Consider the following 70268-nt stretch of genomic DNA (forward strand, 5'->3'; position numbering starts at 1 on the left):
CGGGGAGAGTGACATGGGCAATGGGGACAGACAGGAATGGCTAGATCACGTAGGCCTTGTGGGCCATGGTGAGGAGGATGGATTTTATTCTGGATAAGATTGGGAAAGATTTGGAGGCTTTTAAGTGGGGGAAGCCATATAATTTGATTGACATCTTAAGTGATCACTTGGGCTGCTCCGGAGAGAATCCATGGCAGCCAGCCCAGAGTAGACACAGGAAACCGGGGTGGAGGTCATGGTGATGATGGAGGGGGCCATGGTGTTGGCCTGGACCATGGTGGCCCTTGGAGACGGGGGAAATAGGTGCCTTCTAGATATATTTGGGAGACAGAATTTGCTGATGGGTTAAAGGAAGAAGGGAAGCAAGGATGAATCTGAGGTTTCTGGGTTGGATAAGTGTGGGGATGATGGGAAGGTTCAAAGGAGGGAAGAGACGTGGTGGGAAACTCAAGAATTCGGCCATGGATGTTTTCAACATAGAAGCACATGAGATGCCCAAGTGAAGATGTCAAGTGAGGACTTGATACTAAGAGTCCGGAGCTCAAAGCTGGAGTTTTTGGGCGGGCGAGAGGATATCAGAGACTTCAGTGTGAAGATGGCATTGAAAGCCATGAGGTTGGGACTTCCCTGGTGACGCAGTGGTTAAGAATCTGCCTGCCAATGCAGGGAACACGGGTTCGAGCCCTGGTCCGGGAAGATCCCACATGCCGTGGAGCAACTAAGCCCTTGCGCCACAACTACTGAGCCTGCGCTCTAGAGCCCGCGAGCCACAACTACTGAAGCCCATGCGCCTAGAGCCCGTGCTCCGCAACAAGAGAAGCCACCGCAATGAGAAGCCCGTGCACCGCAACGAAGAGTAAGCCCCTGCTCCCCGCAACTAGAGAAAGCCTGCACGCAGCAGCAAAGACCCAACGCAGCCAAAATTTAATTAATTAATTTTAAAAAAAAGAAAACCATGAGGTCACAAGGAGAGAGAGGAGAGGAGAGGCCCCAGGATGGAGCCCTGAGGAACTCCACAATTTTGGGGTCACGTGGAGGAGACGCTAACAAGGGCGGAAGAGAAGTAAAGTAGGAGGGAAACCAGGAGCATGGGTAGTCATGGAAACCAAGAGACGAGTGTCTCAAGGAGGAGAGAGAGGTGGACAACTGGCTTCAGAGATGCCAAACGGCCAAGGAAAAGGAGAATAGATTCAGCAGCACAGAAGTTGAAAGTGACCCGGATAAGAACATTTCATGGAGGGGTGGAGACAGGAGTAGGTGTGAGCAGAAACTTCTGGTTAAAGATGGTGGATCGAATACACACATCTAATTTCTCTGTGTCCTGAAACCCCCTGAAGAAGAAGTGAGTGGGTTTTTTTTTTCTTTTCCTTTATGGTTTATTACAAGATATTGAATATATTGATAGTTCCCTGTGCTATACAGCAGGACCTTGTTGTTGCTGTTTTTTTGGTTTTGTTTTTTAGTGGTGTTTTTTGGCCACACCGTTCCCTGACCAGGGATCTAACCCACGCCCCCTGCAGTGGAAGCACGGAATCTTAACCACTGGACCTGCAGGGAAGTCCCAGGACTTTGTTGTTTGTCTCTTTTATATATAGTAGTTTGTATTGGTTAATCCCAAACTCCTAATTTATCCCTCCCCCACTTTCCCCTTTGGTAACCATAAGTTTGTTTTCTATGTCTGTGTCTGTTTCTGTTTTTCAAATAAGTTCATTTGTATCATATTTTAGATTCCACATATAAGTGATATCATCTGATATTTGTCTTTGTCTGGCTTACTTCACTTAATGTGATAATCTCTAGGTCTATCCATGTTGCTGCAAATGGCATTATTTCATCCTTTTTATGGCTGAGTAATATTCCATTGTGTGTGTGTGTGTGTGTGTATATAAATATAAAATTGTATATATACATTGTATTATATATATATATCACATCTTTTTTATTATTTTTTTTATTGAGGTATAGTTGGTTTACAATGCTGTGCCAATCCCTGCTGTACAGCAAGGTGACTCAGTTTTACCCATACATACATTCTTTTTTAAATATTCTTTTCCATTATGGTTTATCCCAGGAGATTGGATATAGTTCCCTGTGCTATACAGTAGGACCTTGTTGTTCATCCATTCTAAATGTAATAGTTTTGTAGATAGGTTCATTTGTGCCATTCTTTAGATTCCACACATAAGTGATATCATATGGTATTTGTCTTTCTCTTTCTGACTTACTTCACTTAGTATGATAATCTGTAGTTGCATCCATGTTGCTGCAAATGGCATTATTTTTTCTTTTTTATGGCTGAGTAGTATTCCACTGTATATATGTACCACATCTTTATCCATTCATCTGTTGATGGACATTTAGGTTTTTTCCATGTTTTGGCTATTGTGAACAGTGCTGCTATGAACATAGGGGTGCATATATACCACATCTTCTTTATTCATTCATCTGTCAGTGGACATTTAGGTAGCTTCCATGTCTTGGCTATTGTAAATAGTGCTACAGTAAACATTAGGGTGCATGTATCTTTTCGAATTAGAGTTTTCTCTGGATATATGCCCAGGAGTGAAATTGCAGTGTCATATGGTAACTCTTTTAGTTTTTTAAGGAACCTCCATACTGTTCTCCATAGTGGCTGCACCAATTTACATTCCCACCAACAGTGTAGGAGGGTTCCCTTTTCTCCACACGTGAGTGGGTTTTTAAGGTGTATTTATTGCTCTTTTGTTGCTGCCATAACAAACTAACACAAACTTAGTTGTTTAAAACCAAATTTATCATCTTACTGACTATATGTCAAAAGTCCAACACAGGTCTCCCTGGGCTAAAATCAAGATGTTGACAGGGCTGCTCTTGGAAGCTCTTTCTGGAAGAACTTACTGGAAGCTCTAGGGGAGAATCCATTCCCTTGTCTTTTCCAAGGTGCCGTTTTCCAGTTGGCCCCCTCCCTCCGGCAAGGTAGCGTCTCTCTGGCCCTGCTTCTCTCATCACGTCTTTCTTGGACCACAGCTGGGAAAGGTTCTCTGCTTTTAATGCTGCATGCGATTAGCTTGGGCTCACCTGAACAATCCAAGATCATCTCCCCATCTCAAGGTCCTTAACCTTAATCTCACCTGCAAAGTCCCTTTCTGCCACGTAAGGTAACATACTCCCAGGTTCTGGAGATTAGGACACAGACATTTTGTGGGATTAGGTGGTCCATTATTCTGCCTGCCACAGCATGAATCAGCAAGAACTAATACATTGAAAAAGGAGACAATAGCAACACAGTTTTGGAATCTGGAAAGCAGAAGAACATGGTAAATGATGTAGCAGTCTGATGACATTGCACCTCAAGTGAACCCTAAATTGGGGGTGAGAAAGCCAAGGGGCACCACAGTTCCCCCACAAAACCCCGAAAGGCCCTGGTGTTAATGGACTAAGTATCCCCTGGAAGTGAGCGTAAAGCTGGGGCCAAAAACAGGATTGGTCTAAGAAGGGCTTTAATTCTCAGATTTCTTTCTCTGCTCAGCACCACTGGGCAGCTGCCTCTCCCCCACCCTGACAAAGACCGAAGGCTTATTCTCCAGAGAGGATAAAACACAGAGTCTCTGAACCAGAGGACAGGGCACCGTGAGGACGAGGGGAGAGTTCTATACCCTACTGGCGGGATTATTTGAATATTGCATCCTGAATGTGGGGAGCTCTGCCCCCGCCCCCATCACCTGGGGCCTCCTTCCCCATCTCAGCTCCCAGAATAGCGAAGTTCAGCCTAAACTCTCCAGGCAGGACACTGCAGATTTATTCCCTTCAATCTCTGAATATATTAACAATGGGTATTTTTTTCTTGCTCTTCTCTTGTTTCCTGTTTTAGTTTTCTTCTCTCCGTGCATAGTTTCTGTTTCCTCCAGATTTTTTTTTCTGTTCGGATTACTTCTGTCTACTACTGAGCCCGTGTGGGCTTAGTTGCCCCGCAGCATGTGGGATCTTAGTTCCCTGACAAAGGATCGAACCCGTGTCCCCTGCATTGGAAGGCAGATTCTTAACCACTGGACCACCAGTGTCAGACTCTCCAAGAAAAGGATACCTAAAAAGGTTGGCATCAGGGATTTCCCAATGAAACAACCCAATGCGAATTCTCTATATTGACCCCCTGAGTCAGCCAAGCCCCCTACCCATAGCATAGAGCTACTCAGCAGCTTGCTTGCATAAGTTGTATTTTTCTATTCTTTAATCAAGGCATAATTACTGTGAAATGCAAAGGTCTTAAGTGGCCAAATGAGTTTTGACAAATGTATACACCTGTGTAACCCACACCTCAATCAAGATATTACCATGTGAGGTAACATTCAGGCTTTCATCATGCCCCAGTCAATACCCAACACACACAGAGGCAACTACTATTCTATCAGCTCTTTAACTCTCTTAAATACGAGCAGATAACCAGGGACCATCAACATTTGCGAAAAACCTCTAATATGAGAGGCAGAACAAAAACAAACAGAAAAACAGAATTTAGAGGAAACAGAATATGCAGGGAAAAGAAAACTTAAAAGCAAAACTATAATTACTATATTCAGAGATTTAGGAAAATATATTGCAACTATGAAACAAAAACTAGATGCTATTTTGAAAGAGAAAAAACCTCTGAGGATGAACAAAACAAAACAAAAAAGTTCTTAAAAATTAAGAATATCATAGCAGTGGGAGTTTGGAGTTGGCAGATGCAAACTAGTATACATAGAATGGATAAAAAACAGGTCCTACTATATAACATAGGGAACTATGTTCAATATCCTGTGATAAACCATAATGGAAAAGAAAATGAAAAAGAATGTGTGTGTGTGTGTGTGTGTGTGTGTGTATATATGCTGAATCACTTTGCTATACAGCAGAAATTAACACAACATTATAAATCAACTATACTTCAATTAAAAAAAAAGAATATCATAGCAGAAATGGAAAACTTATTTAATAGAGTTAGGGGTCAGCAAACTACAGCCTTCGGGCCAAATCCAGCCTGTCACCTGCACTTTTTTTTTTTTTAATATTTATTTATTTATTTTTGGAGGTGTCGGGTCTTCGTTGCAGCCCACAGGATGTTTTGTTGCAGCATGTGGGCTCTTCGCTTCATTGCAGCCTGTGTGCTTCTCTCTAGTTGTGGTGCACGGGCTCCAGAGTATTCAGGCTCAGTAGTTGCGGCCCGTGGGCTTAGTTGCCCTGCAGCATGTGGGATCTTAGTTCCCCAACCAAGGATCGAACCTGTGTCCCCTGCATTGGAAGGCAGATTCTTAACCACTGGACCACCAGGAAAGTCTCCTGTCACCTGTTTTTTAAATAAAGTTTTATTGGAAAACAGCTACACCATTTGTTTATGTACTGCCTATGGCTGCTTTCACATTGGTGGAGTCGAGTAGTTGTTACAGAGACCCTAAGGCCCATAAAGCCTCAAATATTTACCATTGAGCCCTTTATAGGAAAAGTTTCCTGACCCCTGGGGTTAAAAGATAAAGTTGAGGAAATTTTCCAAAAAGTAAAGCAGAAAGGTAATGATACGTATCTGTTTGGATCCTCCAGTAAACAGACGGTGAGCTGAGTTAGCAGTGTAAGAAGTCCTGGGGGGCTAATGCTTGTGAAAAATAAAGGAGGAGGAATCAGGATTGGGCAGGAAGAGTCTTCAGACCGTGACGTAGATCTGACACCTGTGAAATGAAGGAGGAAAGGAAATAAATCTGGGAAGAGAGAACCTGACTTTGGTGTAGATCAAAGTCTTGACCAACCCAGTGGGGGCTGCAGAGCAAAGACTGTCCATTGGAGGAGCCCCACATTGGGCAGAAAGGGCCAGGTCCTGGTGTCCCCGCTGTGCTCAGTCGTTGGCTGGGCTGCCCAAGAAGACCTTGGTCTTGACTCAAAGGCTGTGGTAGGTCTCAAAGGCACTGTAGTTGGAGGCTGTCAAACAACTGCACTCTTCACAGCTGAGTAACAGGTTCTTTCTTGAAGGGAGAACCCAGTGGGGCACCTGCACGGCTGCCACAACATGGAAAACAGGAAAGAAAGAGTAAGAAAGAGGAGCAGTGCAAGAACCTGACACCTTAACACAGGAGTTCCAAAAAGAGAAGAGAGAAAGCAGAGAAGAGGAAATAAGTCGATGAAATATTTCAAATATTTCTCAGAATGGAAGGACCTGAGTTTCCAGATCAAAAGGGCTCACTGAGGACTTCCCTGGTGGTGCAGTGGTTAAGAATCCACCTGCCAACGCAGGGGACACAGGTTCGAGCCCTGGTCTGGGAAGATCCCACATGCTGCAGAGCAAAAAGACACATGTGTCACAACTGCTGAGTCTGCGCTCTAGAGCCCGCAAGCCACAACTACTGAAGCCCATGCACCTAGAGCCCGTGCTCCGCAACAAGAGAAGCCACTGCAATGAGAAGCCCGCGCACCGCAATGAAGAGGAGCCCCGTGGCAACTAGAGAAAACCCACGCGCAGCGACAAAGACCCAACGCAGCCAAAAAATAAATAAATAAAATTAATTAATTAATTTAAAAAAGAGAAAAGATGCACATACAGAAATCAATTTAATACAGGATAGATGGATGTAATATATGTGATATATGGATGTGAGATCACTCTAGAGAAGTGAGGAGGGAATAATGGAGGAGGTAGCATCTGCATCTCTGAAAAAGAAGTAGGGTTTCAGAAGGACAGTATGGAGGAAAGGCATCAAGAAGAAGGAGCAGCGTGAACCACCGCATAGAGGCAGGAGCATGATTTGTCCCGCGTGGCTGCAGTATAAAGGGTTAAGGGGAGTTTAGGCTGGAGAGGTAGGTTGGGGCCAGGTTGAGGAAGGCCTCCGATTCCGGCAAGGAGTTTGGATGTTACTCAGTAAGCAGTAAAAGCCTTTCAGTTGCTCGCTGCAACTAGAGAAAGCCTGCGCACAGCAACAAAGACCCAACGCAGCCAAAAATAAATAAATAAATAAACAAGTTTATATTAAAAAAAAAGAGGGCCCACTGAGTGTCCAAAAAAAGGATAAAGTTCGACCCACACCACAGCCAGTCACTATTAAATTTCAGAACGCAGAGACAAGAAGAACATTCTACCATATTCTACTAAGGATCAAGAATCATAATGGCATCAGATTTCTCAACAGCAATCCTGGAAACCAGAAGACAAGGAAGCTATTTTCAAAAGTATAAAAGAATTATTTTCGGTCTAGAATTTGATACTTAGCCAAACCATTAATAAAGTACAAAAAAGATCTTTTTAGATTTACTAAGGCTCAAAAATTTACCTCCCACGCACCCTTTCTTAAGAAAGCTACTGGAGGATGTGTTCCTAAAACAAGGAAGTAAACCAAGAAAGAGTAAACCTGGGATGCAGGAAACAAGGGAGCCAACACAAGAGAGAGTTGAAGGGCATCTCCCAGATGTTGGGGAAGGGAGATCCCAGGGCAGCTTCTCTGAGGAGCAGGTCTGGAGGGCAGGCAGCTCACATTGGAAAAGTCAGAAGGTTCTAGAAAAGGTTTCTTCAAGAAGATGAAACTGATAGGATGCCCAACATACTTAAACTTTTGAAAGATTTACACAACAAAGAGAGAGTGTGGGTTGAATTAGACATAAACACATAGAAAAACAGGCCCTACCCCACCCCCCCAAAAAAGAGTTATTAAATCCAAGAAAAACAACTTTTGTGCAGAAAAGGGAAATTAAAAATTTTAAACTTCTGCTCTAACACACTGTTAAGAGAATGAGAAGATAAGCCATGGAATGGGAGAAAAACATTTGCAAAAGACATCTGATTTGATATAGAAATGTTTAACTGATAAAAGACTGTTATCCAAAGTATACAAAGAACTGGTGAAACTCAACAATAAGAAAATGAACAACCCAATTAAAGAATGGGCAAAAGATCTGAACAGCCACTTCACCAAAGATGATATGCAGATGGCAAATAAGCATATACAAGATGCTTAACATCATATGTCATCAGGAAATAGCAAATTAAAACAGCAGTGAGATACCAGTACACACTTATTAGAATGACCCACATCTAAAACACCGACAACACCAAATGCTGGTGAGGATGTGGAGCAACAGGAACTCTCATTCATCGCTGTGGGAATGCAAAATGATACAGCCACTTTGGAAGATGGTCTGGCAGTTCCTTACAAAGCTAAACATACTCTTAACATATGATCCAACAATAGCATTCCTTGGTATTCACCCAAATGAGTTAAAAACTTATGTCTGCACAAAACCCTGCACATGAATGTTTATAGCAGCTTTTTTCATAATTGCCGAAAACTTGGAAGCATCTAAAATGTCCTTCAATAGGCGAATGGATAAACAAACTGTGATATACCCATACAATGGAATATTATTCTGTGATAAAATGAGCTATCAAGCCACAAAAAGACATAGAGCAATCTTAAATGCATATGGCTAGGTGAAAGAAGCCAATCTGAAAAGGCTATATGCTGTATGCCTCCAACTACAGGACATTCTGAAAAAGCCAGTACTAGAGACAGTAAAAAGATGAGTGGTTGCCAGGGGCTGGTGGGGAGGGAAGGAGGGATGAGTAGGGGGAGCATAAGGGATTTTTAGGGCAATGAAACTATTCTGTATGATCCTGTAACGGTGGGTCCATGACCCTAGGCATCTGTCAAAACCCATACAATGTACAACACAGAGTTAGCCCCCATGTAAACTATGGACTTTAGTTAATATTAGTGTATCAGTATTGGTTCATCAATTGTAACAAGCTTACCACACTAATGCAAGATGCTGATAATAGGGGAAAATGGGGAGGGGGTATACATGGGAACTCTCTGTACTTTCTGCTCTGCTGTTCTATAAACCTAAAAGTAAAAAAGAAAGTCTATCATAAAAAAGGAAGAAAAGGGAAAGAAATCATAGTATTCCACAGAAAGTTGTAAATAATGTTTCCACAATATGTAAACACCACCAATCTTTTGTTGCTGTTTTTTCTTTTGGCCACGCGGCATGCAGGATCTTAGTTCCCCAACCAGGGATTGAACCCTTGTCCCCTGCAGTGGAAGCGTGGAGCCCTAACCACTGGACTGCCAGGGAAGTCCCCAACACTACCAATCTTATCAATATTATGATGCAGCTGTACCGGGAGGGTGGAAGACAGGAAGTGGAGGCAGTGGACATCAGGGAGCTACATCCTTATCTTCCAACATGGGAAGTTGAGAGGAAAAGTCTGAAACTGGAAAAGCGTAACCTAAAACATGCTATGTAGGAAACACAGGGGAGAAAATTACTAATAATCAACTAAAAGAGTAGAAACGGTTGTCCTTAAGAAGTGGGAAATGGGAGCAGGAAATGCCCGTGTTTCTTGATAGAAATAGATGGAGGACTTCCTTGGTGGCGCAGTGGTTAAGAATCCGCCTGCCAGTCTTTGGCTTGCGAGCGGACGGCGGACATCATGGATCAGGTAATACAGTTCGTTGAGCCAAGTCGGCAGTTTGTGAAGGACTCGATTCGGCTGGTTAAAAGATGCACCAAACCTGATAGAAAAGAATTCCAGAAGATTGCCATGGCAACAGCAATAAGATTTGCTATAATGGGATTCATTGGCTTTTTTGTGAAATTGATCCATATTCCTATTAATAACATCATTGTTGGTGGCTGAGTACCTTTTTAGAAAAGTGTTTTTCATCTTGGGGATTGGTGAACAAGTGAGGATTTGAGACGCTCATGGAGTGAATATTTCCCTATATGTTTTGTGTTTTTCTTTCATTTTTTTCTTCCAAGATGTTTTCTATTTGTAAATTAAAATAATTTCAAAAAAAAAAAAAAGAATCTGCCTGCCAATGCAGGGGACACGGGTTCGACCCCTGGGCTGGGAAGATCCCACATACCACGGAGCAACTAAGCCCATGCGCCACAACTACTGAGCCCGCACGCCTAGAGCCCGTGCTCCGCAACAAGAGAAGCCACCGCAATGAGAAGCCCGCGCATTGCAACGCAGAGTGGTCCCTGCTCGCTGCAACTAGAGAAAGCCCGCACACAGCAACGAAGACCCAACGCAGCCAAACATAAATAAATAAAATAAATACATTTATTAACAACAACAGAAAAAGAAATGGATGGAAATGTGTGGTGGAGGAGACACCAGAGTCCGCGAGCTGGGGGGACGATCCTGGAGAAAGGAGGAGCGGGAAGGGAGGGGGGATGTCCTGAAGAATCCAGGGCCCAAGGGAGGGGTTGGCCTCAGAAGGAGAAGGGCCACCCCCCACTGAAGGCTTTGGAAGAAGTGAGGAGTGAGGAGCTAGGTGGGTTTGTGATTTGATGGTGGGAGCCAATAAAACTGTATCTGGTCCATCTGTTTTCTCAATGAAGTGGCAGCCACGGTTTGAGGAGAGAGGAAAAGGTGGGAAGACCTTGCCATTCAGAGTGAGGTGCATAGACCAGCAGCAACAGCACCCCCTGGGGGCTGGTTAGATGTGCAGAATCTCAGGCCTCACCAAGATCCCTAGGAGATGCACAAGCAAATTAAAGTTTGAGAATCACTGCTCAGAGAGAGTGGGGAAAAGCAACTGACAGGCATACTTGGGTTGTAGGGCAGCAGTGAGTGCCCCTTTGAGACCATGAAGGGACACTCCCAGCCAGGTGTGGGACCCTCAGACCAGTGCTAGCTTGTGCAGTGCAGGCAGAGAGCAGGTGATAGCTGGCATTTTGCCAGGCAGGTACTCCAACAGGAAAGTTGGGCCCAGCAGTGGGGGGTGGTTTCCAGGGAGTGGCCATGGTGATGGTGTGCGGAGCCCAAACAGGGCACAGTGGACAGTCGTGGCAGAAGGAGACTGATGGGCAGTGAGAAAGTGATGGGGACGGTGGGCTGGTGGCCTCGGTGAGATCAAAGAGCTGTTGTTTCTGGGTACCAGATGAAGAGGATGGAAGGGGGAAACAGGGAGATGATCAAAACAGATCTCAGAGCGGGGTGGGGGGGCGGTAATTACAAGGCTTGGGGTGTGAGCCTCAGAGGTTGAAGGGAGCAGAGAGGGTTAAGGTGACAGAAAAGGCCAGAGAACCGAGAGGCGTGCTGCAGACTGCCTGATATCTCCTCTGTCCTCCCCTCTAATGATGGTGGTGTGGCCTGCGCATCAGGACTTTCGAAAGTTCCCCAGTAGATTATAATGTGCAGCAGAGTTTGAGAACCACGGGTGTGGTCAAGGAGACCCAGGCTCTGACAGAAAGAAAGAGACACAGGGGAGCAACCAGAAAGTTCCTTGGGGCTTGCATTGCAAGTGGAGCCTGACCAGGGAAAGGGGCAGTTGGGTAGGGGCCGCATGTCCTGGGTTGTAGATGAGAAGATGGAGATGTTGTGGTCTTCCCCTGGAGAACCAGGTAGTAAATATGCGTGTGCGCGCGCGTGCGTGCATGTGTGTGAGACAGAGACCGAGAGAGCGGACCGAGCAAGGCCAGCGCCCCGTTAGCCCGTCTTCTGTCCTGCACTGTTGCAGGCCGGCCACTAGAGGGAGCGCCGCGCCCGCACATTGCGGGGACGGCCCAGCAGGTTCCAGTGGTGAGGCTTCGGCCTCTTTTTCGGACAGTTTCTGTGTTCAAAGTTCAGATTCTGCAGCCACGTAGCCCTGGGTTTCACTCCAGGTCCCACTACTTCTAGGCTGTGTGATCTTGGCCAGTTAGGCGACCACTGTGACCCAGTTTCGTCCGCGGTACAGTGGGCACAGCGTTAGTTCTAGCCTGAGAGGGTTCGGAGGATGAAGGAGGTCACAGCGGTGAAGCGCTGCACCACACTGGGGAATGGCTAACACGACCTGACAGTGGAGGAGGTTTTGCCCCCGCCTCTGTATCTCTCTGCTTCTCCTGCAGCCCCTCAGCCCTGCCCAGCCCAGATCCAGGGTGAGAAACGGAGTGGGAGGAAGCAGAGACTGGGTTGGGGGTGGCCTCTAGGCCAGGGACACGCCTGGGCTCCTCCCTTTCCTGCTCAGTCTTGCTGATTCTTTTGTTTTGCAGCAAACCTCACCCTGTGGCTCGTTCCTGGCCATGGTCTCGTTCTTCTTACCCCAGACCTTCCCCTGCTCCTCCGGGTGCCCAGGGGACCAGCAGCTGCCCTTGCCTGGCAACCACATTATCCCTGGAGCCCATGGGATGCCTGGTGCCCAAGGGCTCAGCGTGGGTGCTCCATCCCAGCCATTCTCCTAACTGCCCCCGCTCCTTCCTGGCTCCTGCCCAAACCAACCAAGAGCTGACCTATGAGGCCACACCCCAGGGGATGTCTGCATTTCCAGGTTTGCTGAGACCCCCGGTGTGGAGGTTGCAGTGGGTAAAAGGCCCACAGAAGCAGCCCCTCTGTCCTATCCTTGGTCCCACAGAGGGGTATAGCCTGCCTGACTTTTTTTAAATGATTTGCCAATATTTTAAAAATCAGGGCATTACACCTTAGGATGCAGATTTCCAACTTCTCCTGAAAAATTGGAAGCTCTGCAAACCTGAGTTCACATTCCCACATGACAGCAGTGGGCCACAGGGGAGGGGAGGCCACCACTCAGATGGGCCAGGGCTCTCCGGCTCACCACTCTCCCCACCGAGGCTGTGCACCCCATTCACAGTCCCTCCCTGGCTCCCGTGAGCATCTCAGTCTGTGACCCCAAGAAGGGGGAACTGTGCCTAAGAGGGTTCATGTAATGTGTCATTGTTGTAGCCGCTGGCCCAAGGCAGGCAGAAATGGAGAGGTAGAAGGGTGGGGGCCCCGGAAATGAGAGCAGACCCTCAGGGGCAAGGAATCTTGGGGGGCAGAGAGCTGCTTAGTGTCCTCAGCTGTTCGTGGAATTTCACGGTCCAGGGGCCAAGGGCACTCTACACACACACACACACACACACACACAGCCCGCCCCATTGGCCAATCGGTCAGCAGATCCTGCCACTTCTCACCACCTCTGTTCCTACTGCCTGGTCTGTTGCTATCTTCTCTCGCCTGGCTGGGTACCGGAGCCTCCTCACTTCCATTCCCCCACAGTCTGTCTTCCCCACAGCAGCCAAAGGGAGCCTGTTAAAACCTACAACCCGCCTCCTGCCTCCTCTGCTCAAAACCCTCCAAGGACTCCCACCCCACTCAGAGTCAAAGGCAAAGGCTTACAGTGGCCCTGAACAAACTCTCCCCATCACCTCTGGTCTCCTCCCTTGCTCCATCAGCCTCCTCATTGTTCCTGAGCATCCCAAGCACACACTCTGGCCTCAGGGCCTTTGCACTGGCTGTTTCCTCTGCCCGGCCCACTGTACCTGCCTGCCTGCCTCCACATCTGCATGGCTCCCTCCCTCCTTCACCTCCTTCAAGTTTCTGCTCAAATGTAACCGTCTCTGTGAGGACCTCCCTGTACGCCCTGTCCCCTCCCTGCTTTACTTCTTCCCTCCCGCTAATCCCTTAAAGTATAATCGTTTACTCGTGTACCCTGTTTGTTGTCTTCTCCCCTCACTACAATGGACAAGGGCAGGGATTTTTCTCGGTTTTGTTCATTGCAAATGGTGCTTGGCACGAAGGAGGCATGAGATAATATTGGGTTGGCCAAAAATTTCGTTCGGGTTTTTCATATCTTAGGGAAGAACACGAACGAACTTTTTGGCCAACCCAATATTTGATAAGTGAATGAATGAATGAACAAATATGTGAAATGAGGGCAGTAACGGTACCAAGTAAGCAGAGTGCCTGTGAGGACTCAAGTCAGTGTGCATCATTCAGGGCCCCAAACTTGGGCTATAGTGCTCTGTGGTTGGCATCTTGCAATTTTTTTTTTTTTTTTTTTCATTTTTTGGCCGCGCTGCGTGGCTTGTGGGATCTTGGTTCCTCAACCAGGGATCAAACCCTCGCCCTCAGCAGTGAAAGCACAGAGTCCTAACCACTGGACTGCCAGGGACTTCCCAGCATCTTGCAATTCTTAATCATTTCATCTTTGAAGTGTAATGAAGTCTGATTAACAACGGCGCACGCACTGTGAGCGATCCCACCTCCCTTCCCACACCCCCTGGCGTCTTGGCCACGCAATCCTTGCCCCCAGCCAGTCAAGGCTGCTATCCTTTGTCTGGCAGCGGCCTGGGTACAGGAGGGTTCCATGTCAGGTGTGCATCAAGGTGGCCCCAGGCACCCGTGAGGGCCTGCACTGGCCCCAGGAGTATCCCCGCGCCCAAGGCAGCATGACATTAAATAGCAAATACAAAACACAGTGGCAGGCGGAGAGAGAGGCTTGGGTAGGAAGGAAGAGCTTCTCTTCTGCTTTCTGAACAAGAAGCCCCACATTCTGTAGCTGGCCCTGGTGTCAAGGACACACACCTCGCACGTGGTACCTGCTCTAGCCACGGGTGCTGTTGTTGTTACTCAAGACCCCATGATTAGAGGGAAACAGAGCCCAGCAGGAGAAAGCCCCCAGGCTCCTGAGCCAGCTGCTGGCCTCCCAGGTGACCGGCTTGGAAGAGAACTTTCCCCTGCCGCCCACCACCTGCCTCACGTCCGCTCTGTGAGCCGTGGGCTGCGGACGCCAGGGCACATCCCTCCCTCCTGGCCGCAGCTGCCACATCTGTGAGCTGGGACGAGAGCCCTGCAGGTTTCCCTCTGGCAACGACAGCGAGTGCTTTGCCAACTTAAACCTGGGGGAATATGAGGGTGATGGTCATGGTTCCCAACCCGTCACAGGGATTGTCGTGGCTGCTTTGCAGGGTCCCTGGGTCAGGGCTCATTTTCTGCCTCCATCCCCCAAAAGTTCAAAGGGTGATATAGCTTTCAGCCCTGAGGGGTGGGTGACAGGGGATCAGGCCTCCATGGTGACTTCAACCCAAGCATCCATAGCATACGTGGCCCTGGTGAGGGCACCACACCCTGATGGTAACTTCAGGCCAGACCCTGGGGGTGGCTGCTGACCCTGATGGTCACTGCAGTTCTCGATAGTGGCCTCAGTGGCCTCAGAGCCCCGCGGTGGCTGCAGACCTGGTGACGGTGGGGAGGTGCCGGGCACTTTATCCCCCCTCCCTCTGTCCTGCCTAAGCCTCCATCTCTCCTCCCGAGCCACTAGGATTTGAGCCATTCTCCAGGATCCACTTAATTAGCCAAGCTCATTAACTCCCACAGGCTTCTCCTCCCCACCTAATTAACTGACTTAATTAGGGTTTGCAGGCCCGGTTCCACCCAGCCCCCTCCCGCTGCACCCTGCCCACCTCCTCCAGGCCCCTGGCTCAGCCAAGCCTCCACCGGGCTGGGAGTGGATGGAGGTGGTGCTAGGTCCCTCCAGCGCCCAGGCCTCCACCCTGTGTCCCTCCCTCCAGTCCGGGGGCCCAGCGCAGAGCCCCTCCCGGGCAGAAGCTCATGGGCAAAGGAGTGGAAACTGAGAGAGGGAGGTGGGTAGGGAGAGGGATGGAACTGAGATAGTGGGATCAGGTGAGAGGAGGTGAGGATGGTGGGGCTGGTGTGTCAGCCTCGGCATCTCCTCACCTCCCTGTGTCTCAGGTACAAAATGATAGCGTGCCCGCACCGTAAAGTTGTTGTGAAATTTAAACGAGTTCATATGTGTCAAAATGCTTAAAATCTGGCACCAATCTGTGTTTGTCAAATAAGTGGGTGGTGTGGACAAAGGCTCCCTGTGGAGGAGGGGCTGGAGGAGGGGAGGGGAGGGTGCCGCCCCTAGGTGTCAGGGAGACAAAACCCCCCCCCCCCCGCCGCCCCGAGGCCAGCAGTAGAGTGGGCCTGGGAATTGCAACCAGAGGCTGCCAACTGGGAGGGACCCTTGGCCTGGGAGAGGTTAAAGGGACAAGTAGCAAGAAGGGCACAGGACAGGGCATCCTGTTCCTACTCCAGGGGGTGGGAGAGGCTGGCCTTGTTAGTGCAGGACCCCCATGCTCTGTGCCCTAGTTTCCCTATCTGGGGGAAGGTCTAGCCTTGTGGAAGCACCTGGCACTTCCTAGTTGCCTCATAAATGTCTAGAGCCTCATACCTGAGAAGCGAGGTGACATGAAAAGGTGTTCAACGGCCTTCATCTCCCCTGGGACCAAAGTAAAGAAAGTGGGCTGCACCAGCAGCAGGCAGGATGCAGGTTAGACAGGAGGTGGGGCTTCCAGGTTGAGGAGTACAAGATCCCAAATGTGGGAAGGAGAAAAATTGTGTCTGAGCTGCTGAGCGGGCTCCAGGGGAGAGATGGCCAATCAGCAAGGAGCAGGAAGGAGTGAGATGGGGCCCGGAACTACTTAGCTCAGAATTTGACATTTATTGGTGTAATTAGTATAGGGTCTCCCCCACTAGACTGGAAGCTCCTGAAGGCAAGGATAGTCTGTTTAGCCCACCCTTTTATCCTGGTGCCCTTATACAGTAGGTGCCAGTGAATAAATGTGAATGCGTGAATGCACCCCTGCGTGCCTTGGCCAGGAACACAGAGGTTCTTGATGCTTAGAGGGAAAGGGGCCCCATCTCGCAACCCAGGCATCCACCCCACCTGCTCAGCTATGATCCCCCCAGCTCTTCACGTGGCCCCAAGAACAACCACCCTAAGGGGGCAGGAGCTGGACTCCAAGGATTCCAAACTCCTGGACACACTGAGCTCCCTCTGAGAATCTCCTTAGACAACCTGGGATGCTGAGGAAACAGTGATTATGGGGGACAGAGGGGAGAACCTTTCATTTACTCCTGCATTCTTAAACACTTTAGAAACCCCCATTTACACATAGTGTAAAGAGCCTGGGGTTGTAAGTGACAGAGACCCAATTCAAACTGACTTAAGCACAAAAGGGATTTTTGGGTTACACGACTGAAAAGTCCAGGGTCTTCAGGTATGGCTAGATCCAGGGGCTCAAATGATGGCACTGGGATTCTGACGCTCTCCATCTCTTGGCTCTGCTCTCTGCTAGGTCGGCTTCTTCCTCTGGGAGGTTCTCCCTTGTGGGAGCAATTCCAGGCTTACATCCCACCCTCTTTTGGTGCAATGGAAAGAGAGTTCTATTTTATCAGCCTGGCATGGGGCACAGACACATCTCAGAAACAATCAGTGTGGCCAGGGGACTGGTATATGCTGATTGGCGGGAGCTGGGTCACAAGCCCACCGCTAGAGCTGAACAGGTGAGCCCCACTTTCAGAAGCCCTAATGAGTAGGGAAGGGTACGTCAAGGAATGTGGGTCCCCAAAGGAAAATTGGGGTTCTGTTACTAAAAGTGGGGGACAGATGATGCTGTATAACAGAATTCCACTCTACTTGGAATAGATGGGCATCAAGCCAGCCCCAGGGCCCTGTTCGAAGGGCTGGCTATTTGTGGCAGACACTGTCCGTTCCCCGCCCGGATCTCCCTGGGCCCCTTCCCAACTTCTATTTGCCAGCATCCTGGCCCCTCTTCCTGAGGGCCTTCCCTGTTCCAGCCTGCTCTGCCCACATCCACAGCACGGCCTGCACCCCTGCCCAGCAGCTCTCACCAGTGACCGACAGGAGCTGGGATATCATACATGTTCAGTGTATGGCCGTGCATGTTCTACACTGTCTCTGAGAGTGCTCCAGTGTGTTCACCTCCAGTTGCCTGCAGTGGTGATTTGTCACTGCCTTCCTGTCTCTTTTCTCTACCCCCCCGCCTGGGATCACCTACCAAAAAAAACCCACCTGATCTCGAATCCCTGTCTCAGGGTCTGTTTCTGGGAAACCCAAACTAGGACATCATTAAAGCCAGCCCTCCAGGGATGTGTACGAGACAGGACTTTCTTCCTTCCAAATGTCTATTACATTCCTGGGGCTGGCTTTGGTGACCCATTCCTGAGGAAGGAGCAGAGACTGACGGGGCTCTGAGTAGCCTCTGTTCTGAAGATGCTCCCAGGTCCCCTGCAGTAAGCATGGTGGGGGAGGGGCAAAGACCTAGCAGACCCTCACTCCACTATATCCCAGAGAAACGGCCACATCCAGCCCTAAGGAACACAGGCGTTCAGATCCGCCATGAGCAGTAGGTCCAGGTGGCAGGGGGCCAGGGAGCCAAATGTACTACTCATTCCCATGTTCCTCAGAGAGCAAGAGATGAGATCATTTCAGACAGTTCTTAGACCTGGCTTTACAGTGAAAAAATTATTTTTTCCTCTCTTTTTTCAAGATCCCATTTAAAAACACTCCCACTGATTAATTTTTAATTATTTTGAAAAAAAAGTTTAAAAAAAAAGAGAGAAAAGTGTAACCCTGTGCATATCCACAACTAGAATCAATGTTAACATTTTATCATATTTGTGTCAGATGTTTTCAATAAAAAAATAATAAAACATGACAGATAAAGGTGAATTCCCATGATCTGTCCCCGCCGCAGTCCCATTTCCTGGATTCCATCCCCAAGGGCAACCACAGTTAGTCTTCTCAAATCAGTTGGCACGCTTTCAGCTGCAAGGGACAGAATTCCCTTCAAAGCAGCTCCAAGTACAACTCAGCGGCCCTGAGGTGTCATGAAGAAGAGGGTTCTTTCCTCTCTGCACTACCAGCACTCTGTACTTCCCATCCTCAGTGGCATCCTGCTGGCCATGGTCACAGAGTTGTATTTCGACCCGGGAGGTGGAGAGCCCATCAGGACTCTTGCTAGAACACTGTGTTTCTCACTTCAGAATATATTCTCTAAAAAGGTGTTGAGAGATTCAAAGATCCATCGCCTCCAGCTGCCATACAGCTGGGGCTGCCCCACTGTCTTCTTTCTGATCCATCGTGGGTTCAGGTGGATTCTTGGTTTTCCTTATCGGCTATAACTTGACCTGTGTCTCCCAGCGGCCCTGAATGCTCCCGCTCCTGGCTGTGAGCAGCTTCTGTACCTTTGCCCAAAATGGCATTGTCTTCAGCATCCTAAGCCTGATCAGCTCTCTGAGCTACTCAGTCACCAATGCCACCAGGGCCCCTGATCATGCTGCATGAGCCAGTCACCAGCAGCAATGTCCTGGGCATGATGGTGGCCCTCTGGGGGAGGAAATTATTCCTGTACAAGACCATCATAATGCAGACCAACAAGCCAGGAACGTCTTCTCCCGGTCATGACTGGGGCCAGATGCGATAAGGACCATCATAGAACATAGAGTACACTGGGGAAAATCCCTAAAGGCCATCATTGTTCCATTGATGGAGATGATCAACACGGCCGAGACAATGTCTCAACAGAGCCCTTTCAGTACAGCTGGTAGAGGTACCCAAACTCATATAGTTTGAAACATTATGTAGATTCTAGAGGACAGGGACTCTATTTCAATTCCTTCCCTGTTTCCCCCAACAGTAACAGAAATTTCTGACACATCAATGAATATAAAATGCAGCCAAGGGAAAAGTGCAAAATCATCAAAAGTCCTGTGGTTCCAGGTCTCACATGCTTCCCTGTGCAGGGAGCAGCAACTGACTGTCTAAGACCATAAGGACATGTCAGCCTTGGAGAGGGGTGTGGGCAGAGGAAATCTCAGTGGAGGTCTCGGTTTTCCAGTGTTCCTCCTGTGTCGCTATGGAGGTGACAGTTAAGTTTTACGTTTGTGTTCTGCTATCCAAATGACACCCATCAAAACCCTCTCTTGCAAAGGCAGCATTTGCTGTGGGTGCAAAATTTGAGCTGTCCAGAGTGGATTATCTCTGGGTGTCAAGGAAAAAGGGCTGCAGCATTACAAACAGCTGCTTTAGTTCCTCTCTTTGGATACATTGTATTGGTTCAGTCCTCCAAGAAGTGGGCCAAGATGGGGTCAGATATGCAAGCGATTTATTGGGGAAAATGCTTGGGCGGGAACATAGGGAAGGAGCCAGAGGAGGCTGGGAGAACTGTCAGACTGCAATAGAGCCAATATTTGGAAAAGGGAAAGGAAGGAAGGAAGGTGGGATAGGAAGAGTCTTAGATTGCAGTGCAATGTTAAGAAAGTTCTGACAAATCCAATGGAGAGTCCTTGATCTCAAGTTGCCCATCAGAGAAGCCCTCTATCTCCCAGGAACTGGGTGCTTTAGAGTCTCTGCTGCGCTCAGTCTTTGGCTGGGATGGGCTGGAGGGAAGCAAAGGAGACTTCTCTGTGAACCCTGCAGACTCCACAGCTGCTGCCCTCAGAGTCACCATCCCTGCAGTCAGAGATCTGGGTGGTGCATTCTCAGGGCTGCCACATCCCACCCCTTGTGCCGCATGGCTCTTTTGTGGATGCCATGAGCCTCTCTTTCTAAGGGGAAACTTTGAAGAGGGAGATTAGTGGAACCAACTACAGCTCCCCTCCCCTCTGCTGCACTTGATCTCAGGGACATAACTGGTACTCGTCCCGTCCCCCTTCCACCATCCATTCTCAATTATCCACACCCTCAACTGTCACATTGGCAGGTCTTGATGGGTCACCAGGTGGTGTGACCCAACCCTTCAGTCCTGAGGGGTCTAAACTCTTGGTTATCATAACCAATGGATCACTTCAATGGATCACTGGGTTCCACGTGTATTTCTCCCTGCTCCCACTTTGTAAAAGCAGCCCTGCCTTGTTCTAGTAACTGATCAGGGTACTTCTAGTAACTTCTAATAACTAATGAGGGTCAGTTACTGCTGCCAGGACAGTGACTCCTCTTCTTGCCTGCTGGTCCCAGAACACACGGAGTCCAGAGTACCCTGGCAAGCAGCCATAGCTTAAATTTTAATGGGACCCTTGCTGTGTCCCCTGGTAAGAGTGTGCCCCCTTTGGGGACCAAGACTTCCCTCCCTGCAGAGCTGGAGGGGGGTGTTGATTACCCACAATGCATTTTGGCAAAGCTTTACTAATCACAGGGGTGGGAATCAAATCCCCAGTTGAAGAATCAGGGAAGGCTTCTGCGGAAAGTGGCCTTGAACAGCACTACCCTTGATAACCATAGCTGAGAGCATTTCAAGGCCTGATTCTACCTCTGCTCCTCTCTAGGCCTCAGTTTCCCCACCTGTAAAAAGAGGAACTGCTCTCTAAATGCTAATGTTCTGGGACTCATTTGTTAGACGAAGGAAGATATTCCCTTTCCTCTTTCTCTAGTCTCCCTCTACTACCTGCCCAATAACTCAAACCCCTCCATTCATTTGTTTGGGACAATAAGGCCTTACTTGGAGAGGATCAGAACACCGAATGAAATCTGAAACTCGGGAACATTGGCAGGACAGGGAGGAGAGAGGAAAGGTAGACAGACATAGAGGAGGTATCTTGGAGGAAAGCTGTTTGGAGTACAAAGAAGAGGGGAAAGATGTTCGAGGCAGAGAAAACAAAATGTATAAAGGCACAGAGGTACAAGAGAGCAGATGTTCTAGGAATACCGGCTGAGGTCAAGGCTGAATGGAGAAGAGGGGGCCTCAGCAGGGGAAAGGTAGGAGGCCCCAAAGGCTAAGGGCTTGGAATGCCCGGATAAGGTTAGAATTTTACCCTGGTGGTAACAGGGAGTTATTGACAATTTTATGTAGGGGAGCAACCCAATCTACTTTGTACTTTACGGAGCTGATGATCACATAGACTTGGATTCTTTTTTTTTTAAAGTTTTGATAGAGGCTGGAGGGAGACAAGTTAGGAAGTAAGGCAAAATTCTCCCCAGCAGAGGTTGCAAACTGATGGCCCATGGGCCAGATTTGGCCCAAGAGAATGTTTCATTTGGCCCATTCGGTATTTCTGAATTTGGGGAATTAGTTTCAAACATTTAAAAGTTGGACAATTGTATGTTAGAATGTGGATTTCCTGCTTGAAAAATCATCTGTCCACCCAGGGCCCATGATGCTTGTTTGCTTCATCTCCACCATTCCTTATCACGTTACACCTGACCCCAGTCACTAATTTATGTTACCTATAAGTACTTGAGTTTGCAATCCCTGGCTCTAAAACTTCTAGAAACAGTCGGGGGGCGGCGGGGGCGGGGGGCGGGCAGTGGTTGGGAAGAGTGCGCTGGGCGGACAAATAGGGAAGGTGCAGGGGGTGTTAGGGGCTTTCTCTTCAGGGAAACAGTGTGGGTGAGGCTGAGAAAGAGGAAAATAGGGCCTGGGAGGCTGAGCTGCCCCCATCTCATCTCCATCCTCATCCACCCCACTTCCTTCCTGGTCACAATTTCCAGTTACCAAACAGACAATAGCCCTTCATACCTGGGTAGTGCCTTTGCACATGATGCTGCCTGGAATCCCCTTTCTTCCCTTCTATCTGGTGAGCACTGTGAATCCCAGATCATCCCATGACTAGCCACTACCTGTTTACAACAGGGGTCAAAAACGCAACCTGGGCTGGACATGACCTTCAAGGCCCCAGTTTACGATCTCTTTCCTAAGTAGACTTTCCTGAGTTAGTTCTCTGACGTCCTGCTCGGATGGATGGATGGATGGATGAATTTACATCGGACTGCAGGGCTTACATGTTTCCCTCCTTGAAAAAGACACAGGCTCCGCCCAAGAACAGACTGGGACAGTCTGGCGCAGTCTGGTCCCGCAGGAGCCAGGAGGCTGGACCAGGTGACCCTCTCAGACTCCCCCGACTCCTCTCTAACCTCGTTCTCGCCCCCTTGTGGGCTCTGACCTAGAAAAGACGGGGATGGGAGGAGAAAGAAGCAGCCCTCGGGCGCTAGGACCCAGTGCGGCCGGAAGGCGGGGTGGGGGCGCCGCGCGCTACTCTCGCCGCGAGGGGAGAATCTGCGCCCAGCGGCGCGCGGCTGGAGGACGCGGCGGGAGGGCGAGAGCGCGCCGGGGTTAGTGCGCGTGCGCGAGGGCGCGCGCCAAGCGGGGCGGACAAAGGGGCGGGCGGCGGCGCGCGAGCCAGCGGGCGGAGCCGCGGGCCAGGCGGGCAGGTGCGCGCAGGCCGGAGGGCGGAGCCGCGATGCCGCGATGGAGCGCAGCCCGGGCGGGCGCCGGGGCCGGGGCCCGAGCACCAGGCGGAGCGCGAGCAGGAGCCGCAGCCAGAGCCCGGACCAGGCCGGGGTCCGGGACCGCCGGGCCGGGCTGCTCGTAGCGGCGGCGACGGAGCCCCCCAGCGGCTGAGGGGCTTCCTCCCAGCTCCTGCGGTGGCCGGGACTCAGCAAGCCCCCGCAGTCGGGGAGCGTGGGGATCCCCCCACCACATCCAGGACCCAGAGACCCTTAGGAAAGCGGGTGGCCCCTCCAGATCCAACACAGAGGGATTCCCCAGCGGGGGAAAGCGGAGACTACCTCCGTATTCAGAAGACAGCGACCTCCCTGCGGTTCCGCGAAGACACCCCCCTCTTCAGTCTGGGCCCCCACAAGACCTAGAACGCAGTGACCCCCCCTGTCCGGGATTGTGGGGACCCCTTCTCAAGATCCTGGCCATTACAACTCCACACCTCAAGACACGAAGACCCAGCTCAGAACGCCCCTAGATCAGGGGTCTTAGACCTCCCCCCCTCCCCGATTCCGGCTCACAGAAACCCCAAATCTAGGGACCCGAGGACAGCAAGAGCTATCCCTCACCAGCAAGAGGCCTCGGGGACCCCCCCTCGAAGCTCCAGGACTGGGGCGACTGAGCCCCTCGCGGCGCCCTTCTCATCCCAGCCCATGGTTGTGGCGCCCTGAGCCCCCCGGGCCGGGCTGACGACGAAAACCGAGACGGCGCCCAGGCCCCCTGCCGCGGCGTCCCCGCGGCCCCAGCCCAGGTAAGCCGGGCCCAGGTGAGGGGCAGCAGGTGAGTGGCCGCCGAGGTCCCTAGCCCTGCAGGTGGGGAAGGAAGTATTGGGTGCGCACCGCCCCCTCCCCAGCGTCGCCATGGAGCCGAGGCTGAAGGACGTCTCTTTGTGTCTCGCTTGGAGGAGCCGCCCCCTCCTCCTCTCCCTTCCCCCACCCCACACCGTGGCCCTGGGGTTTGGGCACAGCTTCCCGGCCCTGCGGGGGAGTGGTGGCAGAGACCCTTGCGCCACAGAGAAGGGGGAAGAGGGTAGGGAGTCCACCCCCCAAAATTGTGAGCCTGGAGCTGTTGGATCCTTGGTCCTTGGAGTGTATATACCCCTCCCCCAAAGGCCAGGCTGAGTTCTCAAGTGAAGTCCGCCCCCTGGGAAGAGAAGATTTGGGGTGTCCACAGGTGAGGGGGCCTGCAGTGTGTGGCCCTAGGGTGATGGCTGGGGCTTTGGGTGTGTGTCTTTGTCTGCGAGAGACAGGGAAGGGGTGTGTTTGAGAGAATGGGTGGGATTCCCTTCTCTTCTCTGTGATTCCACTGCCCCCCACCCAGGCTGGGAAGGGGTGTCTTCACCCAGGCCATGCTTCGTGTTCCCTTCAGGACAGGGAGGGGACAAGCCCTTTCCAAAGTGAGGCTCTGGTTTCTGGGGAGGGGAGGAAGTCTGGAAGAAGAAGCCATTTCAGGTCAGGGCACCTTTCTGTCCCCATGTACCCCAGGGGCAGCAAACCCAAGGCCCTCCCTTCTCCTCCTGACCTCCAAAACACCCAGGGCCAAACCTCAGGTGGGGTCAGTGTATCCTGGACAACCAAGGAACCATTCTAGGTTCTCACTGTAGCTTTACAGGCGGTATACAAAGCAGTACCCCAGCCTGGGCTTCAGTGAGGTCCTGAACCCCAGGCCTTGCAGCTCATGGGAAGATGAGAGGCCCAGGGGATGTTTTATCCTGGAATTCTGGATCAGAGATCGTAAGAAGGGACTGGACCATGCCGAGGGAACACACTCTGGGCTGCTGGCGTTTCCACCAGCCTCCTCTCTCTGAGCCCTCTGCAGGCGAGCAGTGATGCTGAAGAAGGTAGGACTCTGAGTACAGGTAGCCCCACCACGAGTTCCTTTGTTCACTTATTCATTCAGCAAACCTTTAGCTAGTGTCTGTGATGTACCAGGCCCTGGAGTCAAGGTCCTTTTTCCCACTTCATCCCCTTTCCTGATCTTTCCTGTTCATCAGATGTCTGGGCTGTTCTCAATTTGCCCAGGCTGTGCTTGGTTGGATCAGTTGAGGTGGGTCTGGTCAGGCCCAGCTGACCAGTTCTGACCCCACTCCTGAAGCACCTGATCCTCATCAGGATCTGCGTCTCCAGCCTGGTCCCACACTCCACCCTGGGGCCCACATAGTGCTGCAGACTTGGGGGTGCTGAGCCTGGGCAGCAGCTTACTCTTCTCCCCGCTTCCCAGTACCAAGTGCCCCCACCCCAACCTGCTGCTGGCATGGACCTAAGGGGTAGGATGTGATCAGCCAGAGAAGAGGTTGGGGAGCTCCAGGCCAGAGTCCTGGCAGCCCCACCTTCAAATTCAAGGACAGTTGAGACAGTCCCCCTCAGCCCAGGCTGTGGGGGGAGCCAACTGCCCTGAAGACTGGGTGACCTTGGGCAAGCATGTGGCATCTCCCAGAGATAATGGCAGTGGGCCACTCACTCTGCAGCCGGTGGGGTGGATGTGGATCGCCCTTGGGCGGCAGAAGCATCCAGGTGTGTCCTCTCCATCTCTAAAGGAGTTCATTTCCCCCGGGGGGTTCCCAAGAGCCCAGGGCCTTGTCAGACGACCCACCAGCAAGGGAGTGGAGTGAGAGGCTAAAGAGTGGAGATTTGAGTCACTGTGACTAGGGAAAACCATCAAGAGGCCAGAGGGGGACAAGGGAGTAAGATCTTCCCTCCTCGCTAACCTGCAGAGGCTCCCCGTTGAGTCTGGAATAAAGCACCATCCCTAACCCTTTGCAGTGTGGCCCGAAGCCACCTCCTGAGTGTCAGCTCCCGCTCCTCACTCTCCAGCCTCTACTTCTGGCTCATGTCTGTGTCCCCCAACTCCTTCCCTCTACCATGTGCTGTTCCCTCGACCTGAAAAGCCCCACTATAGGATGACTCAAGGGCAGCTCTCCACCTCCCCTTTTGATCTGACCTGGGCTGGCACAGAGTGAAGAGTAGAGTTGGACTGATTGATGGTTGGTGGCTGGGAGACGGTGGCACGTGTCTATATGTGCTGTGAGAGTGTGTCTCCACATCCAGACTCCGATCTCCGATCTCCAGGAGGCGGGACCAGGTCTGCCCCCTCCCTGCTGCATCGGCTTTGTCTAACCCAGAGCCCAGCATGTTGTGTAGCACGTGTTGTAAAACACAACTGCTAGACACATTTTGTTGATCCAAACAGTGTTTTTCTCATGTTTGTATTTGTTGCCAATGCTAAACAAACATACAGTTTCACACGCAAATACTGATTTTTGGATCCTCTTGAAAAATCAGATGCTGTGATAAGCCCAGGCGAGAACCAAAGAATGACAACCTTCTTTAGATTGGCTATCACCCTGCAGCTTGACCCAGGCCCCACCTGGCCTGTTCACTCATTTCCATGACCTGCTGGCCCGTCTTGTAGGCATCTGGTCTTGCAGGCCTAGGATAGAGGCCAGAAAATGTTTGCTCAGAGGGTGACCTTTGTCTGTGTGTGTTTGCACACATGGGTCTTTCCTGCCTCCCCCATGGCCAAGTTAGAACCGGTACAGAGCAGTGTCCCTCCGAGGCTTTTAGGGCTAAGTGGTGAAGTGAGCCTGAACTCCTCCAGCCAGAAGCATCTCCAGCCTGGTCCCACTTTCCACTCTGGGCCCCGTCTTGTGCCCCCTCCTCTAGATTAGAAGGATTCAGCCAGCAAAAACCTGTTTTAATTGTCCTACTTGCCCAGGAGCAAAAGTCCAAGGTTCTAGACCCAGGTCTTACTGAGCACTCTTGGGGGAGGTCTGCCCTCTGGGCCTCAGTTTACCCATGTGTCAGGGAGGAATTGGACTAGAGGTTCTCTCAGCCATAATCTTCCTCCTTGTTCTAACTTTCTAGGACTGAGTCCAAACTGCTGTAGTTTTGGTCAGGCAGGAGACGTGCGGGCCTAGATGCAGAAGTCATGCAAAAATATTGACATACCCTAAACATTAAGGAAACCAGTGGGTGATACTAAGTAGCTGAGCCAGGGGTCAGGAGTCAGCACTGGGCCTCAGCCACTGGGCATGGCCCTGGAAGGGAGTGTGCCATCTTCCTGGATGAAGGTCTACAGCAGCCCAAGGCCAAAGGAGACAGCAGAGCACTATAGTTGAGAGCACAGGCTCTGGACTTCTGGGTCTGAATTCCATTTAGCTGCTGTGTGATCTTGGGCAAGTCACTTAACCTCTCTGAGCTTCATTTTACTTATGTGGAAAACAAGGACAATACCTACCTCAGGGTCAACAGGGGGATTAAGTGAGCTAAAGCATGAAAAGGGCCTAGGACAGGGTCTGTCATGTGAAAAGTGGTCAGAAACTATTGGCTCCTGTTGGAAAGGGCACATTGGCAAGTGGGTAAGTAACCCTTGGTGGTAATGTCTTCTTGGTCTTCCTATAGCTGTTCTGGGGGAGCCAGAGGGCTTTTGGTGCTACCCCCAGGAAAGGGGAAGCGGGTGTTTGAGAGGCAGTTCTGTGTGGTGCTTAAGGACCTACCTGCCCCTGCTACAGGTTGGGTAGGGTGAGAGTCAAGCCTGAGGGTTGGGACATATATATGGCAGCTGTAGTCGAGGTCCGCTTCCTGCTCCAGGCAGATGGGCCTCTGGCCAGAGCCAGGACCAGCATCCCCAACAGACCTAGTCTTCTCCAGACTACCCCCTCCCTCCCCTATTCCCTTGGTCCCCCTTCCAGGTCTCAGGAAGCTGTGGCGTTAGGCCTGGTGGGGCCCGTTAGGCCCCCTCTCCTCTCCTGTCCACCCTCTCCCCATCCTCCCCTCCACCCACCATATAGCTTGGCCACAGTCTGGAGGGGGGACAGCTCCAGACTCCCCGCTGAGGCCCCATTCAGGGAACCATGTAATATCAGGGTTGGAGGGAAGCATTCTTCGGTGTCAAGTGCCCCATACCGGCCACTGGACATCCTTTCTCATTTAGCACCGAGAGCAGCACGTCCTTAACCCAGAGTAGGGATTTGAGCCCAGCCCTGTGAACCCCCAAAGGTTTGGGTGAAACTGGCATCAGACTGCCTCGACCACTCACTAGCTGCGTGACCTTGGATGAGGCAGTGTCCTCCGTGCCTCAGTTTCTTCTGATGTAGAATGGGAATAATATCAATACTAGCTCCTTCCTAGAGTTGTGGGGAGGATTAAATGATAAAGCACCTTTAGCTCTGCCTGCTACTTAAGTGTTTGCTTAATACTTCTGCCACCCCCAGCGGGGTATGCAAATGAGTGGGTCCAGCCACTGTGACTCCTCACTGCACCTGCTCTCCTTCCCTGTGGCTTTAGCCAGTCCTGGGAGAGGCAGAGAATGTTCCAGCTGCCTCTGGGTGTTGGGATGGCCCTGAGGGGCAGGGGTGGGGACTGGACAGGACAAAGCCGCCTCGTCCTCCTCCTGGTCAGGCCCTGTAGAAGCTGCACAAATCCCTGCCCCAGGGTAGCTTCTGGTCTGTTGGGCCCCCCAACATAGCAGGAAGGCTTCCTACTCTCGAACTGGAGCCCACAGTCCTGCGGGGAGATCATCCCATCCCGAGAGCTTGGGTACCTGCCAGCCCTGACCCCAAGTGTCTCTGGGAGGGAGTGGGGCCAACAGTTAACATGGGTTAGTGGCCAAAAGCACAACCTCTAAACTCGTTGTGTGACCTTGGGCAAGGTGCTTAGCCTCTCTGTGCCTCAGGTCCCTCGACTACAAAAAAGGGGATGATACTAGTACTTGCCTTGTAGGGTCATAGTGAGGATTAAGTGATGAAGGTTTGTAGAGTGCTATGAATGGCACCGAGTACCCTCTATGGTTTGCTGTTACTATCAGTCCCCTGAAGCCCTGAGCAGAAATGGTAGTCCCACTTGTACAGTTTAAACAAAAATGGAGGCTCGGGGTGAAGGTCTTTACTCAAGCTTCCATATCTAGGATTCGGAGAAGATTCTGCCCGCTCTTCCATCATTCACACATAGTCCACAGGCCACGGCCAGCCAGAAGGACCCGGCAGAACCTAACCTGGGCCCTGGCCGCGTTCCTGGACATACTGCCCGCACACCTCTTCTCACCTGGGGCCACGACAGCCGAGAGCTGCAGCACAGAGGAATCTTCGAAGGAAGTCTGTAAGGCTCCCCTATTCCTTCCTCACTCAGCCCCTCCAAGGACAGTGGTGGGATGCTGCTGGGGGCTGGACTGGGGGTCTCCGAGTGCAGCGGAGTCGGGTTCCTGCTGTCTCTTGGCCTCTCAGGGTCTGGCACATGGGCTGGCTTCAGGAAGGGTTTGCTCAGGTCCAGAGTCTGGCATGCATCTCCAAGTGAAAGGCAGGTCCCCGCCATGGCCTCCAAGGCCCTGCCCACTGCCCCCCATCCCTTACCTCTATACTCCGCTCTGGCCCCTTGCCCCTTACTCACCACTCCACAGCCATGCCGGCCTCCTCACTGTTCCATGAGCACACCAAGCACAGCCCTTGCCATCCGCACCTTGCCTCTGGCAGCAGGGCTCTTCTCCTACAAGATCCAGTCTCCACATGCTTGTAGCCTTCTCAGGGGCCTTTCCTGACCCCCCTCACCCCACCATCTACAATCCTATTCCCCACCCCCGGCGTTTCCTCACCTCTCCCTGCTTTGTTTTTCCCTTTAGGACTTCTCACTGTCTGACTGACATCTCTTACTTGCCTTTGTCATTGTATGTCTCCGAATTAGAATATAAGGTCCTTGAGGACAGGGCTGTTTGTCTGGTTCATGAATGTATTCCAGATCCAAACACATAGTAGGTGCTCAACAAATATTTACTAAATGTTCTGGAGCCAGGCAGATCTCTCTAAGCCACGCCTTAGGTGCGTGCCACTGGACACGTTACTTAATCGTCCCTTCTCTGAGTCTCAGGTTCCTGAGCTGTGAGGGATATAATGGGAATAGCAATAGCAGCTTCTCCTAAGATGGTTATGAGGTTTGAATGAGTCAATCTGTATAAAATACTTACACTTTAGGTGGCTCATAAATGTCAGCTATTATTAATAATACTTTAACCTATTTAAAGTATTATTAACTCTATTTTACTGATGAGGAAATGGAGGCACAGAGAAAGTAAGTGACTTACCCAAAGTTTCATGGCTAGACATGGTGGTGACCTGGTTCCACCCAGGGGTGGCTGAATCTGGGCTCCAGGCTCCTAAGCTAGGCTGCATCCCCGCTTCCATCCTTCAGTAGGGGCTCAGGGAACGGGGGAGAGGTGAGGGCCGTAGCTAAGGAAGGGCTCATCTCTTCAGGGAGCCTCTGCTTACCCAGCCATCTCCCCACTGGCCGGCCCCTGTCCACTGGTGGACACCCAGCCAAGGCCCCTGAGTGTTGGGCTGCCCACGTCACTCAGCAACAAGGCTCATGCCTCCTCCCACACCCACAGGGGCTGCCACAGGTAGGCTGGGAACGAGGAGGCCCAGGGCTCCCACCTCCCCGCAGGGCCTGGCTGGAGGGTCTGTCCCAACTCTGGGCACCAGCTGCAGGCGGGCGGCAGCACCAGCTATTAATAACCACCAAGGATGTGCCCTGGGGAAGGGGCAGACTGCACCAGCTGGGAGGGGAGGCTGAGGCAGAGGCTGGAGCCAGAAGCGGAGCCCGGCAGCACAGGGAACCCCAGGCTGCCCCTGGTGGGGAGGGCAGTGGGAAGAATGTTGTTTCCAGCTTCTGCTGCTTGATCTTGGGAAAGTCTCAGCTCCCCCTCTCAGTCTCCCACCTGAGAAATGTCGGGGCTGGCCCACGTGATCTCCAAGGTCCTTCCTGGCTCAAGCAGGTTCTGGGGGTAAGATTTAGCAAAGCCAAAACGGCCCCCATGTCCAGCATAGAAAACCAAGACTCAGTGAGAGTACAGCCTCACTCAAGACGGTGCAGAGTCGTCAGGGTCCAGGACGGAACCAAGGTCTCAGGCCCCTCTGCCCAGCAGATTCTTCCTGAGCATCTGCTCTGTGCCAAGCACTGTAGGAAGTGCCCCTTTAATTCTTACAGAAACCCATCATGTGAAAGAGGCATTCTCACCCCATTTTACTGATGGGCAAACTGAGGCTTAGGCAGGTGTATGACCACACAGCTTAGGCCACACAGCAAGAGGGGATGTAGCCAGAATTTGCACCATGAGGGGAAGACGAAAAGATTTGAGAATATTCTCCTCTTCCTTTTGACCCTGAATAGAATGTTTGGCAGAGTCTGTATTTGTGTCAAAGGACCAAGGGGAGGGAGAGGACTTACCTGGACTTTCTTATGGGCTCCCTGGGGCCCTGACCCCTTGGTGTTGTGTGTAGAAGTGTGTATGTGGTGGCTGGGGACATTTTTCAGGGGAAAGCGTACTGAGACTTCGGTGACCCATGAAGGGATATGAAATAGCTCATTTCCCAGATTGGAAAACTATGGGCGGGGGAGCTGGACAGGGCTCCCTGGGCACCAGCAGCAGAGGCCAGAGCTTACCCAAGCAACTCACAGGCCTCTTTCTGGGGTGAGAGGGCCCAGCTCTGGACACCCCACTCACTGGCAGCAAATAGGAGAGCCCACATGTGAACTGATTCCTGCCCTGGGGTAAAAAACATGAGGGTCAGGGATACCCTTCCGAGAAGGTGTTAAGTGGCAGAGAACCAGACTGGGCACTGGCCTTGGGGATGTAGGGGGAGAGCTCCCATCAGGGGTGGGTGTCAAGGGGGCTCCCAGCTGCCCCCACCTTCCTGAGCACAGGCCAGCTCCATGTGGAAGTTCAGGGCAATCAAGCTGGACCACTCCTCCCCAGGCCCCTCTCAGGGGACACCACCCTGGGGTGCTGAGCCTGGGTGGGTGGGCACGACCTCTCCTCACACTCTCCCTTGGCATTGTCTGGACCCCCAGCCATGCCTGATTCCTTACACCCCCCCAGACCCAACAGGATTGTACCTAGTGAAAAGTTTAATTCCCACCCTGCCCCTGTTCGCTCAGTTCCCACTTCTCTCCCCAGACATTCATTTGTTCATTCATTCATTCATTCATTCTTCATTCATTCACCAAATATTTATTAAGTGCCTACTCTGTGCCAGGCACTGTGCTAGCTGCTCGGGGTACAGCAGTGAACAAGACCAGCCCAACAAGGTCCCTGCCCTCCCAATGCTTAAGTTCTAGTGGGAAAGAGAGACATTCACAGTAGACATTACATTAGACAGTGATACACTCTACTGGGGAAAAAAAATAAAGCAGGAAAAGGGGAGTGCAGTAGGATAGCCCTAGTTGAGAAGGTGCTGTTTGAGCAGAACTTGGAGGAAATGAGCCATGTGGATGTCCGGGGGCAGAGGGGGCAGCCACCAGGCGGGGAGCTGGCGTGTTCAGGGAACAGCAGGGAGACCAGTGTGTCTGGAGCAGGGGGAGGGAGGAGGCGGGTCAGAGGGGTAAACTGAGGGCAGTTGTAAGGACTTTGGAATGAGATGGGAGCCAGTGGAGCGTGTTGACCTGGGGAGTAATGTGATCTGATTGGGATTCGATGGGCTCCCTGGCTGCTGTGTCAGGAGGAGATTGGGGTGGGGGGCGGGGGGTGGAGCAGTTAGGAGGTTGCTGCTGACGGCTCAGGCCAGTGGGCGTGAGTGCTGAGGGTGGTCAGGCACCTTCATTAGTGTCTGGTTGATTCCAGAGTTACTTTATGCACATGCAAGCAAATGAGGAACTTATTCCTATTTTCCCCCACTTCAAAGTAACGTACTAAACAAAGTGATTTGGAGGCCCAGAGAGGGTGAGGGAGCAGGCAGCAGCTGCTATGTTCCACCAAGAAGCAGCCCTCCCCTGCATGGCTGGGGGAGGGCCAGTGCAACAGCCCTCTGGGGGACATCGAGCTCTCTGCAGAAATTCCAAATGCACTCATCCTTTAACCTGGCAACCCATTTCTAGAATTGATCATACAGACACACCTGCACACTGCAATATGACTTATGTACAAGGCTACTCATTGTTTGTGGCAGCAAAAGGTTGAGCACACCCAACATCTATCAGTTGGTTAAATAAATGGCAGTACATATATCCATACATACCTTTTCAGCCCCGGGGGCCTGGGTTTGGTTTGTCAGCCGTTCCTCCATCCTTCTACCCAGCCTCCTCGGGCCTCCCCTAGCCTTGCACTTTGTGCAGGGCTGGCCCGGGTGCTGTCCACACCTGTGGTGCTGAAGACATGGGGCTGGAGGGAGGCCTGGGCTGCAAACCAGAGACCAAGAGTAGGAAAAGGGAGATAGAGCAGGAGTCGTTCAAGGTTCAATTCCTGGCTCTGCCTCTTACCAGCTGAGCGACCTTGGGCAAATTGCTTAACCCCGAGACCCTCAGCATCCTTATGTGTAAAATGGGGTTGCTGTGAAGATTGAATGGCAGCAGCAATGTAAAGAATTGGCAATTGAGAAAATAAATGATAATTTTAACTGTATCATTTTAGAGACAGTAAAGCATAGTGGTTAAGCTTTGGGACACTGCAGTGATAATGCCTGGATTTGAATCCTGGCTCTACCACTTACTGGATGGATGGTCTTGATCAAGTGACATGACCGCTTTGTGCCTCAGTTTCCTTGTCTGTAAATTGGAGTGAATAGTAGTCCCCATGTCACAGGATGTTGTGAGGATTTGACGAGTTAATTTACCTGAGGGACTTGGCACAGGACAGGGGTTCCTTAAGTGTTAGCTGTTGCTGTAAATTTCTTCTCCATTATCTTCATCATTCTCATCACAGCACTCCAGCCTCTCTGTTCACAGTGGCCAGTGTCACTCACAGCCACTCCCATCTCTGCTGTGCTTGAGGCTGGAGCTGTTAGAGTGAGAACGCACCTTGCCCTGCAGATGCCCTGGCTTCTAGCCCAGCCCTGCCACTAACTTTATATGTGATTTTGAGCAAATCACTGTTCTCTTCTGGCCATCAGTCTCTGCACCTGTAAAACGGGGCTAATGATATCTCACGCAGGCCCCTGGGAAAATAGCTATGTGTCTGCAGGGTCACATTCAGGAAAGCCAAGATATAAAAAGTTACAGCTTCCCAAACACGTAAAGAATTATTCTCCGGGCATTTGTCACACACTGGCTAAGTGCTAGGAATAGCGAGATGATTAAGGCATGGGGCTTGCTTTCAAGGAGCTCTTGGGTTTCTTGCTAGATTGTTAATCCCCTCCAAGGCCCATTAAGGTGTCACCTCCTCCAGGAAGGTACCCTGATGCCCACTGCCAGCGCCCTTCTTGGAAATGTTGGAGCACTGGTCATGGCCTTCCTGGCCTCATGATTATCTGAGTCTTTCTTTATTTGCCTCCTTGATTTGTAGGCTCATACCCTCTATCTCATACCCTCTATCTAACCTACTCTCCCTGTGCCAGCACCCAGCACAGTGCCTGGGCTCAAATAGATATGCTTGTCTGGAGGCTTTAGGCTGTAAGTTACACAAATTCAACTCAAACTGGCTTAAGCCAAATTCAACTCAAACTGGCTTAAGCCAAAAAGGAAATGTATTGATTCATGAAACAAACATTCAGGAATATAATTGGCTTTCGGCATGTCTGGAGCCAGGTGCTCGGGATCATCAGAAACCTTTCCATCTTTCAGCTCTGCCTATCTCTTTGTTGCTTCATTCTCCGTCAGGTGCTTCCCTCATGGTCGCTGAGCCAGCCCCCAGCAGCTCCAGGCCCGTGTCCTCCAGCTTTGCAGCCCAGGGGTCAGAAGGTATCTCTTTCCTGATAACTTCAGCAAAAGTCCTAAGGCGAGATCTCAGTGGGTCACCTTTGGTCATGTGTTCATCTCTGAACCAGTCAGCGGTGACCTGGCGGATGGGATGGATCCCCTGGTTGGCTGGCCCTGGGTCAGACCTGCACTTAAAGCCAGAGTGGGGACAGCCCTACTGAACCACCGGACTGAGAGAGGGACCGTTCCCTGGAGAAAGGGAAAGTGATGCTGGGCAGGAGAAAACACCACAGGCCGATACAAGGAACCACTGAAAATGCAGAGCAAGGCAAGGATCAGGTCAAATCTGGTCTTGAGACAATTTGACCCCACAGGTGGGGAGGACTAGAGGGGAGAAACGGGGAGGCGGGCACGTGGAGAATGCGGGGTGTGGGGAGCTGGCTCAGCCATGCAGGCTGAGGGAATGAAGCTCCAGCCCCTCCCCTGACAGAAGCAAAGTGAAGCAGGTGAGAGAAGCCAGAGGGGCTCCCTGTCCCCACTCGGTACCTGAAATTCCACCTTGTGGCTGCTTTTTCACAGGGATTTTTAATAATAGAGTAGACCCAGAGAGGGGACCCACCCAGGCACAATCACTATTTATGGCATCCTTCCAGGCCAGGGCTTTGTTGAGGATACCCTTGGGGTTTGCCTGTGCTAAGGGCATAGCATGGGTCCAGTGACCTGAGAGAGGGGACCTGGGCATGGGGACAGAGAATCTTTGACTCCCAGAGTGAGAGAAGAAAGGCCTGGCTGACTCGGTCCAGCCTCACCCCGCACTGATTTCCCCCAACAGATGGGCTTCCAGTATCTGCTTCTCTGCTCCCAGCGGCAGAGAACGCACTTCCTCCCTGTGTGAGACTGTGAGACTGTGAGAACTGTCTCATTTTTGAGTTGCTGTCTGCCTGGGTCTGCCTGTAGGAGCCTCGCAGGACACAGCATATAAGAGCATGGGATCTAAAGCCTGATAGCCTGAGTTCAAATCCCACTCTGCTAGTTATTAGCTCTTGGGCAAGTTACTCAGCCCATCCATGCCTCAGTATCCCCTTCTGTAAAGTGGGGATAATAATAGTAGCACCTACTTTTGAGACATCTTGCGATTAAATGATTTAATCCACTGTTAGCGTACCCCCTGGCATATGGTAAACAGTAAATATTTGCCAGTATTATTATTCTCCCACAAGACAGGATAAGAGCAGTCTCCCTTCCCTTCACAGGCTGATGACCCTCCACCTACTCCTATAACTGGATTCTTGGTTGCCAGTGTTATCACCATCCAGGTTACATTGTCTGGCCACATTCCAGGCAGTTGAAAACACTGAGGTTCAAATCTTAGCTCTTTTGTTTACTTGCTACATAACTCTTGAATTAGGGCAGTATTAGCTGCTGTAACAAGTAAGCCCCATATATCTCAGCAGCCTAACAAAACAAGTTTACTTCTGGCTCACAAAATACAGAGCAGGTAGTCCTCGTCAGCAGGAGGCCTCGCATACCCAGGGGACCCAGGCTCCTCCTATCTTGTAGCTCCACCACCATCTTCTAGAGTCTTGGAGTCCTCTGCATCAAGCCACAGAAGAAGAGAAAGAAACTTTAGCCACTCTTAAAAGCTCCAGCCTAGAAGTGACACCTCATTTCTGTTTCACATGCCACTGGGGAAAACCAGTCACAGGTGGCCACACCAGGTGACCACACCTGGAAGCAGGGGAGAGGAGAAATGTAGTTCCCTGCTGACAGCCACCCTCCAGAACAGCTCTGTATTATAGAATAGGGAACACAAAGCTTTGATGGGCAGTTGGCTATCTTTGCCATAACCATAGTAAGTCATGGTTTGCATGACTTATGGCATAAGTCATCTTTGCCATAACCATAGTAAGTCATAGGTTTCTTGGGCCTCTGCTCTTTATCCATAAAGTAGAAAGCATCACTTGATCATGGCAATGGTTGCACAGCTCTGTACATTTACTGAAATCATTGAATTATACACTTGGTATGGGGGAGTTTTGTGATATGCAAGTTATACCTCAATTAAGCTGATTTTTAAAATGGGAGGCATCTTGCCCCCTTCTCAGGGTACTTATGAGGACTCAGTGAGTGAAATTTTGCCAGACTGGCACTACGTGTGTGTGTGTTTGCGTGTGTGCATGTGGTGGGGAAGGGGGTCCCAAAGTAGGCCTGAGTTGGGTTACCCTTTGGGTGTTGTTTTCATGAAAGTGGCACCCAGCTTGAGCCACCTGCCAACAGGAAGTGGCAGATGGTTCGGTCTTGCTTCTTGCTTGGGAAACTCTCCCCCCACCACCGTGGCCCTCCCAGCTTGTGGCGGAAGACCCAGCCCATGGGGCCAGAGCCTTTGTGGTCAGGGCCACAACCACTGCCATGAAGACTGGGTGACGCCCTCCTGCCTTCAGCACCCCAGATGGGGAATCGAGGGCCTCCCTCGGGGCCAGTGAGGACACACACTTGAGGTGCAGGTCACGTGGGGTCCCCTGGGGCAGCACAGCCAGCTCGAGTGTGCACGGATGCAGCACCAACTACACCGGGTGAACGGAGGTTGGCCAGGACCTCTGCTGCCTGGTGCTAGGAAGTTCACGGCCGTCAGGTCCTCAGCTGCTTCTGCAGGTGGAGGCAGTGACAGAGACGAAGGTAAAATACTTTTAGGTCAAGTTCCCCCCGATGCCAGACGTCTATGCCTTCAACCACCAGTGAGGCTGATGTGTCTCACTTCACTCTCTGGGCTCAAGTCCCCTCCTGAAAAAAGGCGCTGGTATACCTGCCTCAGGGACTGTTGTGTGGATTGAGTTAATACACGTGGCACACCTGGACCGGTGCCTGGCACTCAGTCGGCTTTCCGCAGGAGCTCCGTGATGGCACGCGCATCCCTGGCTGAGGCTCTATCCTCTTCTGGGTCTCCGTTTCCCCACTCAGATACTGAGGGATATGGATGCGATGTTCACACATTCTGACTTGGGGGAAAAAATAGTGGTTAAAAGCACCAACTTTGGAGCCAATGCCAGCAGTAGCTAGATGACCTTGGGTAAGTTATTCAGTCTCTGTGCCTCATTCTCTTCACCCCTAAAATGGGGATAATAATAATACCTACCTCATGGAATTGTGAAAATGAGATGAGTTCATCCTCCAAACAGGGCCTGACATGTAGTGAGTACATTTAAGTGTTAGCCGCTGCTATTACTGTTATTATTTTCTTCATCTTATGGATGTGGAAGCTGAGGCCCAGAGAGGTGATGTGACTTATTCAAGGTCACCCAGCTAAAAAGTGGCGCACGTTAAGATCAAGGCCAAGCCTGCTGAGCCCCAAGGCCCGTGCCATTTCCTTCGTTCCCCACTGCGCCTCTTAAGTCACGTGTGTAGTAACTGGGACAGAGGCAGTGTGTACCTGGGGGGATGACGCAGCAGCAAGGACAGGGTGCGGGTAATTCCTTGTCTCCTGCTGACACCTTGCAGAGAACATGCCTGAGGGGAGAGGGAGGTTGAAGGAGTGAGGGGGGGCAATATGCAGGACCCCCCAACCGGGACCCTAGGAACCAAGGGAAGGGACAAGGAAGAGTTGAATTTGATGTAATACCAGCCCCCGGGGTGCTCTTGGCCCGTTGATGGGGACAGACAGGGACACAGCTGAGACCACCATATTCAACAGAGGCCCTAAGAGAGAGACATACAGATCCTGTCTGAACCCTGGGGCCCCTCAGAGACAGAAGTTGGCACCTGGGGCAGCAGGGAAGGCTTCCTGGAGGAGTGGAACCTGAGGATAATGAGATAAGGAGATGGGGCGTGGGGTGTGGGGCAGGGGGCAGTGAAGGCAGGCAGCAGGAATGGCGGAGGGCACTGGAGAGGCGTGTTCAAGCTGTAGAGAGGCAGAGCTGGGCAGTGGTCAGAGCATGGGCTGAGCCTGGGGTGAGGGAGCAGGTGTGCCCCCCACCCAGCCTGGTGCCTGCCCAGGGCAACTCTGAGGCCAAAGCTGCAGAGATAAGCCAAGCACCCGACAGTCCCTGGGAGAGGAAGGTGGGGAGGGAAGAAGGGCTTCTAGCAACTTGGGGCTGCCAGTCAAGCTCCCAGGAGATGTAGAAAACAGCCCAAACTGATCTGACAGGGCCAAAGCCCGAAGTGGGAGCATTGCCACACGTGTGCACACATGTGCCCGCACACACGTGGCCCGCCCGCCTCAGCAGCCCTTGGGGAGTCCACACACATCAGGAGAAGTAGGTCAGCATAGCAGCCCAGCACCGGGAACTCTTCCTGGTGGGCAGGGGGAAGAGTTCAAGATGAAGAGGGTGTGCGCTCATAAGCACCCCTCGGGGTGGGGTGGGGTAGGGTAGCCGCACACTCTCCACAGGAACAGCCTTACCTCTCCTGGCTACTTCAGAGCAGGTCGTTCTCACTCGGCGTCCTTTCCACCCAACTAGCGGGTGGACACTCGATAAGGAGAGAGAGCTGACCCCTTCCAGCCCTGCAACCAGAGGAAGACTTGTGGGGAGATGTCACCCCACTTTAGCCCTACAGCAGGAGGGGCCCAGTGCTGTCCAGCCCGGAGCAGGGACTGCATAGACTTGACGACGGTGCCAGGCAGGGTTGGGTTCAACACACTGAGGGTGGCGGAGGAAGCAGGGCTGGGTGTCAGTGGGTCTGGCGCCATCCCTCCCTCTTCAGGTCTGTGAAATGCGCTGGAGACGCTCTGAGGGCATCGTGTGGGACTTTGGCGGGCTCATGAATGGAGGGGAGGGGCCCGCATGGGGGAGCAGGATCCTGAGGAAGCAGGAGGGGGCGGGAGCCAGAGCAGAGGAGGCGGGGACGGCTCCCTGCTCCCCCAGCCAGCCGGGAGGACGTGCAGATGGAGCTCCGTTTGGGGCTGGGTGGGAGGCAGGAAGTTCCCTCCTGGTGCTCCTCCTCTCCGCGTCAAGTGGGAGGCTGGGTCGTGCCGAGGGGGAAGGGGAGGCAGAGGAGGGGAGGAGGGTTTGGGCCTGGGAGAGGAGCGGCCGGGCCAGGGTGAAGATGTCAGGCTCGCGGGGAGGGCTCACCCCTGCTCCCATCCTCCAGCCGAGCTCAGCAGGCGAGCATGGAGGTCCTCCGAGTGAGAACGCGTCCCCACCTGACACTTTGGGAGTGCTTACTGTGCACCAGGCACCAAGCACTTCACGTCCTTTGACCCTTAGGGAAAAGATACTATTATCCTTTTGCTAAGATGGGGAAACGAGGCACAGAGAAGTGAAGTCAGTTGCATGAGGGCATCCGACTAGCAAGTCATAGAGCCAGGCTTCAAACTCGGCAGTCTGGCTCCAAGTCTGTGCCTTCCCTCAGAGCCGTGGGGTGGTTCTGCAGGGGTGGCGGCTGAGGGGTGGGCTGCGGCTGCTGAGAGCGCTGGGTGGTCCACCTGGGATTGGAGGGAGAAGGGAGTGAGGGCAGACGAGCTGCACCAGGAGGCAGCTGCCGAGGGTCCAACCTAGAGCGGATTCAGCGCTGGCCTCCCCTGCTGGCACGCACACAGACACGGACACGCGGGCACCTGCTCCCGAGGCTCAGCTCCCTGGTCTAAGCCTCCCCCATTAGACAGATGAGAAATGCAGACCCCAGATGGGCGTTCACTGTCACCCAGCCCTGAACTCTCGACACTGCAGCTCTCTGCCCCCCTCCCCTTCACCATCTGGAGGCAAACTCAGTACCCCCAATGGGGTGGGTGTATCCAGGAAGGCCTCCCCGCCCAGCTCGTGTGAACACTGAAGGGATCGGTTGGTGAATTTGGAGGGTAGGGGCGAGGGAGGGCGGATCTTTGTAGGACAGGCATTCTGTCCTTGTGTCTGGGGAGCCTGTGCGGGGCCCTGGGGCTACAGCTGTAGCTGTGTGTACCTGAGCCAGGCTGTGTGTTGTCGTCTGAGGTTGGGGGAGGGATTATAATGCTGTGATGGGGTTGTGGCCACACCTGCACCGCCCTGCCAGAGTTTCGTCTGAGACCCCTGCCCTCAGACCTCGTCTGCCCCTCCCCCTGCCTTATTTTCTCTATGGCCCGTGTCACCTTTTATCATAATATAATATATAATATATAATTCATGGGTTCACTGTGTTTTGTCCATTTCCCCCCTAGAACGTAAGTCCTGTGAGGGTGGGAGTCTGGTCTATGTGTTCAGTGCTCTGTCCCCAGGGCTCCAAACAGCACCTGGCAAACAGCAGGTGCTGATCAGTACTTGTGAACTGGAGCACTCATGTGAACTCAGTATGTGGCGTGTCTTTGTGTGACATAAAAACGTGTGCCTTGCCTGACACAGTGTCTGGATGATAGCACGAGACAGGCCAGCGGTACCCAAGTGGGGGCTGGGAGGCAATGGCTGTGTCTCTGGGGAGTGCTGGCTCAGGCCTGGCCCTGAAGCTTTGGGGGAAAGGTGATGCAGCAGAGATGCCTGTTGCCCCCTCGTGGTCATCTTCGGCCTGGCTTCGGGCCCAGCGCTGGGGATCCTGGGCCCTGGGGAGGGAGGAGTAGGCCCTGGCTTGATGTCACACCCCTTGCCACACACCAGGGAGAAGATGAGCGTGGGCTGCCCAGAGCCCGAGCCGCCCCACTCCCTGCCCTGCTGTGGGCCAGGGACCGCCCCTGGGCTGGGTGCAGGTGTGCCCCTCCTCACTGAAGACATGCAAGCGCTGACCCTCCGCACACTGGCCGCAAGCGACGTCACCAAGCACTACGAACTCGTCCGGGAGCTGGGCAAGGGCACCTATGGGAAGGTTGACCTGGTAGCCTACAAGGGCACAGGTGAGTGTCTGCAGGGTGGCCAGCTCTAAGACAGGAGTGGGGACTTGGCTGGGGCTGTCTGCAGGCGCCAGGAGGCCAGCAGGAGGCAGAGTCAGTGGTCCACGTGGAGAGAATGTGGCCTGAAGCGGCCCAGGGAGGAGGGGACCAGGCAGATGGGACAAGGGAGCAATCTCTGGGCAGAGTGCCCAGACTGGAGGGTGGGCTGCTTTGGGGCCATCCAGAGTGCCTTTGGGACAGCCAATGGGATGCACCCGGGGACATCTGGAGTCAGGGGAGAGGTCAGGGCTGGCGGTGGTGTCTGGGGAATCACCAGCATATCGGTGATAGCAGCCCCCAGGGAGGTGGACCGAGCTGAGAGGGGGTCCTCGGGAACAGGGCACTATGCTTACAATGGGTGGGACAGGGCCCTGTGAGGTCAGTGTGGCCGTCTCCATTTCTCAGATCACTGAGGACTCTGAGACCCAGAGAGATTCAGTCACTCAGCCAAGGTCGTGCAGCTACAGAGGGTGTGAGCTAGAATGAGACCCCAGTAATCAGCTCCAGGGCCTTCTTGCTTAACCCCTGAACTTGATGCCTTCCCCACAGTGTAGGCTCACAGCAGTGCCCACACAACCAGTCAGGGACAGGGGCTGCATGAGCGCCCACAGCTGCACACAGAGGAGACAGGGACAGTAGGAGGAGTACTGGACATGGGGTCACCTGAGCTTTGCTACTTGCTTGCTGTGTGACCTTGGGCACGTGACTTAACCTCTCTGTGCCTAGGTTTCCTCCTTTGTAAAATAGGGTAGCATTAATGCCCAGCTGATAGGGTCCTAATGAAGAGTGAGCTGTGCACACAGAAGGCAGGCCTGTGATGTGTAAGTGCTCTGTGGATACACACGTGTGTCACACAGCTATGCACCCAGGTGGCTACAGATGCCTGCTCAAGCTCAGAGTCAGGGACGTGTGCGTTGCAGGTCCTCATCTCTCCGTGTCTAGTGCCTTCTTATTTATTCATCCATTTAAGAAACATTTGTTGAGTACCTGCTATGCACCAGACTGTTCTGTCGGCACTGGAGATACAGCAGCGAACAAGACAAAGGTTCCTGTACTCAGGGAGCAGCCTTCTAGGTGGGCGAGACAGACAGATAAATCGGTACACAGTATGTCAGGAAGAAAATGAGAGGGTGGAGGAAGCAACAGGCCCTCCTCATCGAGGGCTTCAGGCTGGGCATGGAGGACCCAGGCTGACCCCTGACTTGCTGCATGGCCTTTGACAAGTTCCTTCCCCTCTCTGGGCCTCAGTCTCCTACCTGTGAGATGAGGAGAGTCACACCCGCTGGGGCCCTCATCGTGCACTGTGGCTGGGACAGGCCGTGCAGACAGGCACGGGTGTGTGAGGTGCAGGGGCGCAGGGAGAGGGGTCTTCACCACTGTCACTGTCACCTGGCCAGGCACAAAGATGGCACTGAAGTTTGTGAACAAGAGCAAAACTAAGCTGAAGAACTTCCTGCGGGAGGTGAGCATCACCAACAGCCTCTCCTCCAGCCCCTTCATCATCAAGGTCTTCGACGTAGTGTTTGAGACCGAGGACTGCTACGTCTTTGCTCAGGAGTACGCGCCCGCCGGGGACCTGTTTGACATCATTCCTCCTCAGGTACATGGGTGGTGGCCGAGGAAGTGGAGACTGTCTTCTGGGTCCCCGGAGTATGAGAGTCGAGGAGGAGTCAGGCGCCTCCTGACTTAATCATTTATTAGGCGCCTACTGTATGTCAGTCACTGTTCGGAGGGCTGGGGATACACAGCAAACAAGAGGTCCTGCTCTGGTCCTAGAGGGGGAAACAGACACTCTGCAATCAGCCAGATGATGCACTGAGATGAGGAGCAGCCAGGGTGATGGGATGAAGTCCAGCAGCCCCCTCCTCCGCAGTTGCATAGGAACAGGTGGGGACCCAAGAGGGGAGGTGGCAGGGCCACCAGAGGCTTCCCAGAGGAGGTGCCCTGGAGTGGGGAGAGTGCCCGGGGGGATTCCAGGCACCTGGTTTTGCAGTCGGCCAGGGTGAAACTGCTCTGCTGCTCACCGGGTAAGTGACAAGGCCTCGGTGTAAGGGAAATGGGCATATAACGTGTGCTGCGGAGTTGAAGAGTCGTGCGGGATAGGGCGCTTTAGCAAAGCAACTGGCCCAGTGTAGGCGCTCTGGACAGTTGTTGCGGGAAATGTGGGGAAGGTGAGGAAGGTGGGAAACCACGGGGCCAGGGAGGGAGCCGGGGATGCCCAGGTGGGATGATGGAGGGTGGCTGGCACCGGATCTGCCCAGGAAAGGGACCCGGAGGGAGGGAGTTCAGGCGAGCGTTGGCGGGGACGGGAAGGAGAGGACCGGGTTGGGGCGGGCCGGCGCCCCTGATCGGCTCTCCCGTCTGGCCGGCCGCAGGTGGGGCTCCCCGAGGACACGGTGAAGCGCTGCGTGCAGCAGCTGGGCCTGGCGCTGGACTTCATGCACGGCCGGCAGCTGGTGCACCGCGACATCAAGCCCGAGAACGTGCTGCTGTTCGACCGCGAGTGCCGCCGCGTGAAGCTGGCCGACTTCGGCATGACGCGCCGCGTGGGCTGCCGCGTGAAGCGGGTCAGCGGCACCATCCCGTACACGGCGCCCGAGGTGTGCCAGGCGGGCCGCGCCGACGGCTTCGCGGTGGACACGGGCGTGGACGTGTGGGCCTTCGGCGTGCTCATCTTCTGCGTGCTCACCGGCAACTTCCCGTGGGAGGCGGCCTCGGGCGCCGACGCCTTCTTTGAGGAGTTCGTGCGCTGGCAGCGGGGCCGCCTGCCGGGGCTGCCGTCGCAGTGGCGCCGCTTCACCGAGCCGGCGCTGCGCATGTTCCAGCGGCTCCTGGCCCTGGAGCCCGAGCGCCGCGGGCCGGCCAAAGAGGTCTTCCGCTTCCTCAAGCACGAGCTCACGTCCGAGCTGCGGCGCCGGCCCTCGCACCGCGCGCGCAAGCCCGCCGGGGACCGCCCGCCGGCCGCCGGGCCGCTGCGCCTCGAGGCGCCCGGGCCGCTCAAGCGGACGGTGCTGACCGAGAGCGGCAGCGGCTCCCGGCCCGCGGCCCCCGCCGTCGGGCCCGCACCCGGGCCCGCGCCCGTCCCCGTGCCGGTCCCCGTGCCCGAGCCCGGCCTGGCTCCCCCGGGGCCCCCCGGCAGGACCGACGGCCGCCCAGACAAGAGCAAAGGGCAGGTGGTGCTGGCCACGGCCATCGAGATCTGCGTCTGAGCCGCCCCCGCCGCCCTCGGGCCCGGGGCGCCGTGCAGCAGCCAGGCCAGGGCGCGGGGAGCCGCCCTGGGCCGAACCGGCCAGCCCCCCGCGGCGGCAGGAGGGAGTAGTGGTAGACGCCCGGCCCGCGGCGGGCTGGTGAGATCGCCACCAAAAGGAGCCAAGCCCCCCAGGCCCGAGGATTCAGAGGCCCCCTGACACCAGGAGCAAGGGAGCTTGCCGGCAGACTCCCCACACCTCCCTGAACCCTGGAACCCTGACTAGTTGCTCTCGGCCCTTTGCATCCCCTGGCAGATCATCCTGCAGGCCCACCCCCGGTCCTGCCCTCCCGGCCTCCCCAACCCCCAACCCCCACCCTGGGCACGAAAAGGGGCTGAAGTGCTGGGGCAGAGAAGGGCCTTAGGGCCCCTGGGCACTGGCTGGGAGGAGGGCGATGAGCTGAGGGCGGGGGCGTTGCTCAGCGGCCACCTGCCCCTTTCCTGGGAGGTTGGAGGGAAGGGACCAGGCCCCCTGCAAAATGTAGCAAATGTCTGGAGGCTGCAGAAGTGTGTTTGTGCAGACACAGGGCCCAACTCCCCACCATTCAGTCCCCAGATGAGGACACTGAGCCCAAAAGGAGGGCAGCCAGCCGAGACCACACAGCCAGGGAGGTGGAGCTCTGGAGGCCCTCCCCTCCCCCACAGGGATTTCAGGACGACTGAAGGGCTCCGGGGCCAGGGACCTCAGCTGCCCCTGCATCCCTAGGCCAAGGGAATGAGTGCAGAGCCCAGGGCCGGGCCCGCCTGCCCACCGCACCTTCCCCAGGCCCGGGAAACCTCTCAGATCCTTCTAAGTCCTCGCTGCCCCAGCCTAGACTCAGGGGCCTGGGCTCTTGGCAGGCAGCCAGGTGATCTGTGCCAGGAATTTCTCCTGAGTTTCTACTGGGGTCCAACATGTCAGCCTGGGGCTGACCCCATCCCCACGTCTCCCAAGTTTCTGGTACTGGGGTGTGGGTGTGAGAATGGGAGGCCCTGGAAGTGGGAGGGGGTGAGTGTGTGAATAGGTATGGGTGCAGCGTGAGTGCACGCGGAGTGCACATGTGTGCGTGTAGCCTCGTGTGTTCAGTGGCTGCATCCAGACGTCTCAGTAACTCTGCCCCAGGATTCTCAGTGGGCAGCTGCCAGAGGGCATCCAGGCCTGCGGTTCAGCACACCCCTCAGGGAACCCGGCAAGGAGGCACCTGCAGGTTGGTTCAGGACCCTAGGCAGCAAAACAGACCAGAGGGACCCAGCCTCACCCAGCACGACTCCACGACCCCCGCCCCCTCCGTGGAGGCCTGGGACCCCGCAATAACCTCAACATGGGTGAGGCTGCTCCCTCTGCCTGGCAGTGCCCCATCCACTGTCCCGGGCCACACCTTCCAGGGTTCCTCCTGGGGTTCTCGGCCGTTTGAGGGGGCTCCCTGATGGGCCAGGCTGACCAGAGGGACCCCTCTGGCCTGAAGTCCCCACCTCTCCATTCACCCTCATTCCCACCGCGCAAAAGGGCTATAGGTCCCCCTGCCCTGCCCGGGTCCAGTTTACAAACAGTGTGCGGTTGCCCCAGGGCCTGGCCCCCACTCCTCCTTGGTGTGCCCACCCCTCTTGAGAACCACCTCCCCAGCGGGCATTGGGGCCCTCCACATGCCAGGTAAGTAGCAAACCCCTCCTCCCACCAAGGGCCAAGTCTCAGAGAAGGCCCCCCCATCACTGCCCCCGGCCCACCTGGAGCCCATCTGGGCACCTCTCCCAGCCGCAACTTCTCCTTTTGCCTTAGGCCTCTTGACATCCTGTCTCTCCTGCAATAACAAGGAAGCGAGATTCCAAGTAGACGCCCCTTGCGTGCGCCCTCTCACACTCTCTCTCTCTCTCTCTCTCTCTCTCTCTCTCTGTTAAGATCCTGTCTGAGAGTCTCTCCCTCGTCGTAGTATCTAGGATGTTAGAGTGGGGAAGGGATCGTAGTTCTGTAGCCCAGCCCCTGTTTCCGGAGGCACAGAGAGGGGGCAGCAGCGGCCGACAAGGAAGCAAGACTGGAACCCGGTCTGCGCCCTCCCCGTCGGGGCCTTGCTGCCGCTGCCGCCACCACCTCTGCTGGTCAGGCTGGGACCCTGTGCCCCTTAGGAGAGGTGTTGGTCACAGATGTTTACCTCAGTTTATGTCACTGTCGAAGAAAAAATAAACAGCAAAAAATTAATAACATCGTAAACATGAAGACTTAGAAGAGAAAACAAAACAAAAAACAAAAAAAACCCCTCGCGATTCTTCTGTGAAGGTGTATGTGTGTGTGCGTGTGCGCCTGCATCTCTGTCCTCCCCGGGCAGGCCGGGTCATCCCTGCCCTCTGTCCCAGCCCTGTGCCCCCCACACTGCCCCCTGTCCTTCGGTGCTTCCCAGAGGCCCCTCTGAGCTGGCCTGTGGGGTGTGGGGAGCCCCTGGGGGGTGAGGCAGGGCCACAGGTTAGCTAGAGGGTCTCCCACCAGGCCAGCTGAGCAGAGCCCTAAGGCTGCCAGTGCTCCCCGAGCCCACTCTGTGGCCGGCAGGACAGTCATGGTGGCTGGCGTCAGCATCCAAGCCTGGCTCAGAGCCTGGGTGGAATCCCAGCCCCAGAGCCCCAGACCTTTATGTTGCCACCGTCCCCCGCCATGTGTTTGTAAATACTCTGGCATCCTTTGGCCCTGAGAAGGTTTTTAAATGTGTTATTTACTTCTCTAATCATGACAATTGCTATAAAATAAAAGTTTAGAAAAATTACCACTGGGTGGCTGTCTTGTCTCAGATATGGGTTAGAGAGGGAGGCACACAGAATTACTCTGGAAACTGAAAACTTGACAGATGGTTTAAGGTAGGGTCTGCAGAGTCCAAGGGCAGCTACTCCAGGGCTCCTGCGACCTCTCATGTGACCTAGAGTAGGCCCAGGCCAGGGACTGAGTGTGAAGGGAACAAGGACCCACGTTCTGGGGGAAGAGGCAGGGACTTGTCCTTGGACTGGAGTCCAACTTCAGCGTGGAGCCCTTCAGACTGGGCAGGAAATAGAGGCAGAAAGCCCAGAGGAACAGAGTAGGCGATTCATCCAGCCGCTGCTCAGCAAATGTTTACGGAGTGCATTCTGTGCGCCTGGCTTCCTAGCGGGGCCTGGGGGATGCGCCAGTAAACAGGACAGATGGGGCCCCTGTCCTCAGGCAGCCAGCGATCTAATGATGGAGCAGACATTACCCACATGGAAGGCTGGGTGCTGGGAAATTACGTAACTGAAAAGCTGTTCAAGTTTGGAGGCGGCAGGAGCTCCCTGAAGACGGAGACCAGGGGACTCGGCAGAGTTGTCTGGGCATCGGGCACAGAGGGTGTGAAGAAGCTGATTGGCAGTGGCTGCGGATTCAGAGGCAGCAGGCAAATGGCCGTTCTAAAGCAGGGGAGTTGGGGCCGGCTGTGGGGAGTTTCATGATTCAGCATTCATTCGGCAAATATTTATTAATTACCTACTTGTGTCAACGGAACAATTCTGTTGGCTCTGCCTTCAGACACAGGTCCACCCAGAATCTGAGCTCGCTCACCACCGGCATTGCTCCCACCGGAAGCCGGCAGCCCTCCTCTGCCTGTTGCCCCTCACTGGTCTCCCAGCTTCCTCTCCTGAGCCTCTTCAGGCTTTTTTCAGTACAGCAACCAAAGTGAGTCTTCCCATAGACAACACCTGTCACTCTGTTGGAAACATTACAAAAGCTCCCTATTTCACCCCAAATCAAAGCTGAAGTCCTTACAGCGGTCTCCAAGGTCCCAGCCCCATCCCCTACTCCACCCCCGTGCTGTCTTCAGGCCACGTTGGCCTCTAGGAAAGCCAAGCACACTTTCCCCTCAGGGACTGTACCCTTGCCTTGGACGCTCCCAAATCTCCCTGGAGCCCCCTCCCTCCCCTCCTTCAGGTCCCTGCTCAAATCTCAGTGGTCACGGTGGGGTGGGGATGGTGGTGTGCGAAATTGGGCGATTGGGATTGACATGTATACACTGATGTGTATAAAATTGATGACTAATAAGAACCTGCAGTATCAAAAAACAAACAAAAAAAACAACTAATACTAAACTTTCTTTGGGTTATTTGTATGGAAATATGTTAATATAAATGTTTCAGACATTACAAGAAGTTTCTAAAAATCTTATATGTTCCGGTATAATGTTATAAGTCATAATTCTAGTTATTACTTTAAAATGTATATCTCAGAAATAACTAAATTTCCTTGTCAATTGCATTATTATGAACTTTCATCAAATCTTTAACCGTGGTCATTTTTAAGTCTTTTGTCATTTACGGACAGTTCTGGGTGTACTCTGATGCTTTTGCAAAAATGTTCCTATAAAAGGGTTTCATCTTCAAGGCATTCATGGAAAAGACTCTGACAAGTACAGGTTTCTGGTAACTGACTGTACTGCTGAACTGAATGAATAAGCATTTTCAGAACTCTAATGGAAAACGAATTCATAAAAGTGCTAACAAAAGATCAAGATGAAAAAAAATTAATTACATGGGACCGAGTGAACTGATGAGGATGATTATAATTTTTGTGACTTTCTGTTTGAATAAAAAAAAAAAATCCCACAAAGACTCAGAGGCAAAAAATATACAAATCAATTTTCACTGCAAAGTAAAGGAGCTGTTACAGTGGAGGATTACTGGACTGAATGTCAATATTATGACATAGTATGAGTGTGTTTCGTGTTTGGTAATTGCAATCATTGTTGCTTTTGTTGTGGTCATCCATTTACAATGCTTGGTGTCAGTTTATTTATCTCTTGTAAGAATAAAATACAGTGTGTGTGTGTGAAAAAAAAAAAAGAAAAATCTCAATGGTCAGAGACCACTCCCTGGAGCAAATGACCCTCACCCTGCTTCTCTCACCACCACTCGCAATACCAGGTATTTGTTTGTTCTCCATCTCTCCCCATTAGAACGTAAGTTCCATAAGAGAAGAGTCAGTATTTGGCAAACTGCTACTCCCCTCCCCATCCCCACCTCACTCCTAGGACAGGGCCTGGCACATGACACTCAAGAATTGTTCAAATGAATGAACGAATGCCCAATACTATTTTAGGGGCTGAGGATACAGCAATAAACAAGATAAACAATCCCTATCCCCTGAAGCTTACTTTCTAAAGACAGGCATTGAATAGGTTACATAATTATCTATGAAATTGGGTGGGGGGGGGGAGTTAAAAGAGAGAGAGTGGAAAAAATAAGAGAAAAAACAAAATCCACCCAGACTAGATCAGAGGGGGAAGGACTCCTACCCAAGAATTTGATCAAAACCCTGTCACTTCAGAATGTCTGCCACTTGTCTGCAATCATAAGGGTGGATACCTGGGGGCAATAATCACTTTACTTAAGGGAACATTTTAATGGATTGTTAAGGGACGGAGGGGAAATCTATGAATGTACAAATATCCCCTCTTTGTAACTCCCAACGTGTCAGAGAATGCCAGGACTTACCACTAGGGGGCCTTGGTTTTATGCGCTGTTGCTTCTGTCTGCCTCTCAGCATCACTGCTGAACTCATGCATCCTCCAGGGTGATAAAGCCATCACCCTGCCAGAACAAAGGGGCTTGACAAGAAAGGTTTACACACACACACACACACACACACACACACACACAGAGTTTCAGAACCCAACCGACCCCTGGAACTCCTTAGATCCTTCTGTTTAGCCTGGGCCACCTCCCTTTAATCATGGAGAGTTCCTGCTCCAGAGCACTTAGTGTCCTTTCCTGTCCACAGTCTTCAGTCAAGACTTAGTCCCTCAAAAAGTTTCTTTTAACATTGAACTTCAGAAGAGAAGAAATTATATTCTTGATTGCTTTTTCTCCAAGGTGCTCCTTGAACCCCATGCAAAATTTCCCAACTCCTCGCCAGTGACAGCTAAGTATGCCAAGACAAGGAATATTGGAAGGGGCAACCTCAAAGCTCCCATTATACCCTTCATGCAGGGCAATGGATGCCTACTCAACTTGCATCACTAAGGGAGAGAGTCCCCACACAGCATCTATGTCTCAAAAATGTAAAGCCCGGGCTTCCCTCGTGGCGCAGTGGTTGAGAATCTGCCTGCCAATGCAGGGCACACGGGTTCGTGCCCTGGTCTGGGAAGATCCCACATGCCGCGGAGCAACTAGGCCCGTGAGCCACAACTACTGAGCCTGCGCGTCTGGAGCCTGTGCTCCACAACAAGAGAGGCCACAATGGTGAGAGGCCCGTGCACCGCGATGAAGAGTGGCCCCCGCTTGCCGCAACTGGAGAAAGCCCTTGCACAGAAATGAAGACCCAACACAGCCAAAAATAAATAAATAATTAATTAATTAATTAAAAAAAAAAATCTTTAAAAAAAAAAAAAAATGTAAAGCCCTACCCAGCCATCTAGTGACTGGTCTGGGGGTGGAAATGTGGGTGTAAGAAAAGCAAATTTGAGGTATTTACTGGCAGTTGAGGGGAGGAGAATATTCATCACCTAGCCTTGGGTTAATGGAGCTTTGGGACAATGGAGGAATTCAGGGGTTTCCATTTGGAGCCAAAGAAGGGCAGAAAGTGGATGGTGGCTTCAGAGGCCAAGAGCTCATGGGGAGAGCCAAGAAGTAGGCTGTATAATTAACCTACTGTATTGTATACTTGAAAATTTCCAAGAAAGTATATCTTGTGTTCTCACCACATAAAATTCTAACTATGTGATGTGATGGATATATTAATTAGCTAATTATGGTGGTGATCATTTCATAATATACACACACATATATCAAAACATCAAGTTATACACCCTGAATATATACAATTTTTTTTTGGCCACCCCGTGCCGTGCAGTTTGTGGTATTTTAGTTTCCCGAACAGGGATCAAACCCAAGCCCTCTGCAGGGAGAGTGCAGAGTCCTAACCACTGGACTGCCAGGGAATTCCCAATATATATAATTTTTATTTGTCAATTATACCTCAATAAAGCTAAGGAAAAAAAGGAGTAGGCTGAGCATGGCCTGAATTGAGAGACAGTGAGCCCCAACTTGGGAATCCTCAGAGAGATCATGGAGGCGCCTGGTTATCCTTAATATGTGGTGAGGGGCTCGTGTCATTTTATTTTGATGTTTAAGAAAAATGGAGGGTGACTGCAGAAGGTGGAGGATTGGGGGTTATAGTTAATTACAGCTGTGATAAGGACCACAGGATGCTAAGAATAACGTAAGACGTAGTGGACATCTGCTATTTCCTGTTCCGCACCCATTCCCCTCTCTTTGGGTGACAGCACCCCAAGTTTTCCCTTCCATGTTCTTGATCCATGTGGTTCCGGTGGGGCTGACTCTACCCCTTGGCTCCATGGGGTGATCACATGACCCAGGTCTGGTCAAGCAGCATATGCCTACCCCTGAGCCACAGTGATTGGCTCAGGCTTACATAACTGGGTTGTACAAGGCTCCTGGCCTTTCTCTACACCTATTAGGGAAAAAGGATGCTCTTTTCATTAGAGTTGCTAAGCTTGTGGGATGTAAGCCTGGACCACTTGGGGAGATTCTGGCCAAGCATGAAACCTACACAGAGTGAATGAAGCAGGGCCAAGAGATGAGGAGCGATGGATTAGGATGACATCTGAGCACAAGAGTTCATGACTGAAATTAGATCTAAATGGGTTTTGTAGTTGCATGAGTCCATATATTCTCACAAATCCATTTGAGTTTGGTGTCTGTCCCTTGCAAATAAAAGAGTTCTGACTGGTACCCAGAGAAACCTAATCTGTAAGACCCCTGAAACCACCAGTATCTATGGGGCCCTGCTCCATAGCAGCCACTGATCAACACAGGTAACCTTGATCTCTAGAAGCCACTGAGCCCTTCTGGGACAAGACGCTCACTTCTGAGGCTGAGATTACCGGAGTATTCATCAGGACTCATTGATCTCAAATAACAGAAAACCCAACGCAGACTGGTTGATTTGAAACTGATTTGACAAAGTCCAGAAGTAGAACCAACTTCAGGTGCAGCTTAATGCAGAGGCTTCAACTTCAGCTCTGGGATGGATTTCCCTCTCCATCCGCTCTGCTTCTTCTGTGTAAACTTACTCCTGGACTTCTTCCTCTTTCCTTGTGGTGTAGGATGGCTGCCAGTTGCCCCAACCGGCATGTCTCAGAGTGATTCCCAGCAGGAAAACATGAGACCCCCCCCTTCCCCGCTGTCCTGCCCGGCTGCTGTTTGCATTGTGTTTGGTTGATCCTGATTGGATCCTGTATCTATTGCTGATCCAATCACCAGGGCCAGAGCAATGCCGTTCTCTGACTGGCTGAGACCTTGTCACATGCTCCACCCCTAAGCCGGAGGTGGTACCTCACTCCAGTAACTGACTGAGGGAGTAAAAATGTCTCCAGTGAAAAATCAGGTAAGGGTGTGGTGGATGTATCATTTGGCTCCAACTCGTCACCCTTCCCTGTACCCACGTCCTTTGGCAGATTATCTTACAGTGCCCTCCCACCATGGGCAAGATGACCTGCCCAATCTCTTGAATCTGCAATCAAACATGTGACTTGCAGTCAGTTGGATGTTAGCAGGTGTGACCCCGAGGCTTGAAAGGAGGCTTGCTCATTGGTGCTCGGTGTCTCTTACCTTCTGCCGTTGCCATGAAACCAAGTTTGTTTCTTATTCATGGACCAGGGGATAACTGCCTTTGTATGTTTCCCTGTTTTTCTTTACTCCTTATCTGCATGCATACGTAGTTTTAAGAACTGGAGAGTATTGCAGTAGGTATCTTTTTTTTTCATAAATTTATTTGATTTATTTATTTTTGTCTGCATTGGGTCTTCCTTGCTGCGCTCGGGCTTTCTCTGGCTGCGGCGAGCGGGGGCTACTCTTGGTTGCGGTGCGCGGGCTTCTCATTGCAGTGGCTTCTCTTGTTGCGGAGCATGGGCTCTAGGTGCCCGGGCTTCAGTAGTTGTGGTCAGTGGGCTCAGCAGTTGCGGCTCGCGGGGTCTAGAGTGCAGGCTCAGTAGTTGTGGCGCACGGGCTTAGTTGCTCCGCGGCATGTGGGATCTTTCCGGACCAGGGATCAAACCCGTGTCCCCTGCACTGGCAGGCGGATTCTTAACCACTGTGCCACCAGGGAAGTCCCCCTGGCAACTGGATTATAAAATGCATAATTTGGGACTTCCCTGGTGGTCCAGTGGGTAAGACTCTGCGCTCCCAATGCAGGGGGCCCGGGTTCGATCCCTGGTTGGTGAACTAGATCCCACATGCATGCGGCAACTAAGAAGTCCACATGCCACAACTAAAGATCCCACATGCTGCGACGAAGATCCCGCATGCCGCAGCTATGACCCAGTGCAGCCAAAATAAATATTAAAAATAAAATAAAATAAAATGCATAATTCATGCAAAACTCCTGAGTCTTATGAGATACCAGAGAACTGAGGAGAGGCGTAGGTTCCTGGAATGTGAGGGCCATAGTCTGTATCTTGGTCCCGCTGTCCTGGAAGGATTCAGAGATGCCCTCTCCATCAACTGCAGACCTGAGGTCCTGCAGCCATTCTCTAACTAGGGTCCCCAGGTCCCTCAGCTCCTCCCAGGCTCAGAAGATGCCCCAACTTTTTCTGCCATCATCTGCTTCCCCTCCCACCCCTGGAAAAACAGTCTGAAGTAACTTGCATTCAGCGACCTGGGAGGTGCAGCACTGGTTTGCAACGGGGAAAGAGGGGTTTCTTTCTTACCAGCTCATCCATGGTGTCTGTTGTGGTCCTGACCTGAGGATGCAGCCATGGAGCTCCATGAGGATCCTGGACTTCAAGGGGTCTCAGAGCTCTGCTGGCTGAGGCCAGAAGTGTGTCACAGCAGCTCTTAACCTGGCTGTTCACTAGCATCACTAATGTCAGGATTTTAAAAAAATATTTAAGGATAGAGGAACAAGGTAAGTGACACCATGAGGAAAGAATCTGGGAAATCCAGAGTGTAGGGTCTTCTACAAGACAACTGGTCTCTTCAAAAAGTAAACGGGGGACTTTCCTGGTGGCGCAGTGGTTTAGAATCTGCCTGCCAATGCAGGGGACATGGGTTCGATCCCTGATCCAGGAAGATCCCACATGCCTCGGAGCAACTAAGCCCGTGCGCCACAACTACTGAGCCTGCACTCTAGAGCCCACAAGCCACAGCTACTGGGCCTGCGTGCCTAGAGCCCATGCTCCGCAACAAGAGAAGGCACCGCAAGGAGAAGCCCGCGCATCGCAACGAAGAGTAGCCCCCGCTCACCGCAACTAGAGAAAGCCTGTGCACAGCAACGAAGACCCAACGCAGCCAAAAACAAACAAATAAATAAATAAATAAACTTATTTTAAAAAAATAGAAGATATTAGAGAATTACTGTTAATTTTCTTGGGTATGATGAGAGCTGGAGGCTATGGAGGAAGATATCCCTATTTTTAGCCGATTCATGCTGAAGTCTTTAGGGGTGTGTCATGGTGTCTACAACTAACTTTCAAACATTTTAGCAAAATACACACACATGGCCCAAGCAATACGGCAATTATTAGTAATTATTGAATCAGATGATGTAATCATTATACCATCCTTTCAACTCCTCTGTGTTTGAACATTTAAAAAATAAAAAGCTGGGGAGAAGGTATGGCTGCCACCTAATTCAGTGGAGCCTGCTCTCATCAGCCCTTCTGGGTCGTTTAAGGACCTTGGATTCTATCCTGAGTGCGTGAGGAAGCCCTGGAAGGTTTTAAGCAGGGTGTGACATGATCTGATTTTTTTTTAATTTATAGCTTTAAAGAAGATATTTTCCTTTTGAGGCTTGGCAAAATGGATGACATAGAAAATGGTTCATGGCCAAGCACCAATGTCTGCACCAGGAAAGCATAATTATCAAATTTTAAACCAGAAGCCACCTCATGTGTTGATCATTCTGAATAAACCTAAATTATTTAGTTCCCCAAAGCTGTGTGAAACAAAATCTCATAATCACTTATAGATAATAATAATAGCACAGGGACTTCCCTGGAGGTCCAGTGGTTAAAACTCCACGCTTCCAATGCAGGGGGTGCAGGTTCAATCCCTGGTCGGGGAACTAAGATCCCACATGCCACGCAGTCAAATAAATAAATAATAACAGATACTGAGGCATCACCCAGACCAATTAAATCAGATTCCTGGCACCAGGATCTGTTAAAAAAACCCACGTGAGCCTGCAGTCCTGGAGTGACAAGTGCCAGCCTGTGATGGCTCAGCTACCAGAGTCCCTGAGAACAAGGCTGGCCCTCGGTGCCTGTAGAAGCACTAAACTGCAAGGACACGTATTGCACCCTGGACCTCTCCCAAATACAGACAGACCGTGGCTCTGGAGGGCCAAGGTCAAGGAAGACTGCTCCTTCCCCCGAGGGTTTCAGGACCTCTCACTTTTTCTTTTCATTGTCACTTAACTTCTCTGATTATCATGATCCATATACATTGTAACGAATTAAAATAATATATAAAATATGAGAAAAAAAGTAAAATCACCTAGAATCCCACTGCCCTGAAATAACTGCCATTTTACTTGGTGACCACTCTTCAGGTATTCCTTTACGAGGCTAGACACGTGTAAGCATAGAGATGTATGTAGGCGGGGTCCTAACACATAGGCACTGTTTATCACGGGCAGTTTTTGCTTTTCTCTGGGCTTACCTCCCACCAGGTCTCTCCTCCACTCCATCCCTTCCGAGGTAAAGCTAACAATACGGTGTGTCACCTCTTGTACCTTCCCTGTCTCATACGACCACACCCAAGCATGTATATGCATAGAAAGGGGATTTATTTTTGTTTCACAAAACTAGAATCCTATTATCCACAATTCTCTCTGTTTTACTTTCTCTATTTAAGAGCATTTGATGGAATCCCTCCAAGGAAGCTGGGATGGATCTATCAAATTCATTCTGTCTCCCGGTCCCGTGGTATTCAATGGTGTGGATGTTCCCCAGTTCGTTCAACCATCTCCTCTTGGGTGGACATTCACTTTCTTTCCAGTTTTTGCTGCCGTGAACCCTGCTGCAATAACCATCCTTTAAAAACTTATTGGGGGGCTTCCCTGGTGGCGCAGTGGTTGAGAATCTGCCTGCTAATGCAGGGCACACGGGTTTGGGCCCTGGTCTGGGAAGATCCCACATGCCGCGGAGCAACTAGGCCCGTGAGCCACAACTACTGAGCCTGCGCGTCTGGAGCCTGTGCTCCGCAACAAGAGAGGCCACGATAGTGAGAGGCCCGCGCACCGCGATGAAGAGTGGCCCCCGCTTGCCGCAACTGGAGAAGGCCCTCGCACAGAAACGAAGACCCAACACAGCCAAGAATAAATATAAAAATAAATAAATAAATAAATAAAAGCTACAGTTGCTAGCACTATATTTAAAAAAAAAAAAAAACAACTTATTGGGGCAGAAAAAAAATGTGAAGGATAATGGCTGAAAACTTCCTAAATTAGCTGAAAGAGATTATTCTGTCCATCCAAGAATCTTAGCGAACATAACTAAGACATGTAAACTCTACTCAGCACTGAGCCATGAAGTAAATTATGATTACCTTTCCTTTCTGCACTTTTTGTTTTACCGGTGTTAGTAATTCTCTTTCTTTTTTTTCCATTTGCTTAGACAAATCTATGTACGTGTTATTAGTTCAACCCCAGACTCTCCACCAGTTGTTTAAATTGTTTCTCAAGATGTTCAGTTGGATTAAGTGGTTTACAAATTTAATCTTGAAGAAAATCTCTGCCGGAGCCCCCTGCCCTGCTCCAACGTGAACTGACTGCTCTCTGGACCTGTTGCAGCATGCGGGATCTTCGTTGCTGAGTGCGGGATCTTTAGCTGCAGCATGCAGGACCTAGTTCCCTGACCAGGAATCGAACCCGGGCCCCCTGCATTAGGAGCGCAGAGTCTTAACCGCTGGACCAGCAGGGAAGTCCCTGTCATCCTGGGTTCTGTCTCTCATTATTTCCCAGAGGAGTCCCTTCCCTCTTTTCTATGCTGGAGCTCCTATTTCTGTATTAAATTATGTTTCTCTTCCTCGATTGCCTCTCTTGTTTTGGTGGAGCACGTTCTTTTGTAGTTGCCCAATAAAGCATGCATAAAATCTTGCAAAAAATCTTGCAAAAATTCTTATCAGATATTGCCAAATTGCTTTCTGAAAGAGCTGTTAACAGTTTGCATTTCCCTCGGCGATATACGAACCCCAAACCCCTCCAGTTCTTTCATTTTTGCCTACCTGCTGGGTATAAAATGCCAGCTCATTGGCACTTTAATTTGCCTTTCCCTGCTTACTATGAGATTGAGCATCTTTAATTTATGTATTTGCCGTTTGGATTTACTCCTCTGTGAAGTGACTCTTCATACCCTTTGACATTTTTCTTTGGGGCTGTTGGACTTTTTGCTGCCAATCTGTAAGGACTGTGCAGAACAAGCCTGGACCATTCATCTGCCATATTTGCAAATACAAATCATCTTTAACTATGCTGACAGTATCTTTCCATACTTTCCCCTCTAATTTTACCATAGTCAGACTCATCTAAAAGATTTTTGGTGGCCTCTGGGCTTCTTTTCTTGGTTTAAAAATTTTCCCCCCCCAAAAAAAAAAAAAAAAAATTTCCCCCAAACCGTAGATTGTAAGTCTAGTTTCCTAAGTTTTCTTCTAAGACTTTTATTAAGCCTTTAATTCATCTCTAATTTACTTTTGCCTATGGTATGGAATTTTTTTTTTCAAGTAACAACACCCTCTCTTTTTTTAAATATTTTTACCTATTTTATTTTTTTTGAATTTTATTTTATTTATTTTTTTATACAACAAGTTCTTATTAGTTAATCTATTTTATACATGTTAGTGTATATACGTGAATCCCAATCTCCCAATTCATCCCACAACCACACCCCCTCCACTTTCCCCCCTTGGTGTCCATATGTTTGTTCTCTACATCTATGTCTCTATTTCTGCCCTGCAAACTGGTTCTGTGGTATGGAATATTGATCCAGTTTTCTTTCTTTCTTTCTTCCAAATGGATAGCCAGTTGTGCTGGCACCTATTACTAAATAAACTGCCATCTTCTGGGACTTCCCTGGCGGTCCACTGGTTAGGGCTCCGCACTTCCACCGCAGGGGCCTCAGATTCCATCCCTAGTTGGGGAAACTAGGATCCCACAGGCCGCATGGCCAAAAAAAAAAAAAAGCCCTCTTTTGACTGATTTGAAGTTCCACTTTTGTCATGATTATAGATAAGACTCCGCCTGCATTGGCAGGAGGATTCTTAACCGCTGTGCCACCAGGGAAGTCCCCCTGTAATCTAATTTTTCAAAGCTCCCCATTGGGGGCTGCATGTGGAGGCATTCATGTTTTTCTGATGTTTTAAGTCATACTATTTTCTGAGGTTAACTCTTTATCTTTGTCCTTCTGCACATTTTTTTCTTCATAGAGATCCTGCATTTTCCCTCTTAAATTTATCCCCTGAAAATATAAATGCAAATGAAATATTTTCTTTTTTCTATTTCTACCAATGATTTCTTACAGTATCAAATTATCATCTCTTCTTTTTCAATAGTGAGGATTTCATTTTTTAAATACTGGTGTATTTGATAGGCCCTCCAAAATACTGTTTTATTTTGATTTCAAGGGAAATAGCCTTAGTATTTAGAATGAAGTTTGCTGTCAGTTTTTGGCAAAGAACCTTTATCATAGTTCAGTAGTTTATTCCTTTTTAAAATTTCTTTTTAGTAATTTTTTTGAAAAAGCTATTGAATTTTTTCAACTAACTTTTCGACATCAATTGATACAATCACATTGTTACTATTCTTTAATGTGATGTAAAGAATTACATCGATCAATTACTTGATATTGAACCTGTCTTGATTCCTGAAATAAAGCTCTATTTGCTCAAAGCATGTTATTCTTTCGATATACAATTTTATTTTACTTGTTAGCATCTTACTTAGAATGTTTGCATCCAAGTCATAGAGAGATTGGCCTACAATTTATAGGCTTGTGTTATGTCTTTTTTTATTGTTTTAATTTGTTTGCTGGTTTAGTATGTTTATCAGATTTTCATATTAAGGTCATGCTGCCTTCATAAAATAAAAGCGAGGGAATTCCCTGGCGGTCCAGTGGTTAGGACTCCGCCTTTCACCGTAGGGGGCCCGGGCTCCATCGCTGGTCAGGGAACTAAGATCCCCAAAAGCTTCACAGCAAGGCCAAAAATAAATAAATAAAATTTTTAAAAATAAAATGGAGACTTTCTATCTTTTTCTATGACCGAGAATAGTTTAAGTAACATTGGAATTACCTTTATTTTTATCAATTTCAGCTATCTGATGATTCATCTTTGAAACTGTCAAGGCCTGGTGCCTTTACAATTTTATATGTACAAAAAAGGTAATGTAACATAAGTGTAAGTTTGAAGACAGAGAATGTCAAAGGCCCAAGAGCCAAATTAAGGTAATTTATAAATTACGCATCTGTGTCACCAGGGTTCAGCTTGGGCACCTTTTTGGGGTGGGTTTCTCAGCTGTAAATAGATTTGTGTGAGGTTTAAATAAGATGAAGGCTGTGCAGTGTCTGCAGATATTCCACAAACATGCCTCTTCCTTGTCCTCTTGTCCAAAGTCCCCCCTAACAAAAGACTGCACTTTGTTGTGTGGGCAGGGGGGAGCCACTGCTAGTCTTTGAGGTGGGGAGTCACCAGTAAAGCACCATAGGAAGGGTTTAGTGCTGGGAGGTGGACTTAATTAGCCTGATGTTACAGGTGAGGAAACTGAGGCACAGAGAGGGGAAGTTCCTTGCACAATTTCACACAGCTACAAAGTAACAGCCGGAATCCAAACCCAGGTCTTTTGGACTCCAGGCCTCTCAGTCACAGGATCTATCCACCCCCAAACTCCAGAATCTGGGAGGAACCACAAGCCCTCCATAGCCCACTGTACCACCAGCTTCTCGGGAGAGACACGCATCACCCCCTTGCGCCCCGCACCTTTCGTACGGGCCCCCGCATGAGTCACTCGATGGAGCCAGAGTGAAAGAAGCCACCCCCTGGAGGAATTCTCTGTGTGAGTGCATTTCGGGTTCTGTCTTAGTCACCACTTCTCTTGGTTTCCACCCCTCCCCCGACTGCCAGGAGCCTATGCGTCCCCATGCGTCCCCAGCCAGGGCCGCCAGTGCCACCCACAGTGGGTTCTGGCCCCAAGTGTGGTGGAGGCTCGGTGGTGGGGCTGGTGAGGCTCAGTCCTGAGATGTGGGCAGGGTGGCTGGGGACACCTGGCCCTATAACCACTACTGTCTTCCCTCAACCTAAGTGAAAGCAGTGAACCTATCAGGCAAACGCAGCCTCAGTGCTAATAACAGCTGACACTTCTGGAGTGCTGACTTCAGCCAGGCCCTGCTCAAAGCCCTTTGCATCAATTAAGACATTTAATCCTCATAAAAGCCCATGAGGAACTATGGTCCCTATTTGATAGATGAGGCAACTGAGTCTCAGAGGGGGGAAGTGACTTGCCCAAAGTCACAGAGCCAGCCAGGGACACAGCAGGGAATCCAACTCAGGGAGCCTGTGGCCCGAGTCCACGCCCAGACTCACTACACAGTCCTTCCTCTTTGCCCTGCTGGCTTCCCCTGGCCCTCCCCTCCATGATCAGTATCAGAACCAACACCGCCCAAGGGCCGGGCAAGGCTAGGTCCCTGCCTGGGCCTCATCCTGTCCTTCCAGACCAGACCAGCCAGAGCCCCTGAGAATGGCGTGCAGCTCCCCCAGGTGCCAGGCTGCTCAGCCTCTAGGCCTTTGTACGTGGTTTCCTTTGCTTGGATCACCCTCCTCCTTCTCTCCACTGGACCAATCCCCTCTCTGGTACAACTCAAGCGCAGTGCACCTCCTCTGGGAAGCCCTCTGGGATATGCCCCCATGGAACCCTAAACTTCCCCTAATGAGTCCCAAATTTGGCATTTGCTTGCTGTGACCTTAGGCAAATTACTGAATCTCTCTAAGCCTCAGTTTACTGATCTACAAAATGGGGCCAATGATATCTCAAGGGGTTGTTCAAAGATGAAGAAATAAACTGGGCAACGTGCTTATGACAGGGCCCAGCCCAAGGTGAATGCTCATTAAATGGGCTCATTTTATGGCACTGAGTTGTGGACACTGGGTTGCAATTGTTTGTATCTGTCTCTCCCACTGGACTGAGTGCACTACAAGAGAAGAAACCCTGGAGCCCAGCACGGAGCCCACCCTGAAGGACATCTCAACACATATCTGATTTATTGGATGAACGACCAAGGTCCAGCTCCCTGGCGGTGGGCTGGGGCCCAGCACTGGCTGAACAGGCAGGCAGGGCTCATCCTGCGGGGGGCGGGGGACTGCCTCTTCCTGGTTGCGTGACCTCGTGCAAGTCACTTAAATTAACCTTTCTGCAACTCAGTGCCTCCAGGCCAAGTGGGGATAACAGTCGTCCTACCTCTAAGGGCTCTTAGGAGGATTAACCGAATGGCTATTTATAAAGCACTTAAGGAGAGCTGGCCACGGCAAAGCTGTATGAGGGTTGTTGGAATAAAAATAAGCAGCTGCATCCCCTTCAAGTGTCCGTATTTGGCCAGCTCCCACTCTCTGCCCCGGCCACCTCAAGGTCTAGGTCACAAGGAGCACTTCCCTGGCCACCTCCTCCTTCATGCCACTCCCTGGTTGTCCCATCGCCCTCAAGGCCCTGCTCCCAGCTGAGCCTCCGTCCCAGACCCGGGGCTGGGTGTCCTGCTCCATGCCAGGCACTCCGTGCAGGAGCAAAACCACAGAATCCAGAAGCAGAAGAAAACAGTATAAACTTGTTTTCCAAACCTAATTTTCTTGACTCTGACCCCCCAAACCCCATCAGCTCTGATGATATAATTGAGAGGGGTTCAGGGAAATCCAGTCCACACTGGTGATTTTTAGTCACGGTGAAGACTCTGAATCCCAGCCATTTTATGACAGTGGTCACAAGATTCATCCCCCATCACCTGCCTCTAAGCTGAGCCGTGGACCCCAGGCCACAGGGCCACTGAGGGGTGAGTAGGAGCCCGATGACACAGGGGGAGAGGACAGGTCGGACTGAACTGGGGCCCGGCTGGTGCTTCTGCCCCACCCCCTCCCATCTGCCCCGGGGAGAGGATGAGCGGGAGCGCTGTGGTTTCCCCTGCAGCTTCAAGGCTTTCTTCTTCGTGTTCACTGTTGCTGAGGCTTCTCAAGTCTCTGCTCGACGCCCCGTTGGCACCAGCCCTCAGCTACGAGGTCGCATCACCCCTAAGAATGAACCTCCCTGTTGGCAAGCCCTCCAGCCATTCCTCCCAGCTTCCTTCTGTGTCCCCCTCGGAGCCTGCAGAAAGTTCTGGAAGGCCTCTTCTCTAGGCATAGGCCATGGGATACCCCTGCCCCTTCCCCCAGAAATGCCCTCCCCTCCCCTCTCTGCCCCGTCCATTTCATGCCCACGGGTAGGCTTGTCGGATAAAACACAGAACACCCAGTTAAATTCGAAGTTCAAAAAACCAACAAATAATGTTTTAATATAAGTATGGCCCAAATATTATATTTTTATTTGCCAAACCTGGCAGCGCAGCTTGTGGGGCTGGATTTGTCTGTAGGGACCTGGCCCAGCAAATCCAGCCAAGGAAAGGGTTGTTGGTCTCCCTCTCTCTCAAAGACCCCAAACTCCTCGGGGGACTCTTTTTCTGTGGCTCCTTCCCTTCCCTCTGCCCTCTTCCCACCCCATCCTTGCCCCTGGACACCCTGAGGGGAGGGAGGGAAGAAAACTCCTGCATCTCAAACTCCCCCTCTGCATCCCCTTTCCGGATGGGCTACGTTTCCCCTCTTGCTGGCGGGAGAAACCCTGTTCTCCCACTTGGCCTCCCCTCCCTGGTCCCTTCTGTGTCACACCTGGCACAGTCTTTTGAACTGGCAGTTTGGGCTCTTTGTCTCCATTTCCAGCTGCCTTTGGGAGGTGGTAGAAAACAACACGTTGTTTGATGTCTCACATTAACAGGCCGCCACAGATCAACCCCTCCATGCCATCCTGCTCTGCACACGTCCTCCCCTTAGAGTCTCCCTACAACCTGCCCATTTGATAGATGAGGACACTGAGGCTCAGAGAGGTCAGGGCCTCGCCCCAGGTCACACAGCTGGTGAGTGGTGGGCTGGGGGTCTCTTTCAAGGACTTGGGGCTGCCCAGAGAAAACTCCCGCCTCCTCGGAGACCTGGGTTCCCCGCAGAGACTAGCAGGCCCTGTAGGGAGGGGCTGAGCTGCTGAGGAGGCTCCAGGCCCCTCAGCCCACGAGGTCTGTTCGCACAGGAGCTGGTGCTGCAGCCGCCCGGGGTGAAGCCTCATCCCACCCCCCGCAGCTGGGGCCTCGTGTGACATTTCCTCTCTGAGGATCAGCCACAGCCTCGGGGCTGGGGGAGAGGGAGGAAGAGGGGGCCCCTCCCACCCATGGGAACTCGGAGAAATCTGTCTGCTTGAGGCGGCCAGGCCCCTGCGTGTGGGGCTCAGGAGCGGGCAAGTCCCCTTCTAGAACGAGTGCCGCCGCTCAGCAAGGTCCCGGGAAAGTCATTTCGTGGCTCCAAGTCTCAGTTTCCTCATCCCCGATAGGATCAACAATACTTGCTACATCATAGACCTGAAGGAAGGATTAAACATGGCCTTAAATAATAAAAATAGGGACTTCCCTGGCGGTCCAGTGGTTAAAACTCCGGGCTTCCAATGCAGGGGGCTCGGGTTCGATCCCTGGTCAGGGAACTAAGATCCCACATGCCCACGGCGCAGCCCCCCACCAAAAAAAAATGGTTCACACTTAGTATTATATGCCCTAGACTGCTCTAGGCACTTTACATAATATATTAAGTTATTTAATCCTCCCAACCAACCCATGAGGTCAGTCCTATTATTATCCTGACCTTGTAGATGAAGAAACTGAGGCAGAGGGAATTCCCTGGCGGTCCAGTGATTACGACTCCACACTTTCACTGCCGAGGGCCCAGGTTCAATCCTTGGTCGGGGAGCTAAGATCCTGCAAGCCGTGCAGCTCGGCCCCCCAAAAAAGAAGAAACAAACTGAGGCAGAGAGATGAAGTCACTCGTTCAAGGTCACTGAGGTCACGGTAATTCTGAGGGCTCAAGGCTCTTATGTGTAAACCACACAGCACAGAAGTGCTCAGAAAACCTCCACATCAGGAATCAACAACTGAAATGGCCCAGGAAGAGACAGATGTTAACAAATGGACCAAAAATCCAGAAACAGTCCCGGGGAATTTAGTATAAGATATGGCACCATTTCAGATTACATGATTATATATATAATCTATAGACAGAAAATATGGACTGTTTCATAAATGGCATTGGGACACGGTTTAGCCACCTAGAAAAAAAATAATGACTGCTCCATAGATCATACCTTACACCAGCATAAATTACATTAAAGATTTAAGTGGAAACAATAAAACAGCAACAATACTAAAATAAAGTCAGGAAAATGTTTTTATCTCAGTGTGGGAAAGGCCTAACTATGACAACAGAACCTAGGAGTCATAAAATAGGAGATTGATAAACTCAACTGTGTAAAAATACGAAACTTCTCACAGCAAAGCGTAGGATAAATGATGATAAACGAGATAAACAACAGGGGACACAGATGGGTCCACTTTGTGAAGATTCATCAAGCTGCACACTTCTGATCTAATAGTTTGCTGTGTATGTTGTACTTTAGAAAGTTTTTTTTTTTTTAAAGATAAGTGACAAACTGGGAAAATATGTTTGCTCCTCATGTCATAGATGAAGTGTTCCTTTTCCTAATATATAAAATGTTCTTAGAAATAATAAGAAAAAGACTACTCAAAAAAATGGCGATGGACATAGGTCACAGAAAAGAGAATACAGATGACCCTTAAACACATGAAAAGATGCTCATCTTTTCTTATAATAAGAGAAATGCAAATTACAACTACAGTTAGATGTCAATTTTTAACTGACGGTCTGGCAAGAGATTAAAGAGTTATATAGCACTGAGTTGGCAAGGATGTGGGGAGACAGGCGCTGTGGGATATTGCTTGTGGGAGTGTCAACTGCCCTCCTCCCCCGAAGGGGAATTTGGCAATATCTATCAAAATCACACTTGCTTGTTCATTTTGATCAAATGACTCCACTTCTAGGGATTCGTTATACAGAGATACTCCCACGTATAAGATCATTACTGCAACTCGATGTGTGCAAAGTAAATTATTGGAAACAATCTAAATGTCTGTCACTAAAGAACTAGTTAAGGTACATCCATATAATGTCAAACTACGGATCTGCAAAAAAAAAAAAAAAGAACGAGCGAAGTTTGGGGATATGCACAGAATAATCTCCAATACATTGTTACATGAAAAAAGCAACATACGAAGAGCATGTAGAATTATACCGTTTATGTAAAAAAGGAGGGGCGGAGAATATGCACATTCATGTATTTGCTTATATGTGTGAGAAAAATCTCTGGGTAACATAACACCCTCCGTGCCTTGGGTCAGGAACTTAGTGGCAGGGGATGAGGTAAGAGGGAGATTTTCCACTGTATACCCTTTAGTACCTTTGGGATTTTGAAGCACAGGAATACAATACCTATTTTTAAAAACATATTAAATTTTCATTTTAAAACTTTGAAAATAAAATAGAACAGGGCAGGGTCTACTCAGCTCTGGCCAGTAGTTGCCACGTGGTAATGCAGAGCCAGCCTTGCCAGACATGTCACGTCTTCAGGAGAAGCTGGAACTGAATTTCATATGGAAATTACCTGTGTTCTTCATGTTGGCAACAGTGGGGAGCCCATAGTGGCCCTCTCGTTACTTGCTTCTTCCGTAGTTACAGAACTCTGATTTGAAGACATGATCGGGTAAAAAAAATGCATTTCCTGGCCTCCCCTGAAGTTAGGATTGGCTAGTGAAATAGAAGCTGTGGTCTCCCTGAGTGGAGATGCATAAAATCTGGAATGGGGGCTTGGAGTTGGTGGGAGAGGCACCCATTTTGCCCCTCCCAGCTCTACTTTTTCCTGCTGGAACACAGATGTGAGCACTGGCAGCCATCCTGTGACTCTGAGGATGGAGGTAAGAGATGAGGATGGTGACTAGGAAATGTAGAAGGAAGCTGGGTCCTTGGTGATGCTGTGGAGCTGGCACACCTCCCTGGACCGGGAGCTGCTTGCCTCACAGGACATATTCACGTGGTGGACATGGCAGATTTATATGTGCATGTGACCATTTTCTGGAATACAATAATGGAATGTCTTATTTGAACAAAATCAGCATATCACAACAATTTTCCAACAGGTGGAAATAAAGTCTGTGGAGAATAGGGTATCTTTCTCTAATTTGCACAAAGAATTAGACTATTATTTGCCTGAGCTATTATAGTCAGGTCTCAGTCAAATCTAACTAATACAGCAACTAATTTTTAAAAATTAAATAGAAAAAAATCCATCCTAAAATTCATGTGGAATCTCAAGGGACCTTGAATAGCCAAAACAATCCTTTTTTTTTTAATATAAATTTATTTATTTTTATTTTATTTAGTTTTCGCTGCATTGGGTCTTTGTTGCTGCACACAGGCTTTCTCTAGTTGCGGCGAGCAGGGGCTACTCTTCGTTGCGGTGTGCGGGGTTCTCATTGCAGTGGCTTCTCTTGTTGCAGAGCATGGGCTCTAGGCATGTGGGCTTCAGTAGTTGTGGCACACGGTCTCAGTAGTTGTGGCACACGGGCTTAGTTGCTCTGAGTCATGTGGGATCTTCCCGGACCAGGGATTGAACCTGTGTCCCCTGCATTGGCAGGTGGATTCTTAACCACTGCGTCACCAGGGAAGTCCCCCAAAACAATCTTGATAAAGAAGAACAAATTTTAGAAGACTCATACTTTCTGATTTCAAAACTTATTACAAAGCTACAGTAATCAAAACAGTGTGGTACTGACATAAAGACAGACAGATAGACCAATGGAATAAAATAGAGAGTCCAGAAATAAGCCCTCACTTATATGGTCAAATGATTTTCAACAAGGGTGCTAAGAACATTCAATGAGGAATGGATAGTCTTTTCAACAAACGGTGTTGGGAAAACTGAATATCCACATGCAAAAGAATGAAGTTGGACCCTTACCTAACACCATATACAAAAATTAATTCAAAATAGATTAAACACCTAACACTATAAAACTCCTAGAAAAAAAAAACATAAGGGGAAAAGCTTCATGACATTGGATTTGGCAATGATTTCTTGAATATCACACGCAAAGGCACAGCAACAAAAGCAAAAATAGATAAAAGGGACTACATCAAACTTAAAAGTTTCTGTGCCTCAAAGGACACAATCAACAGAGTGAAAAGACAACCTACAGAACGGGAGAAAATATTTGCAAATCATATATCTGATAAGGAGTTAATATCTAGAATATATAAAGAATCCTACAACTCAACAACAAAAAACCAAATAACCGAATTAAAAAATGGACAAAAGACTTGTATAGACATTTCAACAGAGGAAGGGATAAACAAAATGTTATGTATACATAGAATGGAATATTATTCCGCCTTAAAATTGAAGGAAATCGTGTCACATGCTACAACATGGATGAACCTTGAGGACATGATGCTGAGTAAAATAAGCCAGTCACAGAAGGACAAATACTGTATGACTCCACTTGTATGAGGTAGCTAAAGTCAAACGCATAGAAACAAAAAATAGATTGGTGGTTGCCAGGGGCTGGGGAAAAGGGATGGGGAGTTGTTTCAGTTTTGTAAGGTGAAAATGTTCAGGAGATCTGTTGTACAACAAGGTGAATATACTTAACACTACTCAACTGTACACTTAGAAATGGTTAAGATGGTGAACTTTCTGTTACATGTTTTTTTTTTAACCACAATTAAAAAAATTAAACACTGCAGTGGGCCACCAGATTGCAATCCTTCTCCTAGACAGTGCTTCCCTTAGGCTGGATGTGTAACCACGTATTAGGACTGCAAGGGCCGTGGGGAACTTGTCACTTAGGGGCTCACATGCTTGTCGTTAGTTCTCTTTTAATTCATTCATTCAACAATACTTACCGAGCACTTACTCTGTGCCAAGATCTATGCCAGGCCCTGGAGTGAGAGAGGTGAAGGGGGAACTAGCTCACAATCTAGAGGAGAGACAAACGATAAACACCAAATGCATAAAAAATCAGTGTTATTGGGCTTCCCTGGTGGCGCAGTGGTTGAGAATCTGCCTGCCAATGCAGGGGACATGGGTTCGAGCCCTGGTCTGGGAAGATCCCACATGCCGCAGAGCAACTAGGCCCATGAGCCACGATTACTGAGCCTGCGCGTCTGGAGCCTGTGCTCCGCAACACGAGAGGCGCGATAGTGAGAGGCCCGCACACCGCGATGAAGAGCGGCCCCCGCTTGCCGCAACTAGAGAAAGCCCTCGCACAGAAACGAAGACCCAACACAGCCATAAATAAATAAATAAACCCAAAGTTTAAAAAAAAAAAAAAAAAGAATTACCTCTTTAAAAAAAAAAAAAAAATCAGTGTTATGATGCCAATTCATTGGGGTGACCGGATCCAGGGTGACTGGGAGTGGGACAAGATTACTTGAGGATCTTAATGACAAAAGGAGAGGGCCATGTGAGGACATGGGAGAAGGGCTCCAGGCAGACGGAAGGGCAAGTGCAAAGACCCAGGGGCAGAAATGAGCCTGGCCTGTTTGGGGAGGATGGGGCAGGAAGGTCAGCATGACTGGCTCAGAGAGCAAGGGGGAGGTAAATGGCTGAAATTCTGCCAGCAGGCCCACATACATGAAACAGATAAAAAGCAGCCTTTTATCAGCATAAACTTTTTTTTTCAATCAGCATAAACTTGATTTGTGAGATCAGATATACCATTATCTTTTATGGTAAAAATAAATTATAACAATTATTTTGTCCTAGAGAAAGGCTGGGTCAACAGACGCCCTCAAAATCTCCTATTTGCCTCAACACATCCACTGTCTGCCGAATCTCTGAATTAGTTCCTTGGGGTAATTTAAAAACCACTGATCTGCTTGGGCCCCATCACCCCCACTCAGCAGATGGGTGGACTGAGGCCCAGAGCAGAGAAGGAGCTCCAAGTAAGGCCAGGGCAGAGCGGGAGTTAGGCCTGGTGATGAGAGGCGCCTGGCTCCCCGGTCAGGGGTGGGGAGGCCTGGGAGAGGGAGCAGTCCACAGCCTGTGACCCTTACTCACATGGAAGGAGCCGTGAGTGACAGGACACTGGAGGGCCCTGGCCCTGCTTCCCGTATAGGGAGAACCCTCTCCCCAACACCCAGGCAGCCTGGGCACGGGTGTGGGGCCTGGGAGGGACAGTTGAGAGTCAAGCCAGTGACCTGATGGCACGGCCACCTGTGCTCAGACCTTCCCCTCACTTCCTGCTGGTTTTCCAAGCCCGCCTCAGCCCTCTCCTGTGATCCTCTGGGCCTGGCTCCCCCTCTGGTGAATCTCTTTGAAGCAAACAGTCTCAGCTGGTTTCTGTTGCTTGCTACCAGGAGCTCTGCAGGATCTGGAGGGTCTCCCAGGCTGCAGTGCCTCCATCACCCCCCATACAGCCCCTCCAATGGCTGCTAGGGTCTCAGCTCTGTTACTGATTGGCCATGAGGTCTGGGAGAGGCAACCGCGGGCTCGGCCAGGCTGGGAGGGACATTGGCAGAGCAAGTAAAGGGCTCTCAGTCACCGACTGGCTCTGGGTTTCCTAAAATTCAATTCTGAATCCACATTCAGGACTTTTACCATATCCATAACTGCCTGTACTCAATCTTATTATTTTTCTTTAAA

The 70268-nt window shown here is 50.9% G+C and overlaps 2 protein-coding genes, 1 non-coding gene and 1 pseudogene across 4 annotated transcripts; 3 read left to right on the forward strand and 1 right to left on the reverse strand.

Annotated features, from left to right (window-relative positions):
* Window positions 1-9424: 9424 nt before the first annotated feature.
* On the forward strand, window positions 9425-9700 carry LOC133103793 (protein transport protein Sec61 subunit gamma-like). Its single transcript, XM_061209319.1, has one exon. It carries the CDS (start codon window positions 9425-9427, stop codon window positions 9629-9631), a length of 207 nt encoding a protein of 68 aa, XP_061065302.1. The 3' UTR covers window positions 9632-9700.
* An 8700-nt stretch (window positions 9701-18400) lies between these two features.
* LOC133104230 (solute carrier family 35 member E1-like) lies at window positions 18401-22908 on the forward strand (annotated as a pseudogene).
* SBK1 (SH3 domain binding kinase 1) lies at window positions 22724-47202 on the forward strand. 2 transcript variants are annotated; one of them, XM_061208300.1, is made up of 4 exons: window positions 22724-23536; window positions 40958-41190; window positions 42624-42826; window positions 43602-47202. In XM_061208300.1, exons 2-4 carry the CDS (start codon window positions 40965-40967, stop codon window positions 44433-44435), a joined length of 1263 nt encoding a protein of 420 aa, XP_061064283.1. In that variant the 5' UTR covers window positions 22724-23536; window positions 40958-40964; the 3' UTR covers window positions 44436-47202. The 2 variants fall into 2 exon arrangements, with proteins under 2 accessions (XP_061064283.1, XP_061064284.1); XM_061208301.1 differs by lacking the exon at window positions 22724-23536 and adding an exon at window positions 28864-28880.
* A 10100-nt stretch (window positions 47203-57302) lies between these two features.
* TRNAR-CCU (transfer RNA arginine (anticodon CCU)) lies at window positions 57303-57375 on the reverse strand. Its single transcript has one exon. It is a non-coding gene; the product is annotated as a tRNA-Arg (tRNA).
* Window positions 57376-70268: the final 12893 nt, after the last annotated feature.

The sequence above is a fragment of the Eubalaena glacialis genome, chromosome 13 (genome assembly GCF_028564815.1).
Source record: "Eubalaena glacialis isolate mEubGla1 chromosome 13, mEubGla1.1.hap2.+ XY, whole genome shotgun sequence".
Taxonomy (NCBI): Eukaryota; Metazoa; Chordata; class Mammalia; order Artiodactyla; family Balaenidae; genus Eubalaena; species Eubalaena glacialis.

Bases quoted from the DNA above. Each gene is read 5' to 3' on its own strand.
- LOC133103793 (XM_061209319.1), top strand. From the start codon at position 9,425: ATGGATCAGGTAATACAGTTCGTTGAGCCAAGTCGGCAGTTTGTGAAG.
- SBK1 (XM_061208300.1), top strand. From the start codon at position 40,965: ATGAGCGTGGGCTGCCCAGAGCCCGAGCCGCCCCACTCCCTGCCCTGC. The intron at 41,191-42,623 runs GTGAGTGTCTGC...TCACCTGGCCAG, and splicing joins GGTAGCCTACAAGGGCACAG to GCACAAAGATGGCACTGAAG. The intron at 42,827-43,601 runs GTACATGGGTGG...GGCCGGCCGCAG, and splicing joins TTGACATCATTCCTCCTCAG to GTGGGGCTCCCCGAGGACAC.